Source organism: Dunckerocampus dactyliophorus, chromosome 12, assembly GCF_027744805.1.
Source record: "Dunckerocampus dactyliophorus isolate RoL2022-P2 chromosome 12, RoL_Ddac_1.1, whole genome shotgun sequence".
NCBI lineage: Eukaryota > Metazoa > Chordata > Actinopteri > Syngnathiformes > Syngnathidae > Dunckerocampus > Dunckerocampus dactyliophorus.
This window is the reverse complement of record NC_072830.1, coordinates 145,409-217,497: the sequence shown is the minus strand read 5'-3', so window position 1 is coordinate 217,497 and position 72,089 is coordinate 145,409. Positions and strand designations below refer to the sequence as shown.

Here is a 72,089-nt window from a genome sequence, read left to right as displayed (position 1 = left end):
GGATAACAACACCATCAGTGGCCTCAGTCATCATCTGCCAGTCTTCACTATTTACAAGGAACATTACAACCATTATTTTGTAAATATTGGACCAAAACTGGAAGAAGAAATTCCAAAACAAGACACAATTGATGAAGGGAATGATATCATTGATAGGAATCTTAATTCTATGTTTCTCACTGCTGGAACCAAAAAGGAGATCACTGACATTGTTAACCATTTTAAGGCAAAAACATCAACTGATTGTCATGGAATGGAAATGGAAACAATGAAAAGGTCATCAATGAGATCAAAGACCCGTTAACATAGATTAGTAACTTATCTTTTCAGACTGGAATATTTCCAAGCAAAATGAGAACAGCCAAGGTGGTTGCAATCTTTAAAAAAGGAGACAAACACCAATTTACAAATTATCGGCCAGTTTCCTTGTTACCACAATTCTCTCCAATGATGGAGAAGCTATTCAACAACAAACGTATGAATGACAATGAACGAGTGTGAAAGGATGATTGATGAGATGTTTTCCATCGCAACCTTCATGTTCAAATCAACCAAAGCAAAGAAGACAGCAGCAGTAGAGATAAAGTTAGCACACCCACAATGGACAAGCGTCAGGTGCCAGAACCACTTTTCACAATAAATCATGGAAATGGTTTGTCGGGTACCAAGTGCCCACGGCCCGGTACCGAGGGTTGTGGATCACTGCAATAGAGCATTAGCACTCATCCAAGGTGACTATGATCTGATGGATTCTTTTGGACGAGTCTTACTGACATTGAAAGGACGTCTTGGTCTTACCGATGGCACAGCAGGTGGCCAGCTGCACCAGCAGAAGGATCATTCTCATCTTGTCCGCTGAAGAGTCGTCTCAGAACCAAACGGGCTGGAAGAAGGAAGGACGGTTGGATGATCGGTCGTGAAGAACGGAGATGTCGGTCTCTTCCAGGCGGAAGTAGAGTGAGTGTCTGACGGTGACGTCCCTTTTATAGGCTTCATCGTCCCGCATCATTTCCAGCAACGCCACGTGATGCCATCACAAGGCAGCCGAGTGCTTTGAGTGCTGAGATGCTCTTTGAAGGCTTCTTGGCCACCAGCACACAAATAAAAACTCCTTTGCTTTTCTCACAAAGACAAAGAAACGCTGGACAAGCACGGTTATAAAACGGACAAAACGGATCAAGGACGAATCCACCCGTCATTCCTTTATTGGCTTTTCACATTAAAAGCAAACAAAGAAAAACAAAATAAGGCCTGTTTTTTCAAGACTTCTTTTCAGAGCAAAACAAAGAAACGGACAACAAATCATTTTTCCAGTGTTCTATTTTGGACACATTCGGAAAAATGGACAAAAGGGATGAATCCGTGTGTCATCCGTTCATTCCTTTTCAAAATAAAGCCGACATGAATGACTTGTTTTTTCAACATTTATTTCCAGAGACTCAAACTAAACAACAAAAACAGAACAAATTGTTTTTCCAATTTCCAGCACGGTAGCAAAAGGGACAAAAGGGGTCACGGACGACTCGGCGTGTGACTCGTTTATCGGTGTTTGACATGAAAGCCCAAAGTGAAAAAGAAGCGCTCCTACTTTCCCACCGTGTTTTCAGAGCAAACGCAAAGAAGGAATAAGAAAGGTTTGTTCCAAAGTTGGATGTTTGCTAGCTGGATTGTTCTTCCTGTCCAATTCTAATGTTTCATTCTATGCGATGCAACTACAAACATGACTTGCTTCATCAAAGACGTTAGCGTCCATGTGGTCGAGAAGCCAAGTCATTGCTTGTTGACGTGAATGTGGAAGACAAATGCCATGAGATCAATCATCCACATGTCAGCACATGAACTCATCCATCCATCCACAGCTGGACTGCAATCATTGACAATGGAAGGAAACCTGCACGTTCACAACAATCATTTCCACTTCCCTTTCCAAATGGTGCTCATGAAGACATTGGAAACGTGCTGACCGTGTTCCATAAACACATCACCACCACCTTTTTACTGTTGGATGTCACCAGGACATGAATTCGTTGCTTGTCGTGTGAGCACATGAATGCTGACATTGTGAAATGGGATGAAACCAACGAAACTGGGATGAAACGTTGGTCTCCTCTCCAGCACGTGTGTGTTTCAGTGCTGATGGGCCTCTAACCAATCAGACGGCACATGACGGGCTGGGCCGCATCAGAACCAAAATAATCCACTTTGAAATGGATCTCTTCCAAAACATCCAAAAAGGCCGACGTGGCTGAGAAGAATGTCCTGAAAGAAGAACTGAGTCATAAAAAGATGAAAATATTCCATTTAGTTGGAGATTCCATTCAAACGGGAGACATTTGAACCAGGAATGTTTGCAGGATCAGAAGTCCTCACGATCACATCAAACATCCACACGAGAAGATACAAGTCAACACCAGGAAACACGTAGCTCAATAAGCTAGCAGTGGCAAAGATCACCAGTAGCTCAATAAGCTAAGTGTCAGAGGTCACCAGTAGCTCAATAAGCTAGCAGTGTAAAGGTCACCAGTAGCTCAATAAGCTAGCAGTGTAAAGGTCACCAGTAGCTCAGTAAGCTAGCAGTGGCAAAGATCAACAGTAGCTCAATAAGCTAGCAGTGTAAAGGTCACCAGTAGCTCAATAAGCTAGCAGTGTCAGAGGTCACCAGTAGCTCAATAAGCTAGCAGTGTAAATGTAACCCAGCTGTGTTTTTGTGCGATTAAAAGAAATGTTATTTTTCTATAGGTAATGTTCAGGGATTAATGCCACTGTCGTTATCAGTTAAATAATGTGCTACTAAATTTTATACATTCGTTGTTTTATTATAATTGTATGTGATTGTCTTTATAAGAAATGGACATCTTTACGACAGTATTGCGACAGTCGTTAATTGGTTACCATGGTGCCCCTAGTGAGCGCTGTAGGCTCGCACATGGTCAAAGTGTGTAAGAGAGCCACCTGTGTGTGCCAGGCCTGTCTGCTCAATCCATCACTGCATGACTTTATGCTGTTTTCCTGCTAGCGAATTGGATGTGAGAGACTGTTGCTGTTCCTTGTTGGCTACAGTGGAGGAAGAGGACACCATCCACCTCCTTGTCATCATCATCGTCACCATCCTGCCGTTGCTGGAGCATCCCAGGCACCACAGCACACACTCATTCCTTCATACACAGCCCATATATACACGTATAGAGCTCTATAGACTCTTTAATTTTGTATGCTGGCCAGCAAATCTTAAATTGTGCTCAGGACAGTTTAAGGGACATTCATTATTATATATCGATTTTTTTTGTGTGTGTGTGTGTTACAGTATGTTTAAATCTTTTGTCCATGCATGTTGTTATGTTCGCTGACTTCTAGTTTGTGCAACAAAATAAGAGATGCATTTCAGTCCAGCAAATAATTAAATCTGGATTGATAGTAAACTGCTATCAGGACTCTGTTTTAATTACTCACTGGTTATATAAAGGTCACCAGTAGCTCAATAAGCTAGCAGTGTAAAGGTCACCAGTAGCTCAATAAGCTAGCAGTGTAAAGGTCACCAGTAGCTCAATAAGCTAGCAGTGTAAAGGTCACCAGTAGCTCAATAAGCTAGCAGTGTAAAGGTCACCAGTAGCTCAATAAGCTAGCAGTGTCAGAGGTCACCAGTAGCTCAATAAGCTAGCAGTGTCAGAGGTCACCAGTAGCTCAATAAGCTAGCAGTGGCAAAGATCAACAGTAGCTCAATAAGCTAGCAGTGTCAGAGGTCACCAGTAGCTCAATAAGCTAAGTGTCAGAGGTCACCAGTAGCTCAATAAGCTTGCAGTGTAAAGGTCACCAGTAGCTCAATAAGCTAGCAGTGTCAGAGGTCACCAGTAGCTCAATAAGCTGGCAGTGTCAGAGGTCACCAGTAGCTCAATAAGCTAGCAGTGGCAAAGATCAACAGTAGCTCAATAAGCTAGCAGTGTCAGAGGTCACCAGTAGCTCAATAAGCTAAGTGTCAGAGGTCACCAGTAGCTCAATAAGCTAGCAGTGTAAAGGTCACCAGTAGCTCAATAAGCTAGCAGTGTAAAGGTCACCAGTAGCTCAATAAGCTAGCAGTGTCAGAGGTCACCAGTAGCTCAATAAGCTAGCAGTGTCAGAGGTCACCAGTAGCTCAATAAGCTAGCAGTGGCAAAGATCAACAGTAGCTCAATAAGCTAGCAGTGTCAGAGGTCACCAGTAGCTCAATAAGCTAAGTGTCAGAGGTCACCAGTAGCTCAATAAGCTAGCAGTGTAAAGGTCAACAGTAGCTCAATAAGCTAGCAGTGTAAAGGTCACCAGTAGCTCAATAAGCTAGCAGTGTCAGAGGTCACCAGTAGCTCAATAAGCTAGCAGTGTCAGAGGTCACCAGTAGCTCAATAAGCTAGCAGTGGCAAAGATCAACAGTAGCTCAATAAGCTAGCAGTGTCAGAGGTCACCAGTAGCTCAATAAGCTAAGTGTCAGAGGTCACCAGTAGCTCAATAAGCTAGCAGTGTAAAGGTCACCAGTAGCTCAATAAGCTAGCAGTGTAAAGGTCACCAGTAGCTCAATAAGCTAGCAGTGTCAGAGGTCACCAGTAGCTCAATAAGCTAGCAGTGTCAGAGGTCACCAGTAGCTCAATAAGCTAGCAGTGGCAAAGATCAACAGTAGCTCAATAAGCTAGCAGTGTCAGAGGTCACCAGTAGCTCAATAAGCTAAGTGTCAGAGGTCACCAGTAGCTCAATAAGATAGCAGTGTAAAGGTCACCAGTAGCTCAATAAGCTAGCAGTGGCAAAGATCAACAGTAGCTCAATAAGCTAGCAGTGTCAGAGGTCACCAGTAGCTCAATAAGCTAGCAGTGTAAAGGTCACCAGTAGCTCAATAAGCTAGCAGTGTAAAGGTCACCAGTAGCTCAATAAGCTAGCAGTGGCAAAGATCAACAGTAGCTCAATAAGCTAGCAGTGTAAAGGTCACCAGTAGCTCAATAAGCTAGCAGTGTAAAGGTCACCAGTAGCTCAATAAGCTAGCAGTGTAAAGGTCACCAGTAGCTCAATAAGCTAGCAGTGTAAAGGTCACCAGTAGCTCAATAAGCTAGCAGTGTAAAGGTCACCAGTAGCTCAATAAGCTAGCAGTGTAAAGGTCACCAGTAGCTCAATAAGCTAGCAGTGTCAGAGGTCACCAGTAGCTCAATAAGCTAGCAGTGTCAGAGGTCACCAGTAGCTCAAAAAGCTAGCAGTGGCAAAGATCAACAGTAGCTCAATAAGCTAGCAGTGTCAGAGGTCACCAGTAGCTCAATAAGCTAAGTGTCAGAGGTCACCAGTAGCTCAATAAGCTAGCAGTGTAAAGGTCACCAGTAGCTCAATAAGCTAGCAGTGTCAGAGGTCACCAGTAGCTCAATAAGCTAGCAGTGGCAAAGATCAACAGTAGCTCAATAAGCTAGCAGTGTCAGAGGTCACCAGTAGCTCAATAAGCTAAGTGTCAGAGGTCACCAGTAGCTCAATAAGCTAGCAGTGTAAAGGTCACCAGTAGCTCAATAAGCTAGCAGTGTCAGAGGTCACCAGTAGCTCAATAAGCTAGCAGTGGCAAAGATCAACAGTAGCTCAATAAGCTAGCAGTGTCAGAGGTCACCAGTAGCTCAATAAGCTAAGTGTCAGAGGTCACCAGTAGCTCAATAAGCTAGCAGTGTAAAGGTCACCAGTAGCTCAATAAGCTAGCAGTGTAAAGGTCACCAGTAGCTCAATAAGCTAGCAGTGGCAAAGATCAACAGTAGCTCAATAAGCTAGCAGTGTAAAGGTCACCAGTAGCTCAATAAGCTAGCAGTGTAAAGGTCACCAGTAGCTCAATAAGCTTGCAGTGTAAAGGTCACCAGTAGCTCAATAAGCTAGCAGTGTCAGAGGTCACCAGTAGCTCAATAAGCTAGCAGTGTCAGAGGTCACCAGTAGCTCAATAAGCTAGCAGTGGCAAAGATCAACAGTAGCTCAATAAGCTAGCAGTGTCAGAGGTCACCAGTAGCTCAATAAGCTAAGTGTCAGAGGTCACCAGTAGCTCAATAAGCTAGCAGTGTAAAGGTCACCAGTAGCTCAATAAGCTAGCAGTGTAAAGGTCACCAGTAGCTCAATAAGCTAGCAGTGTCAGAGGTCACCAGTAGCTCAATAAGCTAGCAGTGTCAGAGGTCACCAGTAGCTCAATAAGCTAGCAGTGGCAAAGATCAACAGTAGCTCAATAAGCTAGCAGTGTCAGAGGTCACCAGTAGCTCAATAAGCTAAGTGTCAGAGGTCACCAGTAGCTCAATAAGCTAGCAGTGTAAAGGTCACCAGTAGCTCAATAAGCTAGCAGTGTAAAGGTCACCAGTAGCTCAATAAGCTAGCAGTGTCAGAGGTCACCAGTAGCTCAATAAGCTAGCAGTGTCAGAGGTCACCAGTAGCTCAATAAGCTAGCAGTGGCAAAGATCAACAGTAGCTCAATAAGCTAGCAGTGTCAGAGGTCACCAGTAGCTCAATAAGCTAGCAGTGTAAAGGTCACCAGTAGCTCAATAAGCTAGCAGTGTAAAGGTCACCAGTAGCTCAATAAGCTAGCAGTGGCAAAGATCAACAGTAGCTCAATAAGCTAGCAGTGTAAAGGTCACCAGTAGCTCAATAAGCTAGCAGTGTAAAGGTCACCAGTAGCTCAATAAGCTAGCAGTGTAAAGGTCACCAGTAGCTCAATAAGCTAGCAGTGTAAAGGTCACCAGTAGCTCAATAAGCTAGCAGTGTAAAGGTCACCAGTAGCTCAATAAGCTAGCAGTGTAAAGGTCACCAGTAGCTCAATAAGCTAGCAGTGTAAAGGTCACCAGTAGCTCAATAAGCTAGCAGTGTCAGAGGTCACCAGTAGCTCAATAAGCTAGCAGTGTCAGAGGTCACCAGTAGCTCAAAAAGCTAGCAGTGGCAAAGATCAACAGTAGCTCAATAAGCTAGCAGTGTCAGAGGTCACCAGTAGCTCAATAAGCTAAGTGTCAGAGGTCACCAGTAGCTCAATAAGCTAGCAGTGTAAAGGTCACCAGTAGCTCAATAAGCTAGCAGTGTCAGAGGTCACCAGTAGCTCAATAAGCTAGCAGTGGCAAAGATCAACAGTAGCTCAATAAGCTAGCAGTGTCAGAGGTCACCAGTAGCTCAATAAGCTAAGTGTCAGAGGTCACCAGTAGCTCAATAAGCTAGCAGTGTAAAGGTCACCAGTAGCTCAATAAGCTAGCAGTGTCAGAGGTCACCAGTAGCTCAATAAGCTAGCAGTGGCAAAGATCAACAGTAGCTCAATAAGCTAGCAGTGTCAGAGGTCACCAGTAGCTCAATAAGCTAAGTGTCAGAGGTCACCAGTAGCTCAATAAGCTAGCAGTGTAAAGGTCACCAGTAGCTCAATAAGCTAGCAGTGTAAAGGTCACCAGTAGCTCAATAAGCTAGCAGTGGCAAAGATCAACAGTAGCTCAATAAGCTAGCAGTGTAAAGGTCACCAGTAGCTCAATAAGCTAGCAGTGTAAAGGTCACCAGTAGCTCAATAAGCTTGCAGTGTAAAGGTCACCAGTAGCTCAATAAGCTAGCAGTGTCAGAGGTCACCAGTAGCTCAATAAGCTAGCAGTGTCAGAGGTCACCAGTAGCTCAATAAGCTAGCAGTGGCAAAGATCAACAGTAGCTCAATAAGCTAGCAGTGTCAGAGGTCACCAGTAGCTCAATAAGCTAAGTGTCAGAGGTCACCAGTAGCTCAATAAGCTAGCAGTGTAAAGGTCACCAGTAGCTCAATAAGCTAGCAGTGTAAAGGTCACCAGTAGCTCAATAAGCTAGCAGTGTCAGAGGTCACCAGTAGCTCAATAAGCTAGCAGTGTCAGAGGTCACCAGTAGCTCAATAAGCTAGCAGTGGCAAAGATCAACAGTAGCTCAATAAGCTAGCAGTGTCAGAGGTCACCAGTAGCTCAATAAGCTAAGTGTCAGAGGTCACCAGTAGCTCAATAAGCTAGCAGTGTAAAGGTCAACAGTAGCTCAATAAGCTAGCAGTGTAAAGGTCACCAGTAGCTCAATAAGCTAGCAGTGTCAGAGGTCACCAGTAGCTCAATAAGCTAGCAGTGTCAGAGGTCACCAGTAGCTCAATAAGCTAGCAGTGGCAAAGATCAACAGTAGCTCAATAAGCTAGCAGTGTCAGAGGTCACCAGTAGCTCAATAAGCTAAGTGTCAGAGGTCACCAGTAGCTCAATAAGCTAGCAGTGTAAAGGTCACCAGTAGCTCAATAAGCTAGCAGTGTAAAGGTCACCAGTAGCTCAATAAGCTAAGTGTCAGAGGTCACCAGTAGCTCAATAAGCTAGCAGTGTAAAGGTCACCAGTAGCTCAATAAGCTAGCAGTGGCAAAGATCAACAGTAGCTCAATAAGCTAGCAGTGTCAGAGGTCACCAGTAGCTCAATAAGCTAGCAGTGTAAAGGTCACCAGTAGCTCAATAAGCTAGCAGTGTAAAGGTCACCAGTAGCTCAATAAGCTAGCAGTGTCAGAGGTCACCAGTAGCTCAATAAGCTAGCAGTGTCAGAGGTCACCAGTAGCTCAATAAGCTAGCAGTGGCAAAGATCAACAGTAGCTCAATAAGCTAGCAGTGTCAGAGGTCACCAGTAGCTCAATAAGCTAAGTGTCAGAGGTCACCAGTAGCTCAATAAGATAGCAGTGTAAAGGTCACCAGTAGCTCAATAAGCTAGCAGTGGCAAAGATCAACAGTAGCTCAATAAGCTAGCAGTGTCAGAGGTCACCAGTAGCTCAATAAGCTAAATGTCAGAGGTCACCAGTAGCTCAATAAGCTAGCAGTGGCAAAGATCAACAGTAGCTCAATAAGCTAGCAGTGTCAGAGGTCACCAGTAGCTCAATAAGCTAGCAGTGTAAAGGTCACCAGTAGCTCAATAAGCTAGCAGTGGCAAAGATTAACAGTAGCTCAATAAGCTAGCAGTGTAAAGGTCACCAGTAGCTCAATAAACTAGCAGTGTCAGAGGTCACCAGTAGCTCAATAAGCTAAGTGTCAGAGGTCACCAGTAGCTCAATAAGCTAGCAGTGTAAAGGTCACCAGTAGCTCAATAAGCTAGCAGTGTAAAGGTCATGAGTAGCTCAATAAGCTAGCAGTGTCAGAGGTCACAAGTAGCTCAATAAGCTAGCAGTGTGAAGGTCATGAGTATGTAATGTAGCCCCAAGAGGACACAAGCCAGTGTCTTAGTGTCTTATTGTGGCGGTCCCAAGCCCGGATAAATACAGAGGGTTGTGTCAGGAAGGGCATCCGACGTAAAACTTTTGCCAAATCAAACATGCGAATCAAGTCTATGACTTCCATACCGGATCGGTCGAGGCCCGGGTTAACAACGACCGCCATCGGTGCTGTTGACCTGCAGGGTGCCGGTGGAAATTGGACTACTGTTGGTGGAAGAAGGAGAGGAGGAAAGTGTGTCCGTAGGAAGAGAGAGAAGAGGAACGCCAAGAGTATGGGACTGAGAGTAGGGACGTTGAATGTTGGAACTATGACAGGAAAAGGTAGAGAGTTGGTTGACATGATGCAGAGAAGGAAGGTAGACATACTGTGTGTCCAGGAGACCAGGTGGAAAGGTAGCAAGGCTAGAAGTTTAGGAGCAGGGTTCAAGTTGTTCTATCATGGTGTAGATAGGAAGAGAAACGGAGTAGGAGTTACCTTGAAGGAGGAGTTTGTTAGGAATGTCGTGGAGGTAAAAAGAGTGTCAGATTGAGTGATGAGTCTGAAGCTAGAAATGGAAGGTGTGATGTTGTTGTTTTATGTACTTTATTTATCCCACAGCGGGGAAATTTACTTGTTACAGCAGCAAGACAAGTAAAGAGAACAGTGTAAAGAAAGCATAGTGTCTACAACATGGTTCAGGTGGTGCAGGTGTTGTAGAGCCTGACAGCGGTCGGTATGAAGGACCTGATGTTCAATGTTGTTAGTGGGTATGCTCCACAGGTAGGATGTGAGCTGGAGGAGAAGGAGACATTCTGGTTGGACTTGGATGAAGTGATGCAGAGCACACCTAGAAGAGAGAGAGTTGTCATTGGTGCAGACCTCAATGGACATGTTGGTGCAGGAAACAGAGGTGATGAGGAGGCCATGGGCAGGTTTGGTATCCAGGAGAGGAATGCAGAAGGACAGATGGTGGTTGACTTTGCAAAAAGGATGGAAATGGCTATAGTGAATACTTTCTTCCAGAAGAGGCAGGAACATAGGGTGACCTATAAGAGTGGAGGTAGGAGCACACAGCTAGACTACATCTTGTGTAGACGCTGTCATCTGAAGGAGATCAGTGACTGTAAAGTCCAGTTCAGTAGATGGGGGGTCTTGTGACTGGCGAAACATCCCGATCCAAAAATATGATCATTTTTTCTTTGCAATCAGCCACTTGTTGTTTAAGAAGCACATATTGTGCAGGTGTACCTAATGATGTGGTGCCAGTGCAGTTTGACATTTGATCTCATGACACAAACATCCCACATGATACAGCATATATTTGCACCAATAAAAGAAATACAACATGATGATATGATTGTGTTATTATTATATTGTACACAAAGTAAAGTGTATATGTAAGTGTCATCTCTCCATGACTGGTGTAAGCGCCGTGTGGTCATGGACTACAGTATGTACCAACGCTTGTGGAGATGAATATACAGCATAGTGCCATTTCTAGGGGAACCTTCAACTATTCCAAAAAGTCCAAGTGATCCAGTCTTCCCAATGCCAATGCCAACAGGGATTACTGTATGGATGTTTTGTCCCGTGGAATAGATGCCATCATTTCTAAATAACGACATCATTTTTTTGTAAAGGGATACAAATGAGGGAACCCACATTCACCTTGCAGGGGGTAAGAACCTACCCCACATACATGACAATCCAGCCTCTAGCACCTCCTGCTGGCTTGCAGTGACTGAATCACCCCCCTGACGCTTTGGCTGCACCTAGAAACTCACTGGGGTTGAAAGTTTCCAAAGAAAATAGTTGTAACTTTCCAAGGAAATGCCTCGGTTAGGGTGGTGAATCCATTCCAAGTGGGGTTGAAGATGTTGTAGCAACATGTGTGGACGCTAACATCCCACTAGAAGAGTTAGCAGACTAATGGCCTGTGTGAGTGCACCTGAATTTAGGTGTGAAGCTTGGCTTGAACAAACGCCATAAACAGACCTTCCTCAACTGGAACAGGATACAGCTGGAACACCATCAGGTTCAAGGATACAGCTGGAACACCGTCATGTTCAAGGATACAGCTGGAACACCGTCATGTTCTAGGATACAAATGGAACACCGTCATGTTCAAGGATACAGGTGGAACACCGTCATGTTCAAGGATACAGCTGGAACACCGTCATGTTCTAGGATACAGCTGGAAAACCGTCATGTTCAAGGATAGAGCTGGAACACCGTCATGTTCAAGGATACAGCTGGAACACCGTGTCATATTCTAGGATACAGCTGGAACACCGTCATGTTCTAGGATACAGCTGGAAAACCGTCATGTTCTAGGATAAAGCTGGAAAACCGTCATGTTCTAGGATACAGGTGGAACACCGTCATGTCGAAGGATACAGCTGGAACACCGTCATGTTGAAGGATACAGGTGAAACACCGTCATGTTCTAGGATACAGCTGGAACACCGTCATGTTCAAGGATACAGCTGGAACACCGTCATGTTCTAGGATACAAATGGAACACCGTCATGTTCAAGGATACAGTTGGAACACCGTCATATTCAAGGATACAGCTGGAACACCGTCATGTTGAAGGATACAGTTGGAACACCATCATGTTCAAGGATACAGCTGGAACACCGTCATGTTCAAGGATACAGGTGGAACACAGTCATGTTTTAGGCTACTGCTGGAACACCGTCATGTTCAAGGATACAGCTGGAACACCGTCATGTTCAAGGATACAGTTGGAACACCTTCATATTCAAGGATACAGTTGGAACACCGTCATATTCAAGGATACAGCTGGAACACCGTCATGTTGAAGGATACAGTTGGAACACCATCATGTTCAAGGATACAGCTGGAACACCGTCATGTTCAAGGATACAGGTGGAACACAGTCATGTTTTAGGCTACTGCTGGAACACCGTCATGTTCAAGGATACAGGTGGAACACCGTCATGTTCAAGGATACAGCTGGAACACCGTCATGTTCTAGGATACAGCTGGAACACCGTCATGTTCAAGGATACAGCTGGAACACAGTCATGTTCTAGGATACAGCTGGAACACCGTCATGTTCAAGGATACAGTTGGAACACCTTCATATTCAAGGATACAGTTGGAACACCTTCATATTCAAGGATACAGCTGGAACACCTTCATGTTCAAGGATACAGCTGGAACACCTTCATATTCAAGGATACAGTTGGAACACCGTCATGTTGAAGGATACAGTTGGAACACCATCATGTTCAAGGATACAGCTGGAACACCGTCATGTTCAAGGATACAGGTGGAACACAGTCATGTTTTAGGCTACTGCTGGAACACCGTCATGTTCAAGGATACAGGTGGAACACCGTCATGTTCAAGGATACAGCTGGAACACCGTCATGTTCTAGGATACAGCTGGAACACCGTCATGTTCAAGGATACAGCTGGAACACCGTCATGTTCAAGGATACAGCTGGAACACCGTCATGTTCTAGGATACAGCTGGAACACCGTCATGTTCAAGGATACAGTTGGAACACCTTCATATTCAAGGATACAGCTGGAACACCTTCATGTTCAAGGATACAGCTGGAACACCTTCATATTCAAGGATACAGTTGGAACACCTTCATATTCAAGGATACAGTTGGAACACCGTCATGTTCAATTCTCTGAAAACTACGGCTGTCAAACCATTCATGAATAAAATTCATCACAGTTGAAAATGACGCCCCGTCCAGACTGAAACGTTCCTGGGATTGGATCATTTGTGAAACACATCCGTGGGACACATACGCCAATCAGAACACAGAACACAATGGGCGGGTTCTCCCTTGCCAATCAGGACTGTGGTGGCTCTATATGTAGCCGGCTGACGAGGCGGAGGGATGACATCTACAGTCCAGGAAAGTCTACAGTATTCCAGAGTGCTGGAGAGTTGGGACCATCAGAAAGGCTGCAGATCAAAGTTTGGACATTTTTGGAGAGCTGCTGGAAACATGACATGTTCTTGGAGATGATTGGGCCTGAGCAGGTGTTTTACATGCATCGTGCAACACAGGAAGTGCAACACTAAGTTGGTCAGCACTATATTTGGTTTCTATTATTATTGTTCACATTGTTCACATTTCAAAATTGCTTTTTTCCAACTACAGATGGTTGACAACGGCCAAGCTAGACATCCAGTAATTAATGTTCCAATGAAACAACAGTGTTGTCTAAGTAGGACACAAGTTCCCAATCCACACAGGGATCATATCATTCTTGTTGCACATGACTTACAGACACTTTGTCTCCAAGAGAGAAGCCTATTAGGAAGTATTGCGTAAAAAAAGCGGGATGCTCTTCATCATCCCATGTGTGTGCCTCACTGCTCCATGAGGAAAACTCTGGAATGATTGAGCACTTGAGGTCAGTGTGCACACGTTGCATGAATTAGGGCCTGAGTGGGCCACAAAGTGTCATCTAAACAAATACATACATTGGATGAAGAAGTATCTGAAGAGTTTGAAGGTTTTCCAGCGTGAAGCGCCTTTTTAAGGCCATGCCACCGCATTTGAAAAGGATTCAGGTCAGGACTCAGACTAGGCCCGGCATGCGGCGGCGTATCTTCTTGCACAACTGTCGTACGTCGCTGCAGGAGGTCTCCACTTTTTTGTTCCATGACCCTCAGGATCTTTGAAGAAGTTTCAAATAAAAGTTGATGAAAAGCCATGCTTTTAAAATCCTGTAATGTTGGACATTTTCATGTTCACGTTGAGCCAATAAGTTACCAGGAAGGCTGACAAGTGTTGCTTGGAACACACCCTCCAGGCAACCATCCAGCCTTTCTGGGGGCCTACAGGTTCAAGCAACCTAAAACATTCTAAACACAATAAGAAAGAAGAAAGAAGACAACAAGATTGCTTTTACTCGCGAGGAGAACAGACAGAAATGTACTCAGTTTACAACCTCGATCCGTTCTGAGTAAACTCTGCGTTCTCCTCCCTTTTATTCTGTTGGGGATTCCCTAGTTACACAGAGCACGTTGCAGCTCTAAGGGGAGGGGGAGCACAACAGCTGCAACGTGACAATACAATCTGTATCTAACTGTGTATGTGGGGGTGTGTGGGGGTGTGTGTGTGTTCACATAAACAAACAATCAAGAGTGTGAATCTGTAAACATGCAGCAGTTACACCAGAACATTCCAAGCATCTGTTGTTTAGCAGTTCCTGTTTGTTCTTCTTGATCTACAAAGAGTCTCTGTGGATGAGTGCATAGAAAAGATAACAAGTAATCATGACTAAGGGAGGAACAAAATCAGCTGAGCGCTCATGCGGTCAAGAGGAGTTCCTTCATCTTCTTCTTCGTAGCCCCATAAAACTGTACTGCTCAGACACACACACATACAGAGGTTATAGTGGTTCAAACAAAGGAAGATACATTCTTTAAGACAAATATATGATAACATTTATATACATTTCTCCAACATTTCCCTCCTGTTTATCATGTATTTGCTCAAATTCTCATATCATTCTATAACCACTTCCTTTCGGATTTTCAGTCAAGAATTATTATTATTATTATTTGTTTTTTATATGAACACAAACACATTTACACCAAGAGTCAAATGTGACTTTTACTCATAGTCACCTGGTCTGGAAACAGATCAGGCAAATGGAGATCATCCTCCATGTCTATAGCTGTCTCCATCTCTCTCTCGTTCCCTTCCAGATCCAACAACAAATACATTTGTGCCATTTTAGTTTCCATGGGTGAAATAGCTGCATTTATCATTTTGTTAAATAGACCCCCCACACAGGGAATAACACAACATCCACACAAGGTTACGATTGCTGCAAAAACAGCACTTGACATCAATAGAGATGACACCAAGGATTTGCACTTGCCAAACATATCAAGCCAACTGTCCCACCATGAGGTTTCCACTCCAGAGTGTTCCTTCATCTTACCATTCAGGGTGCGGAGGCCTTCAATGGCCTGAGTCAGGCTGCCATCAGCAGCAGTGTTGTTGGGAATGAAGGTACAGCATTGTTCTCCAAACATTGCACACACACCTCCTTCCTTTGTTAACAACATGTCCACCGCAATCCCATTTTGGTAAGCCATCAGGGACGTGGCTTTAAGTTGTTCTTTGACCGCTTCAAATCCAACTTGTGTCCAATTTCCCAATTTGTGAACATTGTAGTGGATGTAGTTAATCCTGTCTACGTTTTTATTGACGGTAATCCATGGAAATATGGATTCCCATCCAGCCGCAATCTAATTTACTAATTTCTATTCATCAGGCACCCCACGGAGAACATCAATGGCATCAATGTATATAGGATCCTTGTCTCCTAACCACTGTGCTTGTGTTCGGACCAATAGTCATATGGATAGAATTTCTATACGCCCAACTAACAATCCATGGTGCATGTACTGTCTTTGATGTGCTTCACTTTGGCCTATCTGTTAGTAGGGTTACATTAGTGGCAACTGTGTCTGCATTTTTGAGGTTATTAGTCTGATCCCATACAAGCAGCCCTATGTCCATTATGAACATAATAGTTATCTATCACTTACAAAATACTTTGCTCTTATTACCGTCATTTCACAGAGAACCTTAGGAGTTCCGCCTCTACTAGGATTGGTGTCTTGTACTTTCTTCACTGACCGTCAGGTATTTTCAGACTCTAAATGTCTGCACCCACCTTATTGTCAGACGTTTGCTCACCTTTCCCGTCGGGGTTTCTCTGCTGAAAGGACCTTTTTACAATGTTTCAAATTAATCCATGTTGATCTTTCAGTTACTTTTAGGGCTGTTTGTGTTGTCAATGATACTTAGTTTGGACCTTCCCACTTGGGTAAATGCCAGTGCTTCTTTTTGATGCTTTTGATGAGGACCCAATCTCCTGGTTGAACTAACTGAATTTCCTGCTGGGAGACAGTAGAATCCTCTGCAGGTTGACATATATTATTTTGCCTTTCCAACAAGTGTATAGTCAGCGAGATTAGCGTCATCATCAGCTTCCCATTGACTTTTGAAGTATGGTAATCTATATGGTCTTCCAAATAAAATTTCAAATGGTGTTAATCCATTTGAAGCAGTTATATTAATATATAATTTAACGAGATCAAGACTTTGTGTCCAAGGTCTCCCTGTTTCCTCCATACACTTTTTGAGTCTATTTTTTATTGTTCCATTCATTCGTTCCACTAGTCCTGCGCTTTGAGGGTGGTAAGCACAATGATTTTTTAAGTTAATATGGAACATTGTTCCTATTTTTTGTATTATCCGGTTTACAAAATGAGAGCCATTGTCACTATAAATCGTGTCAGGTATACCATATCGTGGTATAATATCTTTACGTAGTGCTTTTACCACCGTCAAGGCATCAGGATGCTTTGTTGGAAAGAGTTCTATCCATTTAGAAAATGCATCTATGATGACCAAACAAAATTTCTTTCCTTCGCTTTTGCTTAGCTCTATGAAGTCCATATGTATTACCTGGAAAGGATATTGCGGTGTTGGAAACTGACCACGTCGCGGGCGTAAATTGCCTTTCAGATTGTGATTTGCGCATGTTAGACAGGCTCTACAAACATTTTTTGAATATGAATTAAAGCCATAGGTGGTAAAATATTGATGTATCTGACTAACCATCCCTCCTGTTGAGACATGTGACACACCATGGCTCAAAATAGCCTCCCATTTATATACATTTTTGGAAAAATAGGCTTCAAATTTTGGTCAACATAGATGGCATTTTTAAGTGTAGCCCCTTTTCTTTTCCAAATTTTAATTTCAGACTACGAATTTGTTATTGCATGCCTTTGAGAACCTCATTTTCTAGGTGGTGTTGCGGTGCTGTCAATACGGTCATTTAATTTCCAGCAGTAACTTTAGTCATGTTATCTGCAAATGCATTTCCTTTTGTGGTTTTATTAGTGCCCGTTGGTGTGTCCAGCACATTTACAAATTGCAAGTTTTAATGGTAATTAAACAGCATCTAATAACTCCTGTAACAGGTGCGCATCTGTATCTGGCTTGCCTGTCAATGTTACCGTGCCCCTGCTTCTCCAATATTGGGCAAATGTGTGCACAGTAGCATATGCATATTGGCTATCGGTGCATATAGTTACTGTTTTATCTTTCATTAATTTACAGGATTCCGTTAATGCAACTAATTCAGCTGCCTGAGTGGACTGAACTTGGCCATGCTAGCAGTCATGGCTTGTGAATAAATAGTGGGGCTTTCACAATACCCTTGGGGTAACCTTGTATAGGTGTAACGTTTTCCTCCAAAGGTAAAAGCAAACCAGAATTGGCTTTCTTTATCTACTGGTACTGAAGAGAAAGCATTGCTTATATCCACTACTGTAAAATAAGTGGCATCAGGCCTTAACGAATTTAAAAGCATATGTACATCAGGTACACATGGTGCTCTTTGAATCACTGCATTGTTTACCGCCTGTAAGTCTTGCACCATTCTCCAGCCAACAGAAGGCAGAGCCTTCTTGACTGGAAAAATAGGAGTATTACATGGTGAATCTGGACATTCTATTATACCTTTTGCTTTTATTAAATCATCAATTACAGGCTTTATACCTTCATATGCATCTGGCTTTAGAGCATATTGCCGTATACAAGGTCTATATTCTGTTTTTACTCTAATGTGTACTGGTAATGCTCCTTTAATTTGACCTACATCAGATGGACCCTGTGACCACAATGTTTCAGGTATGGTTTTGAGCTGTTCTTCTTCCTCGTCTGTCAACACATACTGTCACTCTACAGGACTCTGAAGGTGTCGTCCTCCTTGTACTTGTACAGTCCAAAATATGTCTTTCCTTAGTAAACCTGTAATATCACTTTTGTCGACTCCTTCAGGTGTTTGCACCCAGTCAGTCGTTTGTTGTCCCAATTGTACTATTTCTGTTAAATCTTTCCATTTTTCACCTTTTGCCTTGTAGAGTGACACATGTGGTGTTCCCCACTGTCGATACAGCGTTTGTAGGTCTTTTAATTGAACTCCTGCTATCGCAGTAGTTGATCCATCTGAATAGATGTAATCAATGAGTACAACTCCTGGTGTTGCTCGCGCCAATTGTTTTTCATATTCTGGATTTGGCCCTAAAGTACCTCGGTAGTACAGAGTTATATGTAAGTTGTTGCTAGTCATTGTGTCCTCAATATTTTGCAGTAACGCTTGTCCTTCCCGTAGACGATTGGTTCCCACACTCTGAGGTGGTTTGTTTGGTATGTCCAATGAATAATAGTAGGAAGGGAATTCTTCCGCTTTTACTACAAATGAGTCTTTTATTACATGTTGCCTTTTAACAATGATGTTTCCATCACTAGTTGGAACTAAAGCCAGTCCCAGGGCTGACAAGCCATCTCTCCACAGCAGATTGACAGGACATTTTGGTACCAATAAAATGGGCAACTGACATGCCTTTCCATACTGTTTGTGGTACTACAAGTACTACCACAGCAGGATTTACAGCTCTTGTAAATTGAGCTCCACTAAGTTTTTGTTTATTGACTCAGAAGTGTCCCTTTCTTCTGCTGTGGGAGCAGGCTGGCCTAGTCACACAGTGTATGATTTCTTGGTGTTTATTTACTTTTAATTTTATTTATTTATTTATTTTTTAACAATTGCGTCCAATATGCCCTTCTTTTCCACAACACCAACAGCCTGACGCATTTTGTCTAAATTGTCCTCTTCCAAATCCTCCTGTTTAGTGCGTTACTTTGAAAGTATATTTGACCTTCTTCATTTATGAAGGTATCTTCATTTTTTAAGCCTAAGATTTTTCCTTTGTCATTTTCTTTCCCCATGTTTAACATATTCTTCTAGCATGCCTGTTGCAAAATGTATGCAATATTTGAAGAACCAATTTCTTATAGCGTCTTTTGAATTAGCGTGTAACGCAGTTTTTAGCTGTTGTTATAACGACCCTGTGGGTCATCATTATCCCGTTAGCCACTTTGTTTTAAATACCGTTATCATTGTGGCTCCGTAATCATCAAATGTTTCATCTAGTTGTTGTTTAGTTCTACCCATGGCGGTGTCATCTGCTCTTTTTAGGAAACGTCGAGTGGTTCGGTTGATCAGGCCTTGCACTCGGTGTTCCAGTTCTCTGCTGTGTAATATCACTACACTGCTCCTCATATCGTGGTGGAGACACCAGCAAGAGAGGATCCAGTGAGGGTCTGCCTTGCTGTCTTTCTTCCCTACTTTACTCAGTCCTTTGAACATTTACTATCTTATTATCCTCTTCTCTATCTTTAACTTTCACTTCCTCAGTCCCTTCTCTCTTATTTTTAACTTCTCAACCTTCTGTTTCCACCTTTGCTGTTCCTTTTTTCTTTTCTTTTTACACACACGTTTCTTTTTTGTTTTTATTTTCTTTTTCTCCTTCTTCTCTTTTTTGAGCTGTATTAAGCCAAAACTGTCTCTTCATATCCTTCTTTTTTCATCTTTTTATAATTATTTTCTTTTTATCATTATTTTTCATCCACTAAAGTATCTAGTCCTGTAACGACACTATTTTTGGGGAATTTTATTGGCCATCATACCCGTATTTAGACACCCATTTATCCAGGTATTTTAACTTTGTTGAATCTTGTTTTTCAACGAATCGCCAGTCTTTACTCTGTAAGTTATCTTTATAGTTTGTTTTACTTTTTCCATTTCCCATTTTAATTCAATTTGGTCCCAGTTATGATGTTAATTCCTAGGGAATTCTAATAACTGGGTTTTTCTTTCTGTCAGTGAGGTGGTGAAAAATGATCTTATTGTGGTAATTCTCAAGCTTCTACCCAGGTGGGGGCGGAGAATTCTTGTCTCTGCTTCCACAACAAGTCACCACTTCCAATCTCACCGCTTTGGTATGAGATAAGTTTCTAGTGAAACTTAGTCTCCACTCACACTCACAAGCACACAACACGGAATTTAAATGCGCATAGGACTCCGCCATCCTGTTATTACCACGGAATTTGCCGGAATCCAGCATCCCTCTTTACCACAAAATTTATGGGAATCCGGTGTCCATCTTTACCACGGAATTTATCGGAATTCGGTGTCCTTCAATTACTTGCCATTGACTAGTATTCACAAGGTTTCACTCTAAGCAGGCCTAGCGGGCTTTTACAAGATACAAGATTCAAGAGAGTTTTATTGTCATGTGCATAGTAAAACAGCAGTTATACCATGCAATGAAAATCTTATTCTGTTCATTATCCCAAGAAAAGAAATAAAACAAATGAAAGAATAAGAACATAAGAAACATAAACACATAAACATATATACCAATAAATTAAGCAACAACTACAGAAGAGACATTAATACAAGTAAACAATATAAATAAATAAATAAATAAATAAATAAATAAATAAATAAATAAATAAATAAATAAAGTGCTATGAGTGTGTGCGTGCGGCGTGTGCGAGTGCTTCGTTGAGGAGCCTGATGGCCTGTGGGTAAAAGCTGTTTTATTGACTCTGCTTGTCTTTTCTTAAACACGTTTCACTCATTCTCTTTTAATCCCCCCTAAGGAAATATTACTCACCAAGTTGTCTTCCCTCTCCGAGGTATACCGTCAACCATCAGACTCCAGCCAGTGAGACGAGAGCCAGTCCCGGAAAGGGTCTGTTTGCCGTGGCCACGGTCTTTCTGGTTGTCGTTTCCTCAGCTGGAATCCTCAGGTGTTTTGGTATCTGGCTCGAAGGACCAAATTAATGTCAGGTTCAAGCAACCTAAAACATTCTAAACACAATAAGAAAGAAGAAAGAAGACAACGAGATTGCTTTTACTCGTGAGGAGAACATACAGAGATAACATTTATATACATTTCTCCAACAAAAAGCTGTTTGCCAGCCTTGTGGTCCTGGACTTCAAACTCCTGTAGCGTCTGCCTGACGGTAGGAGTGTGAATAATGAGTGTTGTGGATGTGTGCTGTCCTTGATGAGGTTGTGTGTTTGGGCAACAGGTGGGGTACACCCTGGACTGGTGTCCAGCCAATAGCAGGGCACATTTAGACTCACATTCATACCTATGGACAATTTCATCTCCAATGAAGCCAACATGCATGTTTTTGGAATGTGGGAGGAAACCTGAGTAGTGGGTTTCAGCCATGTAGCCTTCAAATTAGTGTTCCCCAAACAACATCAGCGTGTGAAATGAGTAACGTAGCAGAAAACTTTAAAAAGGAATCCCAGCACCCCACCTGGGCCAGTCAGAACACATAGTCCTGTTTACATTACCTTTCTACATCCCCTTTGGAAAAGGACACCCCCCCACCTCAAAAGCGGATGGAGCCTCCTCACAGCTGCAGGACTGTCAACATCCCAGACTGGAGTGTATTCCACCCTGAGGACATGAAGGAGGACAGCAGAGGTGACCTCATCACATCCACCGGCCAACGCCAGTCACATGTTGGCATGATGCGAGCCGTGTGCTCAACATGTCCGTGCACGAGCACACTGCTGAGACACATCATCCATAGACTCTCCCACACTAGCACTTCCCATCCAGGACTAGCAGGTCAACAGAGGATGCCATAGCCACAGTCCTTCACACCACCCTGACCCTCCTACGCCAGGCTTCTATTCAGCATCCAATGCCATCATCCCCAACAAAAGCCAACAAGGTGGGCCTGCCACGTTCAAGGACTTCCTCAGTCACCATCCAGAGACTCCAGTGGGGCCTCACCTCTCCTCAGCACTCAGCATCAACACCGGCTTTGCACCCTGTACACCAGATTCACCGTGCACAGAGTGCCCCCCACACCAGACTTCCAACCAGTCAGCTAGTAAAACATAAGTGACATGGATGTCATGCCAACATGGAAGCAGCAAACACATCATACTTTATACTGAGAATACGGCGGCCAATTCAGAGGTCACTGTACACAATACATACATGTGTTGTATGATCAATGTGTTCTATGAAAGCACTATTGCTAGCATGTGTTAGCCAGAGGTCACTGTACACAATACATACATGTGTTGTATGATCAATGTGTTCTATGAAAGCACTATTGCTAGCATATGTTAGCCAGAGGTCACTGTACACAATACATACATGTGTTGTATGAGCAATGTGTTCTATGAAAGCACTATTGCTAGCATATGTTAGCCAGAGGTCACTGTATACAATACATACATGTGTTGTATGATCAATGTGTTCTATGAAAGCACTATTGCTAGCATATGTTAGCCAGAGGTCACTGTATACAATACATACATGTGTTGTATGAGCAATGTGTTCTATGAAACGTTTGTCTGTTGAAACAATGAGCAATCGTAAACGGAGCCATGTGTGAATTGTCAGTAAAGTTTTCATTCTTAATGGAGTTCATTTCAAAAGACTCTTTTACATATTTTATGATTTTGTCCTGTTTTGTGTTCTATATTAGCTTGGCTAGATCACCCTGCTACCTCATTATACTTCAGGCTTTACAATAAATACATTACATTCTTGTATTCATATTCATAATTCATTTCATGAATAAGTGATTTCAGTGTCTTGTATTTTCTATGCTACGATATGAAATACACAACTTCTTTAAATTTACCACACGTTTGGTGAATTTACACAAAGTATCACCGATACCAGCCTGAATTTGACTCCGTATCGGAGTGGAAACTAAATCAGCGGTTCCACGCAGGCGTGTGTTAAGTGAAAGAACAAAGAGCTGCTCGCACACACTGATCTGTATTATATATCTGGATAGACCATTGGTCAATGACTTGTGAAGCCACACGGCCGCCATATTGCTACTCACAAGAAACACTTGTCGGACTTATGTGAGAACTTGTGAGTTGTTAAGTGTGTTGTTAGTTTGTTAGCCACTCACACAAAATGCAAGGTTAGTCTTCACACTAACCTCACATAACAGGTGTGCTTGAGCTTAGTCATAAGGACTCTATGATCATTTTTAAACATTCTGTGGATATCACACCATACCTGAGTCATAAGGGCTTTACATGGGGGGCCGTGGGGGCTATGTAAACAAACAACCACCACTAGACTACTAAATCATTTGCGGTTGCTTGCAAATATAAAAAAATACATTTTTTATGGGGAATTTCAAATGCACCCCCATATGGAGACAATGTTTATGTATTATTACATATTATATTACATATTAATCCTGTGGTTTTTGTTCAAATATATTTCTATATCAGAAAAGAGCTTATTTCTATTTCATAACACAAACAAAAAAAATCAGCACTGTCTGCTACGTACGAGATGTGAGTGCTAAGATGGCCTCTGTGGCTTCAGAAGCAACAGAACATCTACATTTGACATTGAAAAGCGGGGAGATTCAACCTTGGTCCCTTAAAAACCATTTGATACGTTATTCTCTATCTTTTGGTTATATTAAATGTACTTTCCCCCCTTCCAATTCTCATTGCCTTTGGGACAAAATGCTACTGTGCACCCTGGCTCAGCACTCCCCTACAGCAATGATAGTTTTACTCCTCTAGAAAGAGATTTTCATTTGAACTGCATATCCCATCCCTTTTTTCCACTAAAATCCATGGTCATGATCCTTTACTTTTTATTCTTACTTTCATACAATTCACTATGCTCTCGTCTGTACAAAATATGAATCATCAAAGAGACAAGTTTTAAAATCATTTCACATTTTGATGATTTTTTTGTTTGTGTTATGAAATAGAAATAAGCTCTTTTCTGATATAGAAATATATTTGAACAAAAACCACAGGAATAATATGTAATATAATATGTAATAATATATAAACATTGTCTCCAGATGGGGGTTTATTTGAAATTCGGGTAAACAAAAAAAAATGTATTTTTTTATATTTGCAAGCAACCACAAATGATTTAGTAGTCTAGTGGTGGTTGTTTGTTTACATAGCCCCCACGGCCCCCCATGTACAGTCCTTATGACTCAGGTATGGTGTGATATCCACAGAATGTTTAAAAATGATCATAGAGTCCTTATGACTAAGCTCAAGCACACCTGTTGTGCGAGGTTAGTGTGAAGACTAACCTTGCATTTAGTGTGAGTGGGTAACAAACTAACAACACACTTAACAACTCACAAGTTCTCACATAAGTCATTGTCCGACAAGTGTTTCGTTGGAGTGCAATATAGCAGCCATGTGGCTTCACAAGTCATTGACCAATGGGATATCCAGATACAGTCAAACTTGTCTATAGCGGCCACTAGAGGGAGTTTGCAAAAGTGGCCGCTATAGACAGGTTGGCATCCAGTTTGAATGTTGACCAGTAGAGGGGAAAAAAAAGAAAAAAAAGGGAAAATAATAATGTTGACCAGTAGAGGGCACTGCGGACTGCGGATAAAAGTTGTACAGCACTACTAGGCTTGTTATTATCATGGTTCATGGTTTTAATTCATCCTGAACATGCATATGAGTCAAACAGTAGCACATCACATAGTACAATTCACAATTTTGCAAGTCCAAAAAGGAGTAGGAAGAAGCAAAGCTTATTTAATCCTACCTCTCATCAGTTTCACATCAGTTGCAATACATTTATTCACCTCTTGTTCTTCCAAGTGTACTTTGTAGGTCTACATGACAATGTAGTGCAATCATAGCCAAGGTTTTTACTTACTAAAAGGAAGCTAGAGGCTTAATAATAACTGATAGAATATATCCACCACCCACAGAACAAAGCTGTGCTAGTAATGTCTTACGCTTGTTTTTAATATTTTACTTTTTATACGGCAGAGTGTCATTACAGCTTTAGTTCATCAGGAAGTGACGGGAAGTGACGGTGGGCGTCCCGAGCAGGAGAGCTAGGCTCAGTGCTAGCTGTGAGTTTGGAGAGAGTTGGGAAGTGTGTTTATGTTGGCGTGGATGTAAAGTCCTGCAGTGTTCTCCGCTGTTAATAAAGCCATTAAAGTGCATCGGCGACGTGAGTCTCTCCTTCCCCACAACAAGCGGCATTACAGTATTGACCAGTGCACACCAGGAAATAAACGGTGTCATTTCTTACAGGCATTGGCTGGACAGCTATGTAGTGGGGCTTGTTTAACCTTTGCCTTGTGGGCAAGCAGGAAGGAGAGACGATGCTGAGAGATGTGTGTGTGTTCTGAGCTGCTGTCTGGTGGCCGCGTTCAAGAAATAAAGTTGGCAGAAGCAACAGGAGAAGTTTCCTTCTTTGCTTCGGAGCTGAATAACACTGACAAGTTAACAGACTAGTAGCGAACGGAAAAGAAGACGGCTTTGTTTGTGTCGAATATAGAAGATGAGGACTTTGATGGATTTGTGGATGAGGATTGATGAAAAATAACGTGAGTACATTCTAAAATACTTCAATTAAGTACAACCCAACTCAGATTTGCTCCCGCTGCCGCATGCATGCTAGCGTTTTTTTTATTGTAGCGTCGCTGGGAGCACGTCCTGTTCCCAGCCTACTTTGCGGTAATGTTTTGGTGCAAATGCTCTTAAAGTTACATGTTTGACCAGGAAATAGCAAGCTCAAAAGAAGACGGCTTTTTTATGTGGAACAACTGACAGTTTGTGTGGATCTTGTGAATGATTGTGACTGAGCTAGGACTTAGTAATTAAAGTCTACACACGACAGCTTCATTGATTGAAAAACAAAACTTTTTCGTGCATGAAGCTTCTACTTGAGTTGGTAATTTGGCCGCTATATGCGGTCAGATATTGACCAAGGGAGACAAAATGGGTGGCCGCTGGCCGCGTTGGACAGGTGACTGCTATACACAGGGTCTATAACATGTACATTTGCTGGGGGGGATTTTTCAGTGGCTGCTATAGGCAGGTGGCCGTTCTATAAAGGTGGCCGCTAAGACAGGTTTGACTGTATATTAGTACAGATCATGTGTGCCAATGTAGTCTTCTACGTACGAGGTGTGAGTGCTAAGATGGCCTCTCATGCGTGCGCTGTGGCGTCAGCGGCTTGCACGGGCGCGAGCGAGGTGTGATCCAGATTTTTTTTTATACAGATCAGTGCTCGCACACCTCCCTCGTTTAGCACCCTGTCACTATGGAAACACGACTGGTTCTGCACGTGTACAAAATGTACGTCACTTCCTCCACTCGCCGAGTTTTACCACAGAGCCGATGAGACGTCACGTGCTGAGATATATCTATTTATCAACATAAATGGGCAATAGCCATACTTTTAGAGCTTATGTCACATACTGCACATTTGAGCACATGGCAGCATGAAGCCCAACGCACGCACGCAAACACCAGCATGCCGAGTTGTGTCCCTCTGTGGAACATTAGCATTTATGACACACGACGTGCACAAGCAGCTTGGTGACTAAATAACAATATGCACCACATCCATTTGGATAACAAATATCACCTTTTTTGTCATGGACCTATTTACTACGGTTATCGGTTATCCTTGGTCCACTGCAGTTTTGCAGAAACAATGGATAATCCTACCAGTTGTAGTACCATGCACCGGTCAGCAGAGGGCTTGTTGCTCCTGAACTGGTCCTGGCGCATGCGCAGTTCATAGGTTCCGTGGGTGGCTCGCCATCTTTATCTCAAGCACATGTGCTCCTGCACATGTTCTCTTAGGTCGATCTATCGCGATAGTTCTTCAACCCAATCTAATTGGCCTATCATAAACAACATGAAATATGCATAAATATATCAAATAAACCAGTGGATAGTGTTACAATAAAGAACACGTCACTTTCGTCTCTTAATTAGTGCTCGTTAACAAGTGCTGTCGCCGAAATGAGGGAAGGAACAATACACTTGCAACAGTATAGTATGTTAACCCATAAGAACCCACGGTGACACGAGTGTAACAAGCACTTTGAAGGTCCCAGTCTCTTCCTTATAAAGCTTTATGTTTGATTTTAACTTGTTAAGTCCCTAAGCGACACATACTTAACATCCTGGTGTGATGACCATGTGACAGTCATGTGACTGTAGCAGGAAGTGACCTCTCCAAAATGCAGGTCTGGCCTGTGTGCAAACTTCAAGGAAGAAGCTATTTTCAAAGAGCTGTTTTTTGATACCACATGTAATTTCAAACACATTTCTTAGGTTCAATGCTTTGATAACATGTCCTAAATTACTTTCAACCTGGAATGACCATAGTTGTTGAAGAAAGTAATATAAAAAAAGTAACAGAAATATTGCTGTAACATATATGTTACATAGGGGTTTTAGCCTTAAAATCAGAATGAAGAACCTGATGTGACCCATTTGTCACAATAACAAAAATGCAAATAATCCACCCAATTATTTTAGCTGTTTCAATTATATTAACATGAAATATGTTCTGCTGGTCAATTGAAAGTGTAATGAACAATTAGAAACACAAAATAATGTGAAAGTATTTGGTTTGTGTTACAAAACAGTTTTTGCAAATCTGTACATCATGTTAACACATTTTTACGATCCTATGCCGATCCTACAAAAATTTAAAAGTGTTATTCTTGTTCTTAAATATTCTATTATTCCGATTTCATTTGTAAGAACATGCGCTGCACTCCTTATGATGCACTGGAGGCCATTTTGGGAGATGATAGTTAGTTTGAGGGATGTGACGATTGCTCAGATGAAGACCCTGATGACCCTCTTTACAATCCCAATAGTCAAGACGGGGATAGTGACGAGTCAAGTGAGTGTGGTGATTCGGACAGTAGTGAATCAAGTACACCAGATGATGTACCACAACCAAATGAATTCAGGGCAGAAAAATACATCCATTCTAGGAAAAAAAAAAAGAAACTGTCCATAGCCAAAAACAAGGAACTGAAGAAGGAACTGTCCAAGGGAAAAAACTATTTTCTTGGGGGAAGAAAGCATTTGAAGCCCCTGAGTGTACATTCAAAGGACCACCTCCAGACAATCTTCATAGTCCTGTGGAGTACTTCGAAAGTTCATAACACCAGAAATGCGATGTTACTAAAGGATCAAACTAATTTGTACAGTGTACAAAAATCTCTACATCACAACAATGTTAACACCACTGGAAAAGACCTGGAAATACTGATTGGCCTCTACCTGTGCATGGCTCTTTGCCAACTGACGGCAAATCGTGCATACTGGGAAAATGACACAAGGTGTCCCATGGTAGCTGAAGTCATGTCACGTAATTGTTTTCAGAACCTGCAGGAAACTCTGCATTTCATTGACAACACGGATGTATCAAACAGGCAAGCTACAGATTCCAGGCAGAGGTTGCCACTAGCCTCATTCTTTGGCAGGCACAAGGAGGCCGCCCATCACTCAATGCCACATTTCTACCTGCCCAAGAGGGTTCGTGTTGGAGATCCAGATGATGTTCGCACTGACCAAGTCGCACATTGGTCTTTGAAATGTGACAAACATGGCTGCTGCAAACTCTGCAAAGTCAATGCAACCACCACTCTCTGTGAGAAATGTGATGTGCGTCTTTGCTTCACTGAGGAACGAAACTGTTTCAAGTCTTACCATCTGACTTAGGCTAAATGGCTGAAGAGACTTACCAGACATAACAGCTGAGAAAATGTTTTGGACAAGGTGCTGATGATACAACAGTTTTATTTTTCTTCAGCGTTTACGTTTTTTTGCACAATTTATGTTTGTAGGTCTGCAGCTATGGTAGCTTATTGCAAATGTTCCCAAATAAGCAGTGTTATTTATTTTTGATGCATTTGGCATATTTTGTGGTGCAAAGCAAAACTGATGAAGTTTGTTAAACCTTGCCATTGAAGTCACAGTTTTTACATATGTTATGGAAATACAAATAAAAAGGCAGTTTTGTGGCCCCAAGCAGTAAAAACTAGTAATGGGAAAATGAAGCTTCATGAAGCACTTGTGATATTTAAAAAAAATTCCACAGCATCTTTAAACCAAGAGTGCCATATAGAGGAGTCAAAAATGTCACAAGTGCTTATGAAGCTTCATTTGTCCATTCATCACTCGTAAAAAACATCAGGTTTACTTATTTTCAAAGAAGGAATATGTTTAACACTAACGCCCAATGTAACAAATATGTAACAACACAGATCTTTGGGAATAAAAAGTGTTATTCAGAAAAAAACTTTAGAAATGTGTTCTATGTGGTCCACTTGGTCTGTGGTATAGCCCGGATAATTTTCCTTTAAGGATAAATGGGTCTGGGTTCTTATGGGTTAACTATTGAAAATACACCATAACTTCACCACAAAACATAACCACTATATTATCTCTCATCACTTTCAAACAAAATAAAATACATTTCTTTGACTCACCAAGTCCCGTTCCAGAAAATAAAACATCTCCAAAACAGGAACACGGTGGAAAATCAAAAATACCTTCTTTGCACTTTCTTCAGACAACAAAAATAGTATTTAGACACGTTTTCATATTTTTCTGGAAAGTTTCCTGCTCTTCTCCTTCTGCTGCGCACTATGTGCTGACTGCGTAATGTTCTCCCTCTGCACAGGAAATGGAGCTAGTCACATGGGTTACGTAGCAACGTACCCTTTCAAAATAAAAGTCCCATTTCCGTAATTCAAACGTAAATTACAATAACCAATGAATTTACATTCTTTTCATATTTTAACAGGTTTTAAACAACATAGATTATTACACATATTTACAGATTATATAACCATATTGTCTCATATTGTTTCTTCATACAAAGTATTTATTGCTGTTTTTATTAACAGGCTTTTACTTTTGAGCATCCAGTTAACCTGGGTTACACCTGGTTTTTGTACCATTTTGTGTTTTGGAGTAAACTGTTGTTATGCAGAAATGTTGTGTCTTCCTCTGCATCCTGGAATCCTGCTAACGGCCACGTGCCAGCCTGTGACATGATCAGTGATTCCTTGAGTTAGGGCGCCTCGTGTCATGGAGAATATTTTTGATAACTCAGCTGAGGTCCAGGGGCCGGAGTGTGCTATCACTGGTCCCCAAGAGTCGCACATATCAACTGTGAATTCACACAAAGACAGACGCTTTCTTTTTTGTCCAAAATTCTACCTGAAAGTGTTCTTACTTCCTGCCACATAGTACACGCTATCTGCCTGGAGCCCCCCTCCCCCAAGTCCTGCTGACAGGCCTTCCATTATTGTATTTCAGACAGGAAGCGTTTCCTACGCACCCAGCAATGAGTCTGCCTTTAGATCCTCCCATGGTGCTGTGTGTACTTCCTTCTCAGGACCCTCCTTTTGATATCAGCAACCTGCAACCAAGCATTGTCATGCATCATAATATGTGCCATAGCTCATTTTCTCCAGGGCCCCCGTGGGCCTCCATGGGCCGGCAGTACGTCCAGGAACCCCGTTTTGGCTGTTTACAGCACACCTAGCAGCCACAAGGGCTAATGGAAGTGTGCACACCCAAGTCACGTTTGAGTCCTGCATCATTTTTGCCATTTTATTTTGGAGGTTTAGATTCATCCTTTGACCTTTGCCCTGTGATTGAGGATGGTATACTGAGCCTACGGCCTTTTGTGCTGTTTGCAAATACATTTTAGAAATGTGTACCGTTGTCAGATCAAACTAGTCTTGGAAACCCAGGCGTTGGAATGCAATGGTTTATCATCCTCTTTCCTGCACGGGTACACTTGCTTTCAACTTTTCCTCACTTGTGTCTGCCATGTGAGGATGGTACCAGTGTATCAGCTCACATCATTTGTTGTTTACCTACATGTCCCGGTCCGTGTTCCTCCACCACCAGGGTCCAGAACAGCTGAGCCAGCTGAGACAGGACGCCCATCCCCCGAAAGCCAAGCCCCAGCCTCCTTTTCGTTACAGTTTTTTGCTAACCACAAAGTTTCCTCCTCTGGTGTTGTTCCTGATCTTCTCTAAGTACTTCAGATGTGAATCTTGGCAACATACCTTCACTTTCTGAGACACTCACGTGTAACGCTGGGTTATAACCTGCCGCTTCCTTTGCTGCACAGCTGTTGGCTTTAGAAGTGTGTCCTGGAAGCTGAAAGTGTCCTGTTGATGCTTCACTGGGTTTCCTGTTGCGGTCTTGTAACCTGCCTGACTGCCTGCCACTGGACCAGCTCATCATGTACCACACTCCACACTCAAGCCAAGTTTGTTACATGTTAACCCTTTTCCCTTCTGCAACCTCTAACGCTCTGATCACGCCCCTTAACTGGGATGGCCGTACATCTGCTCGTCCATCACCTTCTGTGCGCACACTTGTGGGACCCCCTCCTGCTTCATGTTGGGTGCAGTGAGAATGTCCTCCAAGCGTGTCTGAGGCAAGGACGTGAGTGTGAAGGCTGCTGAGGTGATGTAGGCCGTGACACTGCGGTGAGGACTGTCAGTGAGGGTCACATGACCTTGTGCATGTTGGGTGACGTAGCTCCATGGAGTCGAGTTGAGCGCTGATGTACATGAAGATTTTACGCACACCTCCATCCCCTTGTGAATAAAACACCACTCACGTCCTCCAGTGTTGTTTTTCAGCAACATCCAAAAAGAAGGGGGTGGAGTAGTTGGCCGCCAAAGAACGAGCCTCTTTCGGGTGTCCGCTCCAGTACAGCAAACAAGTTGCGCATCCCCTGACAAACACTGCTTCAGGGAGGAGTTAAAAATGCAGAGTGACAAAGTAAAGCCTTGTGGCAGACGTGTGTAGCGCCATTTCCTGCCCCTAAACTTGAAGGACAAAATGTCAGGTGTTCAGCCAGCGGGAGGCAAAACAATGCATTGGAAAGGTCAATGAAGGTGAAATGCGTGGGTGTCTGATCAAGAGCTGATAACGCAGAGAAAGGGTTTGGGACCGCAGTGGTGGGTGTGGTAGTTAGTGCGTTAACGGTGCAAAGGTCAGAGCCCCCCTTTGGCACCAGCAGGATCGGGGTGTGCCAAGGAGGGCAGGAGGGTTCCAGCACACCGGACTCAATCAAGCCCTCTATCGAGGCTGACAGACCGTCCTCCGCCTTCAGAGAGCACCGCTACTGCGGACGCCAAATGGGAGCCTGGGTGGAAATGTCAAAGGTCATGGGTTTGGAAAATACCATCCCACGTTTGTGGGACCATGTGCCCATCATGTGTGTGGTCGAGCATCTAACATTGATTGACCGTCGGGATGGTCAGTTCTTTCCCTACCATGGTCTCATGTGATGTCCACAACAGCATGATTGACAGCTGACTCACCAATCCGGGAGAGAAGGAGACGCACGGAATTGTTGTGGATTCCCGGTCGGTCAACACGACATGAGAAGCCACACCAGTTGTGGAAGAAAAAGACGCATGATGGAGCAGGAGTCCCCCTGCATCGAGTGTACCTGTCAAAATACACGTCACCTTTGCTGTCATAACATACGTCATGGATGATAAGGGTGCAGGCTTCTAAGCCATGGAGACCACTTATGGAAGAGGGAGAGAATGCCAGGCTCATCAGGCGTCTCTGGGGTCAAGGCTGCCCAATAAATGTCTCCACACTTGGAGTGTTGTCTGGTCCCACTCCACCCCCACCCTCATAGCCCTACCATGTCCTCGCCAACGCTTAGCAACTCCCTGAGGGGCTTGAATCCCATCAACGGGTCCCCGAGCGGGTTGTTCAGGTGGTAGAAGAACCCAATCAGACTTCTGGGGTGACGTCAGTTGTTTGGACGTCATTTGTTTGTCAGCCTTGGTGGCCTTTGAGTTGTCTCGCTTTGCTCCCTGCACCTGCAAACGCAACAATTCAGATTTGAGTAAAGCTTCCTTTTTCTCTGGGACGTGCAACAACGGGCCGGCATTCTAGAAATGCCAGACAGCAAACCAGTTCCAGGCGGACTAATGCACAATTTGGGTCAAGTATTGCATAGCATGTATCCACCCTGCACGCTCTCTATGCTCCCCCTGAAACTGGTGTGGAATCTTGTCAGGTGTGTTCAGTGGACTGAAATAGCTGGTGCTGATCCAAACTCGGCAGAGATGATGCGTCATCTCATCCGACAAGCGGTGTTGGAGGGAACACCTGACCCGGTTTTGGTGTCAATGAAGAACGCCCTGGAGAAAACCTTTTTTGCATCATTTACTTCGACACAATGAAGAACATGACGGATGTGGTTGGTGAGTAGTGCACTCTTCTGGTGAATGTATGTAATAGCAACTCATCTGCACTTGGGATGCGTAGAGCTCCACATCACGGCTTGTGACTGCCTTTGGGCGGGGCGGACATGTCAGGAGCCCCCACCGCTGCCACATTAGAAAGCTCCAACGACGGGAGAAAAAGTCGCTTTTGAGTAAATATGTCGACAAGGGGGGTTGGAATGCCGCCAGACCTAGCGACAAGTTGGCAACACTGTCTGCTACTACCGTAGAGGAAGCACCGCCTCAAGTGGCTCCTCTCACCGCTGCTGCCACCCGGCGACCAAAACCAGTAATGCAACTCTGCATTTCCAGATGGCTCAGGACGAATGAAGGCATTCATCCGAAAAACACAATGCAGGGGATACGAAAATAGTTGTAACAATACTTGTCCCCAATATTGGACAGGGTGCCGCATAAGTTCCCATATTACAAAAAGTAATATTGTAGTCTTGTAATATTGTAGTCATTTCTGTGTGGAGTTTGCATGTTCTCCCCGTGTGTGTGTGGGGGGATTTTCTGGGTACTCCGGTTTCCTCCCACATTCCAAAAACATGCATGTTAGCTTCATTGGAGACTCTACATTGTCCATAGGTATGAATGTGAGTGTTTGTCTATATGTGCCCTGCCATTGGCTGGACACCAGTCCAGGGTGTAAGCCAGCTGGGATAGGCTCCAGCATGCCCCTGTGACTATTGTAGTCACTATTACAGTATATACTTTTTAAACGGGACCTCTGTTGAAACTTTGTGCATTTTAAATAATACAGGGTGATTCAATAAGAACCATCATGCAATATTTCAAAAAGGAAAAGCAATAGAAGAGTCCATCTTGGACACACACGTTGTACGTACCTTCAAGTTTTTATTTAATGTTTTACAAGTGCTCAGTGTGGCCACCACCGGCAGCACGGACAACATCAAGCCCACATGAGAAGAAAAAGTCACACACGGTGAGGTGCAGGGATCTAGCCGGCCAAGCGCAGAGAGTGAGCTTGAACCCCAGGATGCCAGTGGGGCGGTGCCCCATCTTGTTGAAAAATGAATTCATTCCAATCTGCTCGCAGTAAAGTTTTGGAGCATTTCGAGATACATCTGTCCTGAAACGGAGTTTCCTTCAAAGAAAAACCACCACAGCTGTGAAGTTCACACCCAGTTAAACTTGGAGAACTCCTCAATTAAATGACCACTGATTCAGTCCATTGCAATGCTTTTAAACTTAATAAATGCGTCATTATTTTGACGTATTCTTTTTTAATCACCCTGTATGTCACACATCCAAACACAGTTTAGTAGTCTAACGGAGACCTGGTTAAACTCAGCAGAATACGTTAGCTTAAATCTGGGGTGCTCATTACGTGGATAGCAAGCTACTGGTAGATCGCCAAGGTAGTTTGGGTCGATGGCGTGGGTCAAACCCAAAGCCCATGTGGCAACTGGCCCACTGGTCTGTATGTCCAACAGAGGGTGTCCTATCACATAAACAGGAAAGTCTGGCAAATGAATACAAAAGACCAGCTGGAAGAGTTGACACGTGTGTAGCACAATTTGATTTTACTAGCAAGTTATTAAAAAGACAGTTATTACACCAAAGTCATTGAAGAGGCTGCTGGCAACACTTGTAAACTGTGGCAGCGCCTCAATAAACTCACTCACTCACTCACTCAAGCAAGCAAACACACCCGAAAATAAACTACCTCAAAGTGCGTCATGAAGTTATTGATAGTCCTGATTGATAGTCCTGGGGGGACGAGAGGGGGACAAAAACAAAAAAAAGAGAGACAAGAGACAAGGACAACAGCAGCAACAACAACAATTGTGACAGAACAACAGAAACATACAGAACGACATCAGCAAATAAATGTCTGTGACAACTATAAAGACGAACAAGGACAAAGGACAAAACAATATCAACAACCACAATGACAAAGCTGTCAATGACGATCACACATAATAGCAGTCATGAAATGATGAACTATGATAGTGATCACAATGATAATACTGCATTGATACAGTCACACATAATAGCAGTCATGAAATGATGAACTATGATAGTGATCACAATGACAATACTGCATTGAAACAGTCACACATAACTGTAGTAATGAAATGATTATCCATGATAGTGAACAGAATGAAAATTACTGTAATGCACATCATCAATGTAAAAAAAAAATATATATATATATATATATATATATATATATATATATAGTCATACTGCTGATATCACCGTCGCTGTAATAAAACCAACAACATAATAACACCCTGGTTAACTTAGTGAGTAATGTGGGGAAGTACGTATGTACTGTGAGTGTGCATATGTACGTGTGTACAGGTATCTCTGTATGTGAGGAAGACTTCATATATATAAAGGTGCAGGAATGTGTGGGCGTGTAATTGTCACTGAGAATACATGAAAGGAAAGGGGCCGCCTTCCACCTCCCAGAGAGCCCCGCCCCAAATAGCCAGGCCGGGCCCTGGCCGCCAGAAGGCCACCAGGCCCATAGGGGCAGGCAGCACAAAGATCAGTGCCCCAAGAGCCAGCCCAGAGAGCCCCCCCCCCCCGGGAAGACCAGCAAGGGGCCGAAGAGAGGTAATCCCAGCCAAGGACAGGGCGCCAGCGGGCCGGAGGACTGCCAACCCCTGAGACCAGCGAGAGATCACACCCCACAAAGGCAGACGGGTACCGGGGGCCACAAACCGGCAGGCCCAGAGATGCCTCCACAACCGGAAAGAAGCCCGCCCGCGCCGGAAGCGCCAATTCCCGCCCACCGCCACCCCCTACCCCCAGGGAGCGGAGCCCGGCCCGCCCCGGGCCAACCCCCGCCCGACCCCCGACACAGGGCCGCCCCGCCATGGGATGCAGGAGGCACACCCTCCACCCACCCGGCGGAGGTACGGGCGGCAGAGATGTATCGCCCAGCACCCGACCCCACGGAGCAAACCCCTGTATGCCCCCCCCCAAAAAATAAATAACTAAAATAAATAAATAAATCAATAAAAGTACACACACGCACGCACATACACACTCCTACGCACCAACACGCACGCACATACACACTCCTACGCACATACACACCCTTACGCGCACGCTCATACACACGCTTACTTACTCAAGCGTGCACACACACACACACACACACACACACACACACACACACCCACACACACACACACACACAGTGGTCGACTGCCCGACACCCGGAAGCCCCACCCTATCCCCCGTTGGTAACCCAAGGAGCAGCGGAGCCGGGGACCCCGGGTCCCAGACATACGATCCAGAACCCAGGCGCGGAGAGCGCGGACCGCCGGGGAGCAGGAAGACACCAGGCCACACCCTCTCAACGGTAGGACGCCGCCAGCAAGGCAGACAGGGGAGCCAGCGAGGAGGAAAGCGGGAAACTGAGCAGGCAGGCGGGAAAACGGGCGAGCAGCCAGGCGAACCACCACACAGCGCCAACCGACACCCGCGGGCCAGCAAACCCCGAAGAGGGAGGGGAGCACCACACCCCAAGCCGCAGGGAGGCCAAGCACCAGAGCCGAGAAGGCGAGACCAGCAGCAGACCAGCCGACGGCCCCCACAAACCACCAGAAGCCAGACCAGCCACATGCCACCAGAGCCAACAGCGCACCACCCGCGCACCGGAGCCCTACCCCCGACAAGCCCACAGACAGACCGGGGTAGGCGAGGACACAGACAGCGGCCCGGCAGTGCACAAAGCGCAACGGCGACAAACGCCCAAGCGCCCGGCAGAGCACGACCCCCCCCAGCGGGCCCGGCCCCAGGGCACCCGCCCCCCCACCACCACCCCGCCACCCAGGCCCACAGTACCCGCAAGCATGACCAAGCCCCAACCCACCAGCTGGCCCGGCGCCCCAGCAGCCGCCACAGCGCAGCAACCACCAGCCGCCGCGACGGCACACGGGCCACCCGCAGCACCGGCACCGCCGCCGGGAGACTGCTGAACCCGCCCCAAGAGCGCAGAGGCGCCCGCAGCACGTGTCAGTCCAGGGGAAGCACCGCAAGCCGCCCCCCCCGGCGCAAGCCCCGGCATCAACAGGTCCCAGAGGGCCACCCCAGGGAAGGGCAGGCGAACCATACAAGGGCACCCCACAGGCCAGGCCGCCCCGGGCGAGCCACCGCGACGGCCAGGCCCCCGGCCACACCGCCAACCCTGGCGGGCAGACGCCGAGGTGCACGTGGCACCCCAATCCAGCCCGCCCCACCCGTGTATGTGATAAGGTGTGATTGTGTCTATAATGCAATTAAAAAATAAATAAATAAATAAAATAAAATAAAAGAGGAAATAAAATAAAAGAGGATGGTGTATCTGTGTGCATGTATATGGGGTGTATGTGGATGATAGCTAATGATGCAATTAAAAATCGGGGGACAGCTGCCGCTCGCAGGGCCCCTCACCTGACCAGCCCCCCCAAACCCTAAGTGTCTACTCTGCGATTAAAATTGGGGGGCAACAGGTCAGTGGCACAGCAGGAGCAAAGGAGCCCCGCAAGGCAGCTCCCCTCCCCAATCACGCCCGATGGTAGGCCACCCCCCAAAGTCCTATATATATGTAAGGTGGTGCAGCGGCACAGGAAGGACGGGGGCCCCACACCCCAACGCCGCCCAAACCGAGCAGGGGGGGACCAAGGACACATGACCGACCGGCCGCCCACCACAGCCCAGGCTCGGGCGAGCCACAGGCCGCAGGACACACCACAGGCCCTACCCGGCCCGCCAGGATGCCCAGTCCGGCCCACCCAACCCTCCAGAGGCGATACCCCCAGCGCCCCCCAACACCGGAGCCCCACCGGAGGTAGCGTCCACAGCGCCACCCCCAAACCGCCAAACACCACGGACCAGCCACACGCCCCAAGGCAGATCCGACCGCCACCAGGACAGCGGGAACCGCGCCCACGCGCCCCCCGCATACCACCACGGCCGGCAAGCGAGCAACACCACGACGACCACAAGAGCACCGGACCCCACATAGAGTGGAGCACGGCCACACCCACCAAGCATGCAGGCCAGAGGCGCCAGGGAGGGACATAGAAGCAAGCACCGCATGACCGAGCCCACGAGAGGAACGGCCCCCCGCCCGGCGCCCAAGCAGATGCCCCCGCCCGCCCCGCCCCCCGCCACGCCACAGACCGGCCACCGCCCCACCCCCCGCCCATCCACCAACACGCCAAGGGGGAAACCCCGGAGGGCGGGAGACAACCGCCGGCCCGGAAGCAAGGACCAGCCAGACACCAGCAGGCAGCATGGACCGCCCGCCAGCCCCCCCCCCAAACCCCCGGCCAAAGCCACCCCCCGACCGCCCCACCCCGGAGCAAGCATCCCCCCGCCGATCCCGGGAAGCACCACGCAGATGGACACCACGCCGCCCGCCCCCACGCGCAACCCGCCCACGGCCCCCACACGCTCCACTCACCAAGCCACAGCGGCCCCGTCCCTGAAGGGAGAAAGCAAGGGATCCCCCCCACCCCAGCACCACGCACCCCCCACCCCGAGCCCAAACCGCACATCCGCGACCCCCACCTCCGCGCCCCCAGTCACCCGGGGGACAGCCACAGGCGCCGGAGGATAACAGGCAGCTCCCACCTATCACACATACACCACACACATAAATCAGTAAAATAAAATAAAATAAATAAATAAAATAAAATAATTTAAAAAATAAAAAATAAATTAATAAATAAATAAATAAAAAGGGGCAACCCAAACCACCCTCCCACCCAGGGGAGATGGCTCCGTGGGGGCAGCTGGGCTCAGGCACCCGCGCCCCCACCAGGGGGAGAGGCCGGCCCCCACACCCCACACCGGACGGCCCCACGCGGCAGCCGAGCAGGAGGGCCCAGGGCAGACCCCACCCCACCCCCAGAGGCAAAGGAGGCGAGGGAGAGCCACCCCCACCAGCCGCACACGGGCCCCCCCAGCAACAGTAAGCGCCCGGCACCTGCAGGATGCAGCACCCCGCCCACCCACCACCCCGGAGGTCAACCAACGCCGCCCCCTGGGCGGCCCCCCCGACCCCGCCCCATCACCCGACCCGGACCCCTCCCCACCCCCACCTGCCAGCCCCCCCAGGCAGGCAGCCCAGCAAAGAAGACCCGGGACACCAAGCCCGCCACCGGCCGCCCCCGAGGTACCAGGCCCACCCAGCGACCAGGACCACACCCCATGCCAGATGAACGAGACCCCCAGGGGCAGAGACAGATGCCCTCACCCCCCTGACAGTCAGGTCAGGGAATTAATTATTGGTGCCCATATAGACTGAAATTCTGACATTTGTTCTTTAGATTCAGCAGACATTCTCTCCATAGCTACATGATCTAACAAAAGATTTTTGTAAAGAGCTATGTTCACTTTCTTCCTTGATTTCCAATTGATGAGAATGGTTTTCTTGGCGATGCTTAATGCAGTGATGAGAAGCTGTGTTTGATTTGTTTCTACATCAATTGTGGAGAGATCGCCCAGCAGGCATAGTAAAGGGGAGGTAGGAATGGAGAACCCAAGTGCCAAAGATAGGTACTCACACACTCCGTGCCAAAATTTTTTAATGGGAGCACAGGTCCACATGGAGTGTAAGTAGTCATCTATTCTATGGTCTGAGCAGTGTGTACAGATGTTAGAGTCAGTTAAGCCCATTCTAAACATTCTATGTCCTGTGTAGTGTACTCTATGAAGGATTTTAAACTGAATCAGATGTAGGCTGGGATTATTGATTAACCGGGAAGCTGAAACTTGCTTTCATTATAGATTTAATTTGTATGTATTCAAGAAATTTGTTATGATTTATTCCATACTGTGTAACAAGGTTGTTAAATGAGATAAAGTTGTTTCCTATAATTATATTTTTCATACAACTTATTCCTTTTTCGTGCCATGTTGGGAAATTTAATGGTTTCTTTTTAAGCAAGATGTCAGGATTATTCCAGACGGGAGTGTATTGGCAAGGAGTGAGCGAGAATTTTGTTATTTTTAGAAATTCCCACCAAGCTGTCAGAGTGGTGCTTATATTTATACTTATAAAACAATTATTTTTCCGGAGGATTTGGCTAATGAAGGGCAGGTTACAAATTGGGATTTCGTGGCTAAGTGATTGTTCTATGTCTAGCCATAAATAACCCAATGGGTTAGGGTTGATCCATTTTAAGATATACTGTAACCTGTTTGCAAGGAAGTAGTTGGAGAAGTTTGGGAGTTCTAAGCCCCCATATTCTTTAGATTTTTGTAATGTTTTGAGACTTATTCATGCTGGCTTATTTTTACAAAGAAATGTATTTATATATGAGTCTGTTTAAGAATATTTTTAGAGGATCGTGTTCAGTCGGCACACAGAATGACACAGACACATCAAGGTATTTTAGCCTAAACATTTTTAAGCATATTTAAGCATCAACACCCAAGATATATGATTGCAGCGAAAAAGCCTCTTACCTACGCCAACAGAGTGGAGAGCCAACACCCGTGGAAGAGTTCGCGTCAATCGGCTGGGCGTTCGATCACAACCCGCAGCAGACTCCGTCTAGGTGTTTTCGCTCACCCCTCTTTATGCCAGTCTGTTCGTGCGAGCGTGAGAACGGGGTGGCCTGCCCCGAAACTCAGGCATTCGCACACAGAGTTACTGTTTTTAACAAAACAGGCGCCAGGCAACCTAGTTTGGTTATATGAGTGTCCTGTCTTCCTCAGTACATAACAAGCACCTGGTAGGCAAGGTCAGCAGATAACAATAACAAGATACTTCCCAAACCCATCACCCTTTCTCACATTCGTATCCTGGGAAATGAATGTTCAGAACAACACAAACCCATCACCCTTTCTCACATTCCACTCTTGATGTTCTGAACATCATTTTCCTCAATTCATAAAATCTTCCACCGTCCATAACATAGCATCATTCATCATGTTCCCCTCCCAATTATTCCAATTAACCAGATCGTGTTGCACCCTCTCAAGTAAATCCGCCCGTGTGTCACAGACAAATTCACCCCACATCATATTCCCCGCAACATGAAAATTCCAAACACAAATATCCGGTCCCCCGCTTTCCACAATTACCTCAATTTTGGTAAGCCCAAAAGGGGCATCGCTTTCACACACAGCAATTCACATAATACTACCACTGATTAAAAATTATTCTCTCAAGCTGTCTTTTAGCTCGTCTAACATACAAGCAAGTGAATACGTTACATAAGGTTAATATAATTAAGCATCCCGCCAAAATAAACAAGGGTGGCAGTATGGTTTTCCTGGCAGTTACAGACATTCCAGATAAAATATCCCACCAATGATGGGCGGAACTCTGCTGCACTAGCCTCGCTACATGTTTCACTTCATCCCCGGCTATTAATGTGGACACCCACAACCGCATGACATTGTACCTAGGTCTTTGTATCAGATCCTTCAATTCTGTGGACCGGTCCAATGCGCATTTGAACCGGTCCAGAGACACAGTCCAGGGGTGGCGCAAAACCTCCCACTGCACCGCTGACAATCTGGACTCCTGGGAGTAATTGGTGAGATAATACGTTTGATTATTCCAATGCCACAAGTGTACATCATTAAGACAGCCAACGAATGGAGCTGAAGGTAACTGTGGGTGTTGTCTCATGGTAGGTACGCATAGGTAATGTGGCCCTACCTGCCATAGCATGTCTCGTGGTGTCTCAACACTCCAATCACATAATGTTACCTGACTATCACTCAAACATGGATTAGCGTGACCCATCTGTAAAGTACATACCATCCCTTGATCAGTTTTATCACATAAATCAGTGTCATAAGTCGTATTTGTTGCGGCTTCAAACCACTCTCCACTCACATGCAGATAATGATATCCATGTATTGATATTACCGGAAGTACTTCATATCGGCATACAGTTTTCACTTGAGTTACATTGTATTGATACCAATAACCTTTGCATTGGGTGTTATTGCAAACAGTTTGTTCCGGAAATAGTTGGAGCCATAGTTTTTGACTAATATTCCAAGTATTTCTCCACTGATGATAATTCCCTGTATAAACTCCAGTTATAAACCTTTCCTTCTGAATGCGTGCATGTAACATTTGCATATTACAAGCAGTCCAATTGGCAATTTGGGTCAGATTCATTAAGGAGCGATAAGTTTCGTTAAACATAGTCAATTGCCAATTGTACTGATGCGTCCATAAATTGACGTTACTCAATTGTGTACCTATCCCGTTAGGTAACCACTCCCCAACTTGGTGTAAGCCCGTGATGTATACTGTCCAGTGGTCGACAGCACTGTACGCGTGACCTCCCCGTCGTTGGTGTTGGACACCCCCAACACCGTTCCAGTCCCTCCAAGCAGCGTGTCATACCACTCTCGACGTCGTCGATGACATGTTGGGAGATTTGGAAACTTGATTGTCCATGACACCACAGTCCTCTGAGTAGCTTGGGCCATTCGGACGTGAAGAGTTTGTGCCAGGCATGTGTAACAGACGTAGTTGTTACAGTCACTGGTGATGTTGGCCATCAGACATGCTTGACCTGCCGGACAGCTCACGTGGTCCTGCACTCATTCCGGGTCGTTTCTTGGGTTGTTCCCCAAGAGTGGGCCACCATGACACCAAGAGCAAGGAGGTGCGTGACCAAAGAGCCGGCACCACCCGGTCCGCGGTCCCCAGCCATCTTGTCGATGTCGAGCCCTCCTTGGCACTCCAGTAAAGCGTTTCCAGTTGATCATTTACCTGCACAAAGAAGCACAGTTGGACATAGCATCCTACACTTTCTAATCTTCCCTTAAGTAACATTTTGATACAGGTACATTGACCCATTTCTCCTGTCCTGAATACATGACACTCACGGTAGCATCATTTCCCTGTGCTATAATTTCAGCCGGTTGTGGAGGACCATCCCGCTGCTTCACCCACACTTTAGCTCCCACCTTATCTGTTGAACCAAAACCTCTAGTACTTCTAAAAGTAACAACCTCAGGTGGAGTAATCTCCTGTACTGAGGTCATATTGCATGGTTTAATTATTAACTGTGCAATTTTGTCATCTTTTTGTACAACCACGGGTTGTTCCCCCCATAATCTACAAATTACCCCAATTTCTCCTTATCTTTTATTGTTTTAGTAATCTCCTCCTGACCCCCACGGATTCTATACTGTTTCATGGAGATTAACGTCGTCGCTTCAGGTATGGGGAATGGTGCCATGTGCACTTTTCCCACCAAAACAGACTTTATTTTCCTAAGATCTCCAAACATAAACTTCCCGTGTCTTAAATACAAAGTCATTCCTGTCAAAATGTCCATTCCCACTATCCACTCCTTTATGGGAGTGACTACAACGGTATACTTTTTAATGGGCGTTTGTCCGATTTTTGGTGGTAGTGTTATACTTTTCCCGTACACTACTTGTCCCCCAATTCCCGTTAGGGGCACAATTTTTCCTTTAATTTTGTCCGGATTTCCACTAATCAACGAGGCCTCAGCCCCTGTGTCCACCAACGCTGTTACCTTTTGTACAGATTTCTTCCAATAAATTCCTAATTCTACATGAGGCCGTATATCCGTGGCGGACCAGGTAGTCTTAAGGACTTGGGCTTGGCCTTCATCCTATTCATCCTCCTCCTCAAACTTAACTCGCCTCTTCTTCCCTTTGTTTATATCTCGACAAAATCAGAGTCACCTCATCTTGTGTAAAGTCCTCCTTAATCAACCGCTGTTCCTGCACCTCAAGCACAGGCTCCATCACAGGCCGCCCGTTTTCTCCTATCACAGGCTGCCCCTGTGCGTCCACCATCTGCCTCATATCTGCTATGCCTTGCACCTGATGTCGTCGTGTAACAGGTTGCATTTTCTTAAATTGCTTTAATGATGGATAAATACTTCGAACCGGGGGCGGATCGGGGAGAGGTCCCAGCCTCTCGTCTGGGTCATCTCCCCATATGTCCCCATCCCAACCCCCGGGATCCCAATCTTCACTCATCCCGGCCACAAAGGAGCGAACTTGCTTCGCATCAACTTTACGGGATGAACGATTTCGGGCGGCACGAATCAATTGCGACAGGCACATAACTGTCTTATCCATTATGCACTGCATTCGCCTTAACTCTTTTTCCTTATCCTGCAGCTGCTTGGTCATACTTGCACTCTGCTTCATCTGTTGCGCCGTCTGAGCGTTGGCCTTCGCCACCGCTAGATTACGCTCCTTCCATGCCTCTGCACAGATCCACAAACTCTCCTGTTTCCCTCAAGGGTGCCTTCTCGTTATATTCAACCTTGTTCAACATTCGTAACAGCACCTCAGAGCTTGCTACCGGGATATCGCCAGCCCACGGCCCAGGGCGTCCCCCGCGTTGTCATAAGATGGCGCCTATCCCTTTCACCTCGTCAGGGGCTACCCACCCTGACAACACTTCCTCCATAGTGAGGACATCTATATCTTTCCCTTTTCTTATACAACATAAAGCCATTCTGCATGCAGCTGAACGTGGATCCTGCCGACAACGCCAAAAATGTTTTAGAATATTTTTAGAGGATCGTGTTCAGTCGGCACACAGAATGACACAGACACATCAAGGTATTTTAGCCTAAACAAGGGCGTATTTATTTAAGCATCAACACACAAGATATATGATTGCAGCGAAAAAGCCTCTTACCTACGCCAACAGAGTGGAGAGCCAACACCCGTGGAAGAGTTTGCATCAATCGGCTGGGCGTTCGATCACAACCCGCAGCAGACTCCGTCTAGGTGTTTTCGCTCACCCCTCTTTATGCCAGTCTGTTCGTGCGAGTGTGAGAACGGGGTGGCCTGCCCCGAAACTCAGGCATTCGCACACAGAGTTACTGTTTTTAACAAAACAGGCGCCAGGCAACCTAGTTTGGTTATATGAGTGTCCTGTCTTCCTCAGTACATAACAAGCACCTGGTAGGCAAGGTCAGCAGATAACAATAACAAGATACTTCCCAAACCCATCACCCTTTCTCACATTCGTATCCTGGGAAATGAATGTTCAGAACAACACAAACCCATCACCCTTTCTCACAGAGTCTAATGACTTGAACCAAATTATAGATGGTTTAGTGGGGATCATGGAAAATAGACAATTAACCTTTGGTAAAATCATCATTTTCACGGTAGATACTCTGCCTGTAAGTGAGATGGGCAAGGTTCTCCAACGTGCAAGATCATCCTCTATTGACTTCAATAGTGGAGTATAATTCAAGCGGATCAGGTCTGACAGGTTGGAGGAAATGTTAATACCCAAATACTTCCCTGAACACAGTGGTATAGAGGGGGTGCTCTGGAAACCAAAGTTAATGGGCAGTACTGTGGATTTAGACCAGTTAATGGAGTAATCTGAGAAGGTGCTATAATTGTTAATGAGTGAGATAGATTGGTGAAGTGAAGAATGTGAATTATCTAGGAAGAGTAATACATCATCAGCATAAAGGCTTATCTTATGATGAACAATTGTGGTGTGGATCCCTTTAACATTTATATGTTGTCCAATTGCAGCTGCAAGAGGTTCGATAAAGATAGCAAATAGTGAGGGAGAGAGTGGACACCCTTGCCTAGTACCTCTTTGGAAAGTAAATTCTGGAGAGATGTGATTGTTGGTCCGAACAGAGGCCTTCGGGGTGTTGCTGTATATAGTATTTTAATCCATGTTCTAAATGAATCTCCAAAGCCAAATTTTTGTAGTGTTGCAAAGAGAAATTTCCAGTTTACTCTGTCAAATGCTTTTTCAGCATCTAATGAGACAATTGTGGTTTCTAAATTATGGATGATAGAGTAATCAATCAGATTGATTAGACGGCGTACGTTGCTAGTTGAGTTTCTCCCCTTGATAAATCCTGATTGATCAGGGTGTATTATATGAGGGGTAACTTTTTCCAGCCTTATAGCTAACGCTTTGCATATTATTTTAAGATCTGCATTAATCAGTGAAATTGGACGATAACTGGAAGGTAGTGTTGGGTCCTTATCCGGTTTCAGCAGGAGACTGATTGTAGCTGAGTTCATGTTTGGAGGCAAGCATGAACTGTCTTTAATTTCCAAAACCATTCTAAGAAATATTGGAGATAGTAATGACCAGAATGTTTTATAAAACTCGGCAGGGAAACCGTCAGGTCTTGGTGCTTTGTTATTCGGCAACCGGTGTAGAGCGTTATGGAGTTCTATTAATGAAATGGGTACATCTAAGATTGTCACCTGTTCGTCCTTTATTTTGGTAATTCTATGGTGTTGAGAAATGTTTTGATATCTGGGAGAGATGGTTTAATCTGAGGTGTAAATAGATTTTTATAAAAGCTCCTAAAGACGGAATTAATTTCCTCCGGGAGGTGAGTGATGTGACCTCCTGAGTTTCTCATGGAGGAGATAGAGCTTTTTTCTTTATTGACTTTTAGTTGGTTAGCTAAGTATTTTCCGTGTTTATTGCCATGCTCAAACTGTTCCAAACGTAGTCTCTGCAGTTGGAACTGAATTTTCTTGTCAGTAATTTCTTTTAAGTCTAGTTTCAGTTTCCTTAGGTTACTTAGGATATGCTCATCTTGTGAGTCAGCATGAGCTGCTTCGAGGATTTGGATTTTTTTCTCCAACTCTGATTCTAGTAATCTCTCTTTCTTTGTCTTATATGATGAATAGGAAATGTTTTTTCCACGCATTACTGCTTTTGCTGCCTCCCACAGAATACTAGCCGAGACACCGGGTTGGTCATTGAAGTCTAAAAACATAGTCCACTCTCTTTCAAAGTATTTTAGGAAGTCTGAGTCTTTTAGTAATGATGTATTTAATCTCCAGCATCTAGTAGGAGCGCTCATAGTTTGGTTAGTGAGAAAAAGAGAGACTGGGGCGTGGTCACTAATGGTGATAGGGTGTATGTGAATGTTTGAAATGTCAGATATGATTGAGTTGCTTGTCAAAAAGTAGTCAATACGAGAGAAGGTGTGGTGCACTGGTGAGAAATAAGTATATTCCCTGTGAGTAGGGTGATAAGAGCGCCAAGCATCACAAAGACCAAAATCATTCATGTATTTCTTTAGTATTGATGTTGATTGAGACTCACAATGTCTCCCAGCTGGGCTAGACCTGTCCACTTTTGGGTTAAATACTAAGTTGAGGTCCCCTCCCAAGATCATACTTGTATCCAAATGTGCAGAGAGAGAAGAAAAGAAGGCGTGAAAGAAGGAGGGGTCGTCAACATTCGGACCATATATGTTGGCAATGCAGAAATGTACATTATCAACAGATATGTTCATTATTATATATCTCCCTTCTGTGTCTGTACTAGTGTTGTGGAGTGTAAAATTCACCCTCCTGTTAATTAAAATAGCTACCCCTCTCTGTTTGGAGTTGTAACTTGCTAAATATGTGTGTGGGAACTGTGGTGAGTGAAGTGTATGGACAGCTGACTTGGACATGTGAGTCTCTTGGAATAAGACAATGTCTGCTTGGGTGTTCTTCAAATGGTGAAACATTTTTTGTCTTTTTTCTATCGACCCAACTCCCCTGACATTCCAAGTGACAAACTGTAGTGAGTTCATCCTAGACGAGCTTTTGGTGATGTGTGTGTAAACAAGATCAAATGCAAAGTATGTGTACCTGGAAGTAAAATTAATGGGAGTATATACAGTACATAATGTATGCTTAATTTGTACATAGGCAAAGTGTAACATAGTAATCCTGAATGAACTAAGCCAACTCAAATGAGGACATGATGTGGGTTTATGCATAAGTGAGATGACCGTGCTTGTGAGTAGTTGTGATATCCATATCAATCGTAGAATATGATGTGTATGTGTAAGAAAGTGTGTGCACGTGTATTTATTTGTGTGAATAGTTTGAATTTGGTTGGGTTTGGACTTTGAGGGTGTATGATGTCACTGTGAGGAGATGCTGATGAAGGAGACAGCTGGCAGACAAGAGGATATGTGACAATATGAGGAGGGGAGAAAACGAGACAGAGGGGGGGAATAGAAGAGGAAGAAAGAGAAGAAGAAAAAAAAGGACAAAAAGAAGAAAGGCTGTGCATACATACAGTGGGATAGAGAGAGGAAAAAAAACGGGGGGGGGGGGGGGGGGTAAAGTGGGAGCAGACAGTAACATGCAAATGCTACAAGTGTGCGCGCTGCGAGATAGAAAGAAAAGTAACCTGGTTGAGATAGATCATTAGTTACCATATCAATACAGCCACGGTGTTACTTCCCGGTCGCGGTAAAGTTGTCCATTGACGAAGAGTTTATCCACCGTGATGACAGCTCGGCATCCCTTGTTAATGAACTTCCTCCAAACAGGGAATAGGCGTCCGCGCCTGTCGAAGATTTCTCGGGGGAATTGATCGTTGACGCTGAAGTCCGTCCCTTTCAGCTCCCGACCTCGGCCCTTCACCCGTTCCTTCTGCTTGAAATGTTCGAATTTCACCACGATGGGTCTCGGCCTACGGTTCTCTGGCTTCTTGGCTCCCAGGCGGTGAACGCGGTGAAAAGTGATGTTTTAGATGGCGTCCGCTGGGAGTTTGAGTTGTTGCGCCATGAAGGCCCTCACCGCTTCTTCCGGGACCTCCTCAGATTTTTCGGGAATTCCCGCGAAGACCAGATTGTCCCTCATGCTCCGAGCCTGGAGGTCTAGAATCGTCTCCTTCATGGGCTTGTTTTCCTGGACGAGTTGTGAAACTCCGTCGGTGAGGGACTTCACCGACTCGCGGAGGGTGGCGTTCTCCGTAACCAAGGAGACAATCTGGTTTTGGCTGAATTCCAGAGATTCACGGATGGCCTGGAATTCTTTGTGAAGTACCTCGATGAGAGCAAGGCGGCCGTCCAAGCAAATCAGCCTCTTGTTGATGGACTCAAGGATGTCTCTGATGTCAGTGCCTGGCGGAGATATTTCTCCAGGTGAGTCTTCCGGGCGGCTCCGTTTGGGGTTTGGTGTCTTCGGTGATTTTCCCATAACTACACGTTCGAAGCACCCGTCGATGTACTCCTCCAGATCTTCCAGTTTGGGTTGGTTAGGCGTCTAAGGTGTTTAATTTGCTGGTTTTGTGTCGAGATACTTTGCGGATGTTTTAATAGTTGATTGTTTGTCTTTTTTTTTTTTCCCGAGCGCTATGTTCCGCTTGTCTGTATTCCGCGCGTCACGCACACTCTCGCGAGATTACAGCATCACTTCCTCCTCACGTCTCCTTATTTGATTGCAGTAAGTAGTATAAGTACCTGTTTTACTGTGCAGATGACAATAAAACTCTTCAATCTGAATTTGAGGTAAGAATTAAGAATGAAATGATTGAGGAAGTGAATGAAGCTAAGTGTCATCCTGGAGAAGAATTCAACTTTGATAGTCAGGTTAAATATACTGGATGTGCAAGAAGGTTCAACCAAATCTTCATTGCGTTGTAATGGTTTCATTAGAAGGAGCCTGTCACATCAAGCTGCCGAACGTGCATGCAGTGATCCTTTCTCATGTGTCATACTGCATGACATCATGGTCACAAGCTTCTCCAACAGGTGCTGAAGGTCACAGCCCGATGAGGCCATCAGGACCATCAGGATCTGCTCTCTCATCCCAAGGCCACCAAACTGGACTACCTGGACGCCTTGGCTGCTCCTAGACATTGTGTGCATAAAAATGATGAACAGAACGGGTGACAAAGGGCAGCCTTGGCGGAGACCAACGCTCAGCGGAAAAAGGCTGGCTTACTGCTGGCCAACCAGACTCCTGCTCTGGTTCTACAAGGACCCAATGACATGTAGAAGTGTCACCAATCTCATCCTCCCGGAGCACCTGGGAGAAACCGGTTGGGCAAACTCCCAAGTACCCTCCAGTACCCTTGCAAGGGTGTAGAGCTGGTCCAGTGTTCCACCACCAGGACCAAAACCACATTGCACCTCCTGTAGCCAAGGTTGGACTAGCGGTGGTACCCTTCTCTCCAGCACCCTGGAATAGACTTTCCCAGGGAGGCTGAGGAGTGTGACCCCCCCCCCCCCCATAGTTGGAACACACCCTCCGGCCACCCTTCTTAAAAAGGGGGACCACCACCCCAGTCTGCCAATCCAGAGGTACTGGTCCCCACTTCCACACAATGTTGAAGAGACGTGTCAGCCAAGACACATCCAGAGAACTCAGGGAGAAACTGGTCCACCCCCGGAGCTTTGCCACTGGGGAGGGTTTTGACTACCCCAGATATGTCAGCCACGCTGATGGAACTGTCCACCTTCCTGTCCTCACACAGTTGGAATGATGACATCAAAAAGTCATCATTAGAACTTTTTATTTCACAATGTTGACTTTTTATCTCATAATTTCCACATTTTTATTTCCTAATTGTGACTTTGTTTCCTAATATAGACTTTATAAGTCAGAATGTGATATTTGATGTGATTATTGTGACTTATGGTTGGGATATTTCTTTTCTTTCCGTGGTGGAAAGGGGCTTCCATATGATGTATGAAGAAAGGCATGTAATCTCTGCCTAGCAACAAGAGGAACAACCGTAAGACTTGGTGTTGATCCTGCAAATATTCAACGTTCAAATGTCTCCCATTTGAATGGAATTGTCAACTAAATGTCCCTGCATGGGACATTTATTTTCCATCTTTTTATGACTGATTTACTCTTTCGTGACATTTTTATCAGCCATTTTCGCACACGTGGGCCTTTTTTTTTAAGAGATCCGTTTCAAAGTGGCTCATTTTGGCTCTGATGCGGCCCAGCCTGTCCATCTGTCTGCTCTGAACACTGATCTGTATTATATATCTGGATAGCTCATTAGAGATGACTTGTGAAGCCATATTGCTACTCACAAGAAACACTTCTCGGGCAAGCTTTTGCATTCGTGGTGAACTTCTTTTATTAATTTGGATTGGTCACAAATTCCAACTTAAGATGCCTGCATGTGCAGCTATTAACTGCACAAATCGCCAGTTCAAAGGCTGTGGACGAACATTTCACCTGTAAGTATGATTGAAATGTAGATTTATGATTGATCATTTAAGGGTTTTGCACTGTCCATCTCTCATATATTTTAGATCGTGTAAAATTCCTTTGATTAAATGTATGTCCAGAATTGATACGTTTATATAGCTCTATAATAGCTAAGAGGAAATGTACGTACTTTTTAGTTATATCATGATATATGTATTTCTTTAAGGGACGAAGGTCGCGTTACTTGAAGGAAGGAGAATCTCAGTGCTTCCATGATGCTTACCAGGCATTGTATACAGTGCAGTTAGCAAGCCAGTTTGCATACAATTGACCCGGCATGACCCTTCATTTGGATAAACAACAATGCTGAATGACTGACGTAAAAGGATTCATTCATATGATATGTTCTGGAAAATAATATTAGTGAACATGAAACTTGTCTCTTTGATGATTCATATTTTGTACAGATGAGAGCATAGTGAATTGTATGAAAGTAAGAATAAAAAGTAAAGGATCATGACCATGGATTTTAGTGGAAAAAAGAGATGGGATATGCAGTTCAAATGAAAATCTCTTTCTAGAGGAGTAAAACTATCATTGCTGTAGGGGAGTGCTGAGCCAGGGTGCACAGTAGAATTTTGTCCCAAAGGCAATGAGAATTGGAAGGGGGAAAGTACATTTAATATAACCAAAAGATAGAGAATAACGTATCAAATGGTTTTTAAGGGACCAAGGTTGCGTTACTTGAAGGAATGGGAGAATCTCCCCGCTTTTTAATGTCAAATATAGATGTTCTGCTAGCCTCTTCATCTGCTTTGTACACTATGTACGCTGTGCCAATGTAGTCGACATGTGAGTAGTAAGATGGCGTCTCTTTGGCTTCAGAGGCTTGCACTGCGACGTGCGGCGTGTGAGCTATCCAGATATATAATACCGATCTGTGGCTCTGAAGCTGCAGTTGTCTCCAGCGTCGTCCCACCCACAGCGCCCTCTGATTGGTTAGACGCACGTGTAACACAGCCAATCAGCAGTGAAACACACACGCCGGAGAGGAGACCAACTTTTAATCACAGTTTCATTTATTTCATCACATTTTTATGCCTTTCACAATTTTAAAATTCATTTTCTGACATGGAGTAATTAATTCATTTCATTTTGGAATTCAATTGCAAATAATTGATCTGAACTGAGTTATGAATTGACTTGATGGCATTTTTCAAAGTGGTGATGTCAGGAATTAGCCGAAGCCGGAACTTGGATCCCTGGACGTGAGAGCCAATGACAGCTGTAACAATATTGATTACACACAAGGGCTAATAAATACAAACAAGAATACAAAGTACAACCCAGGCAAAAAGTCCAACACAAAATCACTCGGAACACTTACGGGGACAATACGAAAGAACAAAAAGAGCTACCAGAACAAGGCTAGAGTCCAAACAAAAGCCAAAAGCACTGCTGAGAAGCGAGCAGACGAGGTCAACAAAAAGGGTACTCAGGCTGCCGGTAGCACACCTGGCAGGAAACTAAGAAACAGCACAAGGCTAAAGCACAAACGCTCGGTAACGCTAGCAAAGAGCAGGGAACACTGCAGCGATGAGCCTGTGTGGACGGAAGCTTGGCAACAAAGTGGCAGTGAGTGTAGGTGAGCCTGCTGCTCCTGATGAGCTGCACGTGTGTCAGTTAGCCCCCAGGTGGCGGAAGGACACAGAACATGACAGGTGAAGTCATTCCATTAGTGACCCTTTTCTTGGAACACTGCAGCTTTGTCCAAAAACAAAATGCCTTTTTTTTGTGGTCAAGCACTCGACACCTCTTGACTTTTTCCCCACAACGAAATTTTCCGAAAATTACAAAGTTTTTTTTGTTTGTTTCTCTTAATATTACAACTTCAACTTTAACTTCTGGATTCCAAGATGCAGATTGGCACACAGCGCTCGAGTAACAAAAGAATTTAATACCAAAGGTAATAAGCAAAGACAAAAAGTGTACAAATATAAAATGTCAAAACAGTAACAAAAAGACTCGGGGCATTAAGCCGGCTATAACAAAAAACACGAGAGTAAAAAACTACGCAGACAAGGACTAGCGAAGCAAAAACAATATCGAGCAATCACGTAGGAAACAGCAAAAAGGGAAAAGACCACTTAGGAGCCACGGGACAAAGGAATGGCAGTAGGAATAAGTGGCGCTGCACAGTTGTCTGGCAGCAGCTGGTAAAGGGGCTGGTAATTGCACACAGGTGTGTCCCATCACAATTAGGGTGGCAATATGCACTGAACCACAAAACAGAGAGACAACACAGAACATGACACATGAAGCTCTAATAAGTCAGATGAGGACGAAGGCAAGTCCCTGATGATCAAACCTGGACCCTCTTCGGCCAAAGTGGAGAAGGAAAATGAGAACTTGGTTTGGTTTTGGTTTGGTTTAGTTTATTTGAACATGAAGGTTCCAATGGAATACATCTCATGAATCATTCTTTCACAGTTCCACATGTCCAAAAGGAGTAGGAAGAAGCAAAGCTTATTTAATCCTACCCCCCATCCAATCTACATCTAGTACAGTACATGTTGTTCACTTCCTGCATTCCATGTCATGTTTTCAGTGATAGTCAGGATAACACATAATAGATAACAGTAAGATAGCCCTCCCCCAAAAAATAAAAAATTATATATATATATATATATATATATATATATATATATATATATATATATATTTATATATATATATATATATATATATATATTAATAATAATAATAATAATAACAATACTAAATAAATAAATAAATAAAGAACAAAGCTTTTTTATAAACAAAAAATAACAAACCTGACAGAACAATCAAGACTCTTCTGCTTGTATTTAGCAAACATCAACTGCTTGTATTGTTTATGAATGTGCTCATCTCTGTACTTTGTTTGACTTCCTTCCTCAATCCATTCCATAGTTTAATTCCACACACGGAAATGCTGTGGCTTTTCAGTGTAGTTCTCACATATAAATGTTTTAAGTTTAACTTTCCTCTAAGATCATATTTCTCCTCTCTGATTGAGAAATACTGTCTGAGGTTTTTGGCTAACAAGTTATTATTAACTTTATACATTATTCTAGCGGTTTGAAAGTTTACTAAATCTGCTAATTTTAATATGTGTGATATTAAAAATGATCATCACTAATATGTGATATTAAAAATAAAGGGTTTGTATGTTGTCTATGCTTGGCATTATGAATGATCATCACTAATATGTGATATTAAAAATAAAGGGTTTGTATGTTGTCTATACTTGGCATTATGAATGATCATCACTAATATGTGATATTAAAAATAAAGGGTTTGTATGTTGTCTATACTTGGTATTATGAATGATCATCACAGATCTTTTTTACAGTACAGTGAGTGAGTGGAGATTGCTTTTGTAATTATTTCCCATATCTCCACACAATACATTAGATATGCTAATACTAAGGAACAGTACAGAGTGTGGAGTGATTTTTGGTCAAGAACATATTTTGCTTTATTCAATATAAAGATATTTCTCACCACCTTTTGTTGTATATTTTTAATATGAGATTTCCAACTCATGTTTTCATCTATTACAACCCCAAGGAATTTATATTCTTCCACTTTTTCAATATCCACTCCATTAATTTGTATTTGGTCGTACGTGTCCTTTCTACTATTGCCAAATAGCATTATTTTAGTTTTACTTAAATTCAGAGATAATCTGTTCCTGTCAAACCATGACTTTAATATGACCTTTTCATCCTTGACCTTTTTAATGAGTTCTTGTGTGCTTTCACCAGAACAGAAAGCGGTGGTATCATCGGCGAATAAGACCAATTTTAAGTCCTTTGTTACTTTACAAATGTCGTTGATGTACAAGTTAAACAGTTTTGGTCCCAGTATGGACCCCTGGGGTACTCCACACGTGGTGTTTAAACTCCCAGATGTATATTCTCCTAGCTTTACAAATTGTTTCCTCTTTGCTAGGTAGCTTTTAACCCAATTTAAGACTGAACCTCTAATTCCGTACCTTTCTAATTTTGAAATTAAGATAGTGTGATTAATTGTATCAAAGGCTTTTGTCAGATCCATGAATACTGCAGCTGCACATCTTCTGTTGTCCATAGCAGTAGTGATTTCCTCCGTGATTTCCATCAGTGCCATAGAAGTTGAAATGTTGGCTCTGTAACCATATTGACTGCTAGCCAATAATTCATTCTTATTAATAAATTTGTCCAACCTATTATTAAATAGCTTCTCCACAATTTTAGATAATTGTGGTAACAAGGAAACTGGCCGATAATTTGTAAATTGGTGTTTGTTTCCTTTTTTGAAAATTGGAACCACCTTGGCTGTTTTCATTTTGCTTGGAAATATTCCAGTCTGAAATGATAAGTTACTAATCTATGTTAACGGGTCTGCGATCTTATTGATGACCCTTTTAATTGTTTCCATTTCCATTCCATGACAATCAGTTGATGTTTTTGCCTTAAAATGGTTAACAATGTCAGTGATCTCCTTCTTGGTTACAGCAGTGAGAAACATAGAATTAAGATTCCTATCAATGATATCATTCCCTTCATCAATTGTGTCTTGTTTTGGAATTTCTTCTTCCAGTTTTTGTCCAATATTTACAAAATATTCATTAAACATTTCAGCTACCGCATTCATGTCATTCCTGTTAGTGTTTCCAACCATGAAATAGGGAGGATAGTCTGCTTTCTTAAAGTTGTTCTTTATAATACTATTTAAGATGCCCCAAGTTGCTCTCATCTTATTTCTGTTCTTATTTAGTACATGACTATAATATTCCCTCTTAAGCACTCTCAAGATAGTTGTCAACTTATTTTTGTAAGTCTTATACTTTTGTTCTGCTTCTTTAGTCTGTTGGATGATGAATGTCCTGTATGATGTCTTCTTCTTCTTACAGGCGTTTTTTAGTCCTTTTGTCATCCATGGCTGGTTGTTTCTCTTTTGCTTCTTGGGCTTTTCTTGCCAGGGACACTTCTTATCATAGAGCTCCATATAAGTACCAAGGAAGTTGTCATATGCCTCGTCCACATCTATTGCACTGTAGATACTCTCCCAACTTTGTTCTTCTAGATCTTTCCTGAAGGCACGGATGCTGTCCTCTGTACGCAATCTTTGAAAAGTCTTTTTTTGCCTCCACCTGTTTTTTCTTATAATGTTCATTGTAGATTGTAAACACTGGAAGATGATCACTGATGTCACTAATTAGCAGGCCACTGATGGTGTTGTTATCAAAGTCATTGGTGAATATATTATGGATGGGGGGGGCACAGTGGTCTGTTATTCTGCTTGGTGTAATGATTTTAGGATATAAACTCAAACTATACATTGTATCTGTGAAGTCGTCTATTTCCTTGCACTTGTGTGAGTTCAAGAGGTCAATATTGAAGTCTCCACATATGAAAATAGTTTTTTGACCTCCTGTATGTCTGTAAACGTTGTCTTAATCCAATCCTCAAACATTCCAGTCTTTGATTTTGGAGTGCTGTACACACAACTTATTAACACATTTTTGCTTTTTTCTTTACAGATTTCGATTGTTATACATTCTAAAATGTTATCAATGACAAATGACATATTCTTTACCATTTTGTAGTTCAGATGTTTGTCCACGTATACGGCCACACCTCCTCCATTTGCATTGTTCCTGTTTGCACACGTCATTTCATATCCTTCCTTTGTTAGCATTAATCCAAGTTTCTGAGATTGTTTTTTTTTTTGAAAGGTTCTTTGAATTGATTCAAATATTGTTTAATATTAGTAAAGTTTGCGTTGAAGCTTCTGCTGTTTATGTGTATGATGGATAACTTGTCGTCGTTGATGAAACTGTTGTTGTATTGCTCCTCCGTATAATAACGGCAGTCGTTTGTAATGTGAGAGAAAACATTTGAGTCTGGATCAATGTCTTTTTCCATATCCAATTGTTTGTGATCTGTAAAGTGAAAAGTGTCCTATTGTAGATCTTCTTGTAGCAAATTAAAGCTGTTTTCCTCCATGTTGGGAGACCTCAATATCTTTCTAGGTCCTTGATGTCTTTGACAGCAAGAACTCTGGCCTCTGGTCCTCCATTTGCTTTGATGAAGATTTTGCAGTTTGCACTCCATGTTCCTTGAATCTTTCCTTGCTTCCTCAGATCACGTGCTTTCTTCGCAATCTCAGCGTTGCGCTTGGTCAGGTGGTCATTCATGTAGACATTTGTTCCTTTCAGCTTCTTTCCCTGTTTCAGCAGAGCAACCTTGTGTTTCCTATTAGTGAATTTGATGATGATGACGGGTGTAGTAGGTTCCTACCATACAGTGGGATGCAAGTATCAATAGATTGGATGTCTACATCTACATTCTTTGATTGCAAGAAATCAACAACTTGTTGCTCTGTTGAGGCGACATCCATTTCGTCTGGTTCTTCAATATTTGCCACTGCTCTGGCATAGGACCTTGGTTTGATTCAAAGTCCCGTCACGACCACGTCATTCATTCGGGTGTTCTGATCCATGTCATCTATGGTGTTTTTCAGCTTCTCAATGATTTTATCCTTTTCTTCACATTCCTTTTTGAGAGTGGCTCCCAGTGCAGCATAACTTTCCTGTAATTTTTTATTCTCCATTCTCAGACCTTGCATTTCCTTCCTTAATATCCCCATTTCATTTTGAAATGCTTCTCTCTGAACTTGAACTTGCTCTTTCATAACTTGCATTTCTCTTTGTATGGCATTGGAAGTCTCTAGCAGAGTATGAGTTAGTTTTTGCATGGAGTTGGAATTCTCCACAAGTTGCTGCATCTGTTTTCCATAATCCTCCATGGTTTTCGCCATGGTATCCTCACTCTTTTCCATTAAACTTCTTTCTTGCTTTTTTGCGCGGTGTTTAACCTTCTGCAAGGCTGTCGCTGTTGCTTTGTCTATATTTCCACTCAGGTGTGTCATCTGGTTAACTGTGTCATCCTTGTCGGGTCTCGGCCACTCGGTTGTGGTACTAGGTGAGCACCTCCGGTTGTCTCAGGAATCTGTTCTAGATCGACATCTTCCGTATATATGACTGAATCTGGAGTACTTCGACCAGAACTGCTAGAGCCACCGCTTGTTGCGCTTCCTCTCCCTCGAGCCTTTGACCTTGTTACTGTTGCTTGGTAACGCCATCAGTTAGCCGTTGGCTTGTGGTGCAATGCCTTCGGTGATTAATATTCGTTATAACGGCGAGTTTATCTCTCACCAGTATCTCACCAAAGTCCCACCAGTCCTCGTGGGCCGGAAAAGCTGCACAGGAAAACTCCAAATGTTATCCTGTTATTAAAATCAGGCTTCGTGTGCGGCTGTCAAACCGCGGCTAGCATAATAGCTTGCTTGTAACGGCTGTCGGCTCCACCTGATTGTCTCTTTTGGTGAGTTTAGTCCACTCGCGGGTCCGAATTGAGGCAGAAGTCTCAGCACTCACTTGCAGAGTTGTAATCACAAGTTGTGATCACGAACTGTATTCACCAAGGTCGCAAAAGTTTAAAACTCCGGTAATAGTGGACGGAGCTTTTCCGTGAGCGTCCTTTCCGTACAACAGGAAGTGATGAATCCCTTCTTGAAAAGGTCAACAGTCAAGTCACTTTGTTTGACTCCTGTACAAATCTGAGGACAATTTGATTTCACTTTGTTTAGGGTTTGAAGGATTCCCTGATCCTTGTGGGTGTCGAAGTCGGAGGAGAAATACTACATGAGACTTTCTGAGCAAGCCATAGATATATTTATTCCTGACAAACAAACCTAATACAATCGGAGCTCCAGGCCTAGCGTCTTTCCCTATAGGCCTACACAGAGGTTGTTCTTAATACAGGGTCAGACAGGAAGAGCACAGCTAACTATCCCTGCCCGGCCTTTATACATTTGTAGATGCAAATGGATGTTGATCCTCAGCCAATGGGAGAAGACAGCGCCCGTCACTGTAGATGTTGGAGAGCCAATCAGATGCCGCTGAAGGTGTGGTGTTGTAGTCCCTGAGGACCAATCAGCAAAGTGGGGTGGCACCCGCCGATGTGAGAAGTGGGCCTTTGTTCGTTGTGAAGGTCAACCAGCTGCTGTAAGCAGGATGTTGCTGTAGTTTGAGTACTCTCCTTGAGCTGCTTATCAGTTGTGAGGTATGTGTAGATGAGGTAATGAGCGCAGGCCATGAGAACACTATGTGTTTTGTGTGACTACCTGTATAAAATGGATGTGAGCGGCTTAGCAGATTAATATGCATATAATAAGAACACAAATGAGATATAAAACCCTTCAGGTTTCAGTAAGCAAGTTCAAACTGACCACTTGCACACTGTTGCTATGGAGTTTGAAAGAACGTTTCACAGAGTAAAGTCCCGGTGTAACGCCATAGCGGGCACCTTAAAGAAGCACGTATGAAGGAAAACTGATGTGCTCTGCTACTTGGCAATCTGTGTAGGTTAGTGTTTTGCAATTAAAGTGTGCTTTTAGCGATAGCATTATACTGTCAAGGACAACTCCAGTCTTGGTTTGTGTTCAATGCAAGATCCAATCTATTTATCCTCTAAAGGAGGAGGCAGGGCCGAGTGGTTAGCATGTCGGCCACACTGTCAGGAGATCTGGAACACACACACATATTTCAACTGTAAATAGTTCATGGTGTTATACTTGTAAAGAAATTGTTTTCATGTTGTGTTGTTTATGTTGATTTCCAGTTTAAAAAATGGCCTCTTACTAGCCCAGGATAGCCGTAGCATCTAAAGTATACGCCAGAAGCCGAGGTTGCGAGCTCATCACATTTATTGCAGGTACCGCAAGACAGTCCGACAGCATTTCCCCCAGCACACAGAAAAGGACACACACACACACACACACACCAATTCACCGAGACCACTGTATATAGTGAGAACCCAACCATAACTACTTCATGGGAGGGTGAGGTAGTTGCTATAGAAGTCATATTTACACCCTCCAGATCCCTTCTTCATGTCACAAATGCATTCCAATGCCAATTCATTTAGGCCTCAACCTCTGTACACGTCATCCTCTACATTATACAATATGTAACTATGTTGACAAAAAGCACGGCATAGTGAACCATCCCTTCCTCCAGGTGAAACTTGGAAGAGTCCAATTAGGGTGATGACATGCACCTGGCCTGCACTCACATGGGCGCGCTTCCATGCTTGTGCCCCAACCAATCACCTCAAAAGAAAGGAGACACTGATGAGAAATTACAAACAAATAACTTCTGTGAAAAACTAACTACTTAAAGATCCAATCAACAGTCAACAGAGATTAATTGGCAAATAAATATGATCTACTAGATACATTGTACACAAATAGAAAAGTGAGTGTGTAGGCGGGGCATACACCTGATCAGTGAGGGAGGGTTGACAGCTCCCTCACATTTCCTCCCCCTTCGAAAGGCCTGCCCTCCTCCTGGCGGGACAAGAAGTCTGCTACTGTGTTCTGCTTCCCGGGCACGTAACAGATGTTGAACTTGTATGGTTGGAGGGACAAAAACCATCTGGTGATTCGGCTGTTTGTGTCTTTCATGGATTCAAGCCACTGGAGTGCCCGATGGTCCGTTTCCAGGGTGAACTCCCTTCCCAGGAGATAGTACTTGAAGGAGTCGACCACCCACTTTATGGCCAAACATTCCAGTTCCACCGTCGAACATTCCAGTTCCACCAGTGAAGAACCGTTGGTTCTTCACTGGGGTCCGTTCTGGAGCCCTTCCTGGTCGGGGCTTTGGTGTGGATGCAGCAGCTTCGGACTGCCATTGCTGTATATCTCGCTTCTGAGGGGTGTGAGGTGTGGTAGAGGGAGTAGTACCAGCCAAGGCGGCGTTGAACCTCTCCTCATTCTGCTTGGGAGAGGATGCCACCACGATCTCAGTCTTAGCCGGCACCAAGTGGCTTCGTTCAAGGTACACTTGTCCAGCCACTTCAGCAGCTCTTCTTGCTTCCATCCATGTCAGGGTATGTGACCTTAGTCCATCCATGTACATCACTATTCTTCGCGCTCCTCGGTCTACCGCTTCACCTATCCCTTCTTCCAATCTTTTTGCCATTTCCTTCTGATATGTTTCCAGCTCATGCCGTCCTTTGTAGGCTCTGATGGGGATGTGTAATGTGAACCAGTAGCGGCTTACCCCTCCACTGGTGGCCATTATGCTTAATCTTGTCTTTTGGTTCAGGTGTTTCTGTAGTCGTTCTTTTACTTCTCCTCTGTATTCGCTTCCCATCAGGTCCCTCAGGTTGGACTTGAACCTCTTGTTTCGGGGTTTATAGCGGTCATCCGTGAAGACCAGTAGGCCATCTGCTGTTAGGTCCCTTAGGTCTCCTACGTATTGGTACAGAACACTGCTCCGGTACCTCAACAGAGGCCATGCCCCTGATGGTAGAGGATCTAAGTCGGCCATGTGTGTCATCATTCCCCTGGAGGCCTTGTCCTTTGCTTTTGGTGCATGTTCTCTTGGCTAAGAAACTGGCACATTCGGTCTTGCAGCCGGTTGTACAGGCGTTGTTACAGCAGAAAGTGGTCGTGCTAGCTCTGCCTGGGTTACTATTCTGGCTTGTTCGGCCATTTGGGTTCTATTTGGTTCAACCACTCTTGTTGCTTGTACAGGCCTAGCCGGTTCTTCTTGTCTGACTTGTTGACTCGGTTGGTTGTCTGGCCTTATTTCTGGAGTGCGTGGCCTTGGGTGGGATTGCCAGTCGAATGTCTCATTCTCTTCTGGTCCCTCTGGACTTGACGCGATGACTATAGAATCATCTGGTTCTGGTCCGGGTGCTGGTGTGCGTGGTGGTGTAAAATGAGATGGCCCCGGTCCCTCGGACGGTTGTAACTCTATTTTGTTATGGAGAGGGTCTGTCATCTCCATGTCTTCTGACCAGTCCCCGGAGAAAGCATCATCTATTGCAGTATGTGTTTCCTCCCGTTTTTTCCTCTTCTCGGCCATCAGTTCTCCCAGCTTCCTTAGGATCTCCTGATGCTCCTTGCGCCGTGGAATGGCCTTGACTTGGCGGTTGACCAGATCTGGGTGAACTTGCACTTCTTTGGCCAACATCTTCACGGTGCTGTCGTATTCTTCAGAGGTGCTCACTAAATGGGTTATGGGTCCTCCCTTCCAATTGACCAGCAGGTCCTGCCACCAGGCCAGCCAGTTTTGTGTTTCACTGTCATTTCCTGGTATCTTGTCCGGATGGCTGACCACCATAACTACTTGGTCTCCCTCCGGAGTCCGTCTCATCTCTTGGGCGAATGCTCTTCCATTTGTTCTGATCTGTCCTCCCACCACCGATGCTAGTAGTACAGGGTCTATGGAAGGGTTCAGTGATGAGAACTCCTGTCTGGCACTCTCAGCCGGGTTGTCTAGTCCTTTCCCCCATAGGAGGATTTGAGTTGGATTTCTGTGGTCCATCAGGGGTGCAATCACCCTGTGTTTGGGTCTCGCACCTCCTTCTGCCATGTCTTCTTCTGGAGTCGCTGCCTGCGACCTCCGGTAGTGGTAGCAGGGGTGAGTTGCTGCTTTCCCAAGCCTCTCATTCCGGTTTGAGTCAGGGAGGGATTGCAGCTCACTGGTTACTCGACGCTGAGCGTGTCTCCGCGCCTCTTTTCTTCTGGACCTATCGCTCGTGCACAACCAGAGTCGACAGAGGTCTCGTATCAGCTGAGGGCCTTCGGGTTCAGCGACAGCTTGATACTCGGGTTCGGCCACCTTGGCTCCCCGCTCCTTCTTCTCGTGAGCCTCGCTCAGAGCACTCACTCGAATGTGTTGTCTTTGCTCTTTGCTCCAACAACGTCTTCTTTGACTGTGTCCTTTTCACCAGAGAGAGTCCTCCTCAAGGGAAGCGTCCTTGAATCCAGCAGTACACGAACAGGATGGGCCCCAGGAGTATCATCATGGGTCATTCAGTCCGGCTCTTGCAATGGTCCTCGGGCACTCTCTCTCCTTCAGTCCGTCTCTATTCCACCCTTGACTCCGTGTCCTCCTGGATACTCGGGTAAGGGTGGCTGGACCTCTTTGTGACAATCACAGTCCTTAGTGCGAAACAGTCCTTGTCCTCCTACCATTGCCTCTGTGGCCACACCGGTAAGAATGTTCTTTTCCAGGAGACTCTCCTCAAAGATCAACTGTTTCACACCGTTCTCAGGGTCGTACTAAACACGAAATCATGTAAGTGGAGCTCACAACCGTTTGGGAAGAAAACAAATTATAAGCCTACCACTCGGGTTCTTCTGAAGCTCGACTCCTGTGCTAAACAGCCAAATCGAGCCCCATGTTGGGCGCCACGTGTTTAATCCCTAGTTACCTAGGCGGTGCAAGACCCTTGCTCCCTCGTGCAAGAAGCAGGCGCACCTGCCTACCTGACTACTCCGTTCAAAGGGGTATGGTCTTTCCCGTAGGGGGAAAAGAAACCTCTAAGTCAGGGGCGAGAGGAACTCACCCAGGTATTAACAGCCTCGGTAGTGCAGAGGCGGCCCCGCTGCATCCGAGCCGCGCAAGACCAGAGTAACCCAAGGTTGGTCGTACGAGACATCGGACCCTCTGCTTTTACGACTGCTTCCTCTCTTAATGGATAGTTGCTTTTGGTAAGGACCTGGGGTTATTTACTCATCTATCAGCAATCAGAGGGACCTGTCTTTACTAAGTTTACCGGAACAACCTCAAAGGAATCTGTCTGTAACACACTGCTTACTCTTTTACATTCAAAGAAGATACTGGGTGACAACTCTTAGTGCAAGAGTGAGAAGCTTTATTAGGAAAGTTAGCAAGGGCATTGAAGCAGGTACTCTATTAACTATAAGGATATACTGTACACAATGTCAGACTAGCCGCAATGAGCTCCACTCACATGTACCTAGATAGAAAGAAGCGCAAGGCCGCAGGCCAGTGCCTCAGTCCTACCCCGATGATGAAGCCGGTAGTGAAGACAAAAAGTCCAGTGAGGATGAGTTCGCTTCTTGGGGATAAGTTTAGTTGATGCGGGTCGGGCGTTGGGTGATCAGGCCTTCGACCTTCCCTGGTTGTCCTGACGGCTCTAAGTTGCTCCCGAGAGCGGCAAGGCTGGGGACCGCTGCGGTGACTGGCTCCGTGCTCACTCAGGCTCAGCTCTTCTCTCGGTAGCGCCGCAGACAGAATCTTCAGTTGGTGTCTCAGGTTCATCTGAAAGACGGAGTCTTCTCCTTCTGCTGGGCAGACGAGTTGAGTCCAATCTTCCTTCAGCAGTCCCAGAGCTGTGTTGCGAGCCTTGGAGCTTTGGAGATGCGATCCCTGAGAGGATCGCCTGGAGCCAGCGTCGACTGTAGAGCACGTCCTCTTTTTATGCTGTCTTCAGTCTCCGCCTGCTCATGGGAGTGTCCATTACCTCATTCTGAGACCTCCCAGAGGAGTGTCTTTCCCAGAATAGCTTGTACTTTCCCCGACCGCGCTGATTCAGCATGACTCATCTCCTTGGTTGAACTTGTGTCCTCGTTTGACCCGTCCTGGACTGCCATATTTGGTCATCATCCTGTCCTGAGATGAACTCAGTGGTTGACCGCAGATGACTCCTTAGGTGTCCTCAGCTGAACTCCTAAGGATGTCCTTATATGGGCTGCCTGGCTTTGCCATTGTACTGCAATGACTATGCCCCCTAGTGGCCTTTCACCAGACTACCGAAACTTAATGTTCTACTTTGTGGCTTAATGATTATGGAGGAGCTCACATTGGCGTCAGTTATCTTATAATCATTAACATTTTAGTATCAAAACATGTTATTCTAACATCACAACATGTTATTTTAACATTCAGTTCAGCACCAACATCGGAACATGACATTCAACTGGTAAAACATTGACACTTGTTTTCATACAACCTTAGACATCAACCTGTTGTTTCTGTTTGACATTCTCAAGGCCATAGGACTATATGCTTCTATTAAATCATGTTACTGAATAATACTGATTATAACATCATAATATTAGTGCTTTAAGCATTGCGATAGTTATGCAAGTATCCCTATTGACGTGTATTGCAATGGTGTGTGTGTTTGTCCCTATAAATGCACATGTATACTAACATGAGGTACCAACTAACTTGTGTGTTATATGGTTACATTCCTAAAAGCGACAGAGTGTTTGAGCATGCTAGACTGTGCTTTGTTCCTTGATTATTACAAGTACTTTTGGTATAAAAGTTGACCTTTTAAGAGGTGTTGTACCTAGGTCACTCGACAGCATCTCACGTGGGAATAGCTTCCTACTCACATAGGCAACTGGCTTCCTGTCCTCGCCTTCCACCTGCAGAAGAACTCCTCCAATTCCTCTGTGAGAAGCATCTGTCTGGACAACGAATGGCAAGCCAAAATTTGGACTCTGAAGAACAGGCTCATGACACAGGGCTTCTTTGAGATCCTGGAATGCGCTCTGCTGCTCCTCTCCCCAGGCCCATTTCGACTGGCCAGCTCTCGTGAGGTCCGAGAGGGGTGCGGCTCTGGCTGAGAAATTCCGAATGAACCACCTGTACCACCCCACCAGGCCCAGAAAAGAGCGAACCTGCTTCCTGGTGGTCGGTCTCTCCGCTGCTCTTACAGCCTCCACCTTGTCCTTCACCGGGCAAATCACCCCATTCCCCAAGACGTGGCCCAGGTATTGTAGTTCTTGCCTGGCCAGGGAACACTTTCTGGGGTTTATAGTGAGACCAGCTTGCTTTATCCGGCCAAAGACCTTTTCCAGATGACTAAGATGTTCCTGCCACAAATTGCTGTAGATGATAACATCGTCAAGGTATGCAGCAGAGAATGATTCCATACCTGACAAAACCTTGTTCATCAGTCTCTGAAAAGTGGCTGGAGCACCATGAAGTCCAAAAGGCATCTTTGTGAACTGCCACAGTCCATGAGGGGTCCTGAAAGCGGTGAGAGGCTTGGCGGCATCACTAAGAGGAACTTGCCAGTACCCCTTACACAAATCCAAAGTGCTGATGAACCGTGATCGGCCGACCCGCTCTATCAAGTCATCAAGTCTGGGTAGAGGAAAGGCATCGAATTTTGATTGTGCATTTACCTTTCTGAAGTCAATGCAAAAGCGAATGCTCCCATCCTTTGATGACCAGGACAACAGGGTTACTCCATTCACTGGTGGAAGGCTCAATAACTCCCAGATTAAGCATGACCTCGATCTCCTCCAATAGCACTGGGACCATCCTCTCCGGAATCCGGTACATCCTCTGCCTGATGGGGGTGCTGTCAATCAGCTGGATGTCATGTTGCACCAGGTCAGTGGTTCCCGGCTTTTCCTTGAAAAGGTTTAGGGGGATGACATTTTTCAGCCCTTGCTGCTGTGTAGGAGAGAGATGAGACAAATCAACTTGGGCCACTGTTGACCTTGCTGGAGTAAACTCACCCTCCTCATCTTCCTCTTGCACTGCCCGTACAAAAAACTGCGGGCTGGAGGTTGGGTCTCGAGATTTCCACTCTTTCAACATATTAATGTGGAAAATCTGTTTTATATTTCTTCGCTCTGGCATTTCTATCTCATAAACAGTGTCACTTTGCTTTTTCAGGACTTTATATGGTCCCTTCCATTTTGCCAGCAACTTATTATCAGAGGTTGGCAACATTAAAAGAACTTGCTGACCTGGTTCAAAGGATCGCTGCCTCGCAGCTCTGTCATACCAGGTTTTCTGGTCGCGCCGTGCCTTCTCCATCTGTCTCCTCACCAACTGTGCCGACTGCTCCATCTTGTCACGCATCTTGAGGACATATGAGAGAATATTGGTCGCGGTCCCCTCCTTCCTCCCGATCCAGGACTCCTGCAAAACATCTAGAGGGCCCCTAACCTGCCGACCGTAAAGAAGTTCGAACGGCGAGAACCCAGTGGATGCCTGTGGGACCTCACGGAAAGCAAAAAGAAGATAAGGCAACCATTTGTCCCAGTCTTTTCCACTGATGGAGACAACCTTCTTCAACATGCTCTTGAAAGTCCTGTTGTATCTCTCGACAAGGCCATCAGTCTGTAGGTGGTAAGGGGTGGTCCGGATACTCTTAATACCCAACAACCTGTATACCTGTCTGAGAGTATTTGACAGAAAGTTTGTCCCTTGGTCTGTTAAGATCTCTGAAGGAATACCTACTCTAGAGAAGAGCTGGAGGAGTGCATAAGCTATTTGTTAGGCTGTAATGTTCCTAAGTGGGAACGCTTCAGGGTAGCGTGTACAGTAGTCACAGATTACCAGAATAAACCGGTTCCCTGACTGTGACTTCTCTATTGGCCCCACTATATCCATAGCTATCCTAGTAAAAGGCACATCAATAATAGGAAGCGGCTGAAGGGGGTACCTTGGGACATTCTTATTAGCAGATACCTGACAGACGGGGCATGACTGGCAAAACACTTGAACTGTAGAATGAAGTCCAGGCCAATAAAATCTACTGGAAATCCTGTCAAAAGTCTTCTTGGAACCCAAGTGACCAGCCCACGGGATGCTATGACCCAGTTCTAGCACCTGTTCCCTTAGCTTGGTCGGGACCACTAACCTCTTTTCGCTGTACCTTCCATTTTCTCACGTCTCCGCTGGCTTCTACTTTTACGGAGTTTAACGGCGCCAACATGAGGTACATCAGACTCAAAGAATGGTAATTCACTCAAAATATTTGGATCAACTTGGGTTGCATTTTTGGTGCCCTTAAAGTGACACTTTTCTGTTTTCTCACTCCCCTTGTCTCTCGTCTAAACCAGCCTGGACTAGCTCACGCAAGGCGGGAATATCTTGACCCAAAATCACCTGATGAGCAAGGTTTTCAACAACCCCAACGGTTAACAGGTATATCTGGCCTGCCACTTCAATGTACACTATGGCCGTTGGATAAATACGGTGATCCCCATGAACACAAGAAATGTCCAGGCCTGGCCCTGTAAACTGGCACTGACCTTTCAAAACTGAGGCATTGACAAGGGTTTGCACGCTCCCTGTGTCCAATAAAGCTAATGCTGGCTCCCCATTGACTTTGACCTCAGTAATTTGCCGTTTGCCGTTCACCTGGAGCTCCTCCCTTTCTGACAAAGGAACAGTACAATAATGAGCTGATTTTGTTTTTTTAACAGGGCAGTCAGGCTTTTTGTGCCCCCCCTGACCACACGAAAAACAAATAAGTCCCTTGGTGAAAGGCTTGGCCTGACTGAAATTAACATTGTCCTCTCCAGGCTTAGAGGCCCCTCCCCCCTGAACCGGACCACCACCCATACCAGGACCCACTGACTTACCCTGCGAGGTGCTGCTTTTGGGGTGGCGGTCGAACCTGAAAGTCTTTGGTCCACGTCTGGCAGAGAGGAAGTTCTCTACGAACTCAGCTGCTTCCCGTCCTGAAGCTGGGTTGCGCTCCTTAACCCAGACTCTCAGCTCCAGTGACAGTGAATGGTAGAACTGCTCTAGAATGAGAACTTCACCCACTTGCTCCTTTGTCTTCTTCTCTGGCTGCATCCATTTCTGGTACAAGTCTTTAAGACGGTTGTAGAATTCCCGCGGCGTCTCTCCTGACTGGATGTCAGGCTCACGAAACCGCTGGCGATATACATCTTCATTTATTTCATATTTTGTCAAAATGGCTTCCTTCACACTCTTATAATTGCATGAATCTTCAAAAGCCATGGCAACATAGGCGGCACGGGCCTTACCAGTTAGATATGGGATTAGTCTAACTGCCCAGTCCATCTGTGGCCATTGATAAGCGGTAGCCAGACGCTCAAAGGTGGTGAGATATTGTTCAATGTCATCACCATCTTCCAACCTGGGAATAGCTGACTGTGCCCAGCCTTTCGCCAGGTGTTCCTGTAGCGTAGGGGACCCTGGTGCTTGTCCAGCCTGTTGGTGTGGAGGGGGGTTGGTGGGTGGTTGTGGCTCACCCCTAGGACTCGTAGAATCACTAAGGCGGTTGACTTGCTCCTGCATTTGCCTCCATCGTTCATCCTGCCTCTGTGTCTCACTGTGCCATCGATTGCTGAGGTCCGTCTGAGACTGCAGGCATTTTTGAATCATACACACAATGGAAGTCAAATCGATGCTACCTGGTGGCACCGCCTCAGGTAGATCAGCCATGGCCTCCCCCGCTGTGGCTCCTTCCTTCTGCGGTTCTTCCTCCAGCTCCACTTCAACCAGCTTCTTCTTCGGCCCCATTGTTGTTGAGGTATACTTGAACTGGCAGCGACGATCCCACTTCTGACACCAAAATGTAAGATTTCCAGTTTAAAAAATGGCCTCTTACTAGCCCAGGATAGCCGTAGCATCTAAAGTATACGCCAGAAGCCGAGGTTGCGAGCTCATCACATTTATTGCAGGTACCGCAAGACAGTCCGACAGCATTTCCCCCAGCACACAGAAAAGGACACACACACACCAATTCACCCAGACCACTGTATATAGTGAGAACCCAACCATAACTACTTCATGGGAGGGTGAGGTAGTTGCTATAGAAGTCATATTTACACCCTTCAGATCCCTTCTTCATGTCACAAATGCATTCCAATGCCAATTCATTTAGGCCTCAACCTCTGTACACGTCATCCTCTACATTATACAATATGTAACTATGTTGACAAAAAGCACGGCATAGTGAACCATCCCTTCCTCCAGGTGAAACTTGGAAGAGTCCAATTAGGGTGATGACATGCACCTGGCCTGCACTCACATTGGCGCGCTTCCATGCTTGTGCCCCAACCAATCACCTCAAAAGAAAGGAGACACTGATGAGAAATTACAAACAAATAACTTCTGTGAAAAACTAACTACTTAAAGATCCAATCAACAGTCAACAGAGATTAATTGGCAAATAAATATGATATACTAGATACATTGTACACAAATAGAAAATGTGAGTGTGTAGGCGGGGCATACACCTGATCAGTGAGGGAGGGTTGACAGCTCCCTCACATTCATGTTATTGGAAATGTGAATACATGTATATTCAATGATCCCCAAGTTGGCGTCTACTCACATTTAAATGGGTTGCGGAAGTCTTTTTTTGTTTTTTCGGTTCTGTTGGACGGGTTCCTGGAAAAGATCTCGTGGCAACACTTTTTGGTTGAGAGAGTCTCATAAAGATCCGACAATGATGAGGGCTGAGCTGCTGTTGTCGTCTAGGTAACGGCAGACGGTTGACGAGCTGTTCACAATCTGTAAGGCAGGGGTCTCCAACACAGTTTACCTGGGGGCCGCTGGAGGTAGCGTCTGAGTGAGGCTGGGCCGCATCAAGTATTGGGAATCTCAGGGTCCCTCACGATACCACACGCGATACATGGCTCACAATAACAATAATATCTTCATGCAGTAATAGGGTGAAGCAAATAAAGAAATAAATCATTTCACAGTTTATATTTTGCTGCATTCAGCTGGGATAGGCTCCAGCTTACCCGTGGCCCTAATGCTGACAAGCGGTATAGAAAATAGGTGGAATTTTTTTACCACATTTTTTAAAGTGACTTACTCGTAGTTCAGTGTAGGCTGATGTGTGCATCCTACGAGTAACACTGGCTTGGCTTCATCTTTGAAGACAAGTCGGAGGCCGCAAAATGTGACTCGGGGGGCTGCAAATGGCCCGCGGGCCGCGAGTTTGAGACCCCTGCTGTAAGGACACACAAACAAGGGGTGTCGTAAGAGTCTGCACAGGGGCCTTGGAGTGTGTGTGTGTGGGGGGGCCGTGTGTGTGTATGTACTAATACCTGAAATGCAGTCAAAAGAAAAGGAAAACATAGCCAAACATAGAAAACCAACAAAATGATTTATCAACGCTGCTTTTGTAAGGACGAGTATTTACTGGAGAAGATGAAGTGCTGACAAAGCTGCCATTAAGTTTTGGCACTTAAAAAATCATTTTTAGCATTATTTTGAAATAAAATACAGTACATAGATTAAAAAATCCATTCTTATTTGGATATTGTTGATGAAAGTGTTAGATTGTCCATTTAGCATGGAAGCTATTGCTATTTCATTGTTTAAGTGTAAACAAGTGACTCAGTCAAACTTTGACTTTCAGCTTCGTGGCTGAACTTCTTGGAAGTGAAAACACTGGCGACAATTATTTGAGGACTTACTGTATTATATTCTTCAAAGTCACAAGAAAAACACGCCAAATGTGATAGGTACGTGAATACAAATGAACAAAGGAACGATTGGATTGAATTCAGCTGCAGAAGTTTCACTTCCAACAGAATCCTCACCAGCTAGTGCACATTGCAAAGCTGTTGATGGAATAGCTTCTGTCCTGCGCCCCATAGTAGGATACAAAAAACACAAGGACATAAATGGATGATGAAGATCACCAAACAAATGTAAGACAAATGTAATGACAACACAACTGAACACAAAATGCAGTTTTTAACACAAAGCTATTGTTTCTTTGCATACCCTGAACTTCTAACTACGTCATGGCCTTCATTGGATTCTTTTAGCATGGAAGAAAAGCTTAAAAAAAGCTATCTACAAAGTTTGTAGATACTGTTTTTTTGTATGAGTACATATATATTTTTATACATATAGTAGGAGGTAGATTTTGGGCCTTGGTCATTTTAAAAGTAGTATTTTAAAATGTTAGCTGGTTTCCAAGCCATGCATGTGTTTGTACTGTAGTTGTCATACATACTGGATGGGAAAGTGTTAGAGCTGGACTGCTCTAAAAGTGGATCATTTACCTTCACCGGCCGGGTTTTCATTTCACTGTACTTTGTGCACCCCTGGAGGGAAGAAGGACTGGGCGTTGGATCTTAAGGAGGTTCTCAGGTGAGCTTCAAAATGCAAAACAAATAAATTTATTGCAAGCAAGCATTAAAGTGAAACAGGATGTTCATCAGCTGATCAAAAGTTTAAGACCATGGCTAAAGAAAAAAAAACACCATTAAAAAAAGAAATATACACTAAGTCCCCAACTAAAGAACACAATTGGTTGCAGACGACCGTTCTTAAGTCGAATTGTTCTTAAGTAGGGGAAAGGGTAATATCGTTGGTGGTGGAGGAGGGGGAGGAGATATTAAAAAAAAGGACAAATGGTGGTGG

At 44.6% G+C, this 72,089-nt stretch overlaps 2 protein-coding genes and 1 long non-coding RNA gene across 4 annotated transcripts in view; all 3 read right to left on the bottom strand.

Annotated features, from left to right (window-relative positions):
• The window catches only part of LOC129191283 (uncharacterized), a 13,975-nt gene extending 11,419 nt beyond the window's left edge, over nucleotides 1-2,556 (bottom strand). Inside the window, exon 1 of the mRNA XM_054794491.1 lies at nucleotides 799-2,556. Within this exon, the coding sequence (XP_054650466.1) occupies nucleotides 799-847 (49 nt within the window). The 5' untranslated portion in view covers nucleotides 848-2,556. The remainder of the gene's footprint in view (nucleotides 1-798) is intronic.
• A 10,091-nt stretch (nucleotides 2,557-12,647) lies between these two features.
• On the bottom strand, nucleotides 12,648-29,540 carry LOC129191341 (uncharacterized). Of its 2 annotated transcripts, XR_008573191.1 has the most exons (4): nucleotides 29,360-29,540; nucleotides 26,568-26,746; nucleotides 13,636-20,909; nucleotides 12,648-13,543 (listed from the first exon to the last, which is right to left on the bottom strand). It is a non-coding gene; the product is annotated as an uncharacterized LOC129191341 (long non-coding RNA). The 2 variants fall into 2 exon arrangements; XR_008573190.1 differs by lacking the exons at nucleotides 12,648-13,543; nucleotides 26,568-26,746 and having other exon boundaries at nucleotides 19,380-20,909.
• Nucleotides 29,541-67,714: 38,174 nt separating this feature from the next.
• Nucleotides 67,715-69,218, bottom strand: LOC129191438 (uncharacterized). Its single transcript, XM_054794807.1, has one exon. It carries the CDS (start codon nucleotides 69,216-69,218, stop codon nucleotides 67,755-67,757), a length of 1,464 nt encoding a protein of 487 aa, XP_054650782.1. The 3' UTR covers nucleotides 67,715-67,754.
• Between the last annotated feature and the right edge of the window lie 2,871 nt (nucleotides 69,219-72,089).

Coding starts and splice junctions, on each gene's coding strand:
- LOC129191438 (XM_054794807.1), bottom strand. CDS start 69,218: ATGGGGCCGAAGAAGAAGCTGGTTGAAGTGGAGCTGGAGGAAGAACCG.